The 72,089-nt window shown below is 37.4% G+C and overlaps 2 protein-coding genes across 2 annotated transcripts; one reads left to right on the plus strand and one right to left on the minus strand.

Annotated features, from left to right (window-relative positions):
- The first annotated feature begins 34,706 nt into the window (after positions 1–34,706).
- LOC131651823 (protein AE7-like) lies at positions 34,707–38,624 on the plus strand. Its single transcript, XM_058921529.1, has 5 exons — positions 34,707–34,881; positions 35,069–35,205; positions 35,297–35,402; positions 35,504–35,603; positions 37,978–38,624. Exons 2-5 carry the CDS (start codon positions 35,079–35,081, stop codon positions 38,122–38,124), a joined length of 480 nt encoding a protein of 159 aa, XP_058777512.1. The 5' UTR covers positions 34,707–34,881; positions 35,069–35,078; the 3' UTR covers positions 38,125–38,624.
- A 2,656-nt stretch (positions 38,625–41,280) lies between these two features.
- Positions 41,281–45,709, minus strand: LOC131651824 (vacuolar protein sorting-associated protein 25). The gene is made up of 6 exons (XM_058921530.1): positions 45,406–45,709; positions 45,026–45,165; positions 44,825–44,878; positions 44,654–44,742; positions 44,494–44,569; positions 41,281–41,730 (listed from the first exon to the last, which is right to left on the minus strand). Exons 1-6 carry the CDS (start codon positions 45,462–45,464, stop codon positions 41,609–41,611), a joined length of 540 nt encoding a protein of 179 aa, XP_058777513.1. The 5' UTR covers positions 45,465–45,709; the 3' UTR covers positions 41,281–41,608.
- Positions 45,710–72,089: the final 26,380 nt, after the last annotated feature.

Consider the following 72,089-nt stretch of genomic DNA (forward strand, 5'->3'; position numbering starts at 1 on the left):
CTTTCCAGAACGACAATTCATTATAATAAGCCAAGAGTGCATTCCAATACAGTTGACACAAAAGATTACAAAAGAAAATTATAAAGTTTCTAAGTCCAGGGCCTTTACAATAATTGCACAAAAATACACCAAAAATCCTATTACAAAACCAGTACACCAAGTGAAACCGCCCTTGGATTCAAGATAAGCAAGCTGCACAAGTGTAAACCGAACCGTAACGCCAAGCAAAAAAAGAAATACATAACAGAATTCAGAATTTTCTCTCCAGGATTCCATCTTCATCGATGATTCGCTCAGATTCAACCATAAACCAAAAAAGACCAAACCTGCAAGGACATGGAGCCGGTTCAACAATTCATCAACAAACTGATAATTCTCCAATTCAATCACGACTAACAGTAGAAGAAGACCAATTGATAACAGAAAAAGGTCTAACAGAAAATCAGATTGTAACAACCTGTAAAAAAATTCTCTCTGAACATCTCTCAATCTTCTTCCCCAATCTTCATCTTCTTCTCTTCAACCTCAATCACAGCATAACCGTTTTTCCTTCAATCTCTCCAATCTTCAAACTGAAAAACTCAGAAAAATCACCATAACACCATCATCTCGAATCCTGCAAGAAAACAGAAAATCACCAAACAAATTCTTGAACCAAAAACTCTCTCTGAAACTTCAATCATCTTCACCCGAAAAACTGAGAATCAATCATCATCTTCATTTTCACCACAAAATCAATAACAGAAAAGCTTCACAGAAATAACCGAAATGTAACAAACCTAAACCTTCATCATCTTCTTGAATCCACAGTCAATCTTCATTGCATATCTCGCATCGCCGATAAACCTTCAATCAGAATCGCATCACGTTCATCATCATCAATCATCCACACTTTCTTCAATTGAATCCTTCACCATACGACAGCGTTTTGGTTCAAGCTTCGACGCATTACAATCAACATCATCATCGCTCTGCACAACAACAACATCATATCAAGATCAAAAAAAAAAGAGTAAAAGGAGGAGAAAGATTGAACACGTTTACTAATCGATTCGAGAACAAAACGAGTCTGAGACAGAGAGATGCGAGAGTTCGAGAGCGAGATCGAGAGAGAACGGGAGAGGTTGGAACGAGTGAGAGGCGATCGAGAGTGAGGAGAGGAGATCACGGTGGCCGGAGAATTGAATCGGAGGAGCCGAGACTCACCGCGCCGCTATGTTGTTCGCGAGAGGAAGAAGGAGGAAATCGGTCCAAAGCAAGCTGAATAGCCAAAACAAGTTAACCCTAATCCCTTTCTTATTAATCCTTGTTTTTAGTTTTAATTGACCATGTTAATTAGAATTGAACTGGTTTAATTGTGGTAATGGATTCTTAACTGAGTTTAATGTGAATAATTAGATTTTAGTTATTGTTGGATTTTGAATTGAACAAAGATCAGAAAAGTTCCTTTGGGCCTTGCCATACAAAATGCTGCGCCTCACCCCCTGGAAGCCCATACCACCTTTATTTTTGGCCACTGTAACAAAAAAACAAAACTCTGTTGGGCCTCCATACAATTCCCTGCGCCCAATACTGGTTACACCATATTTTCAACATTAAACCCCCTGTGTTCATTGTTTTTCTAGTTAGATTTGGTTTCTTTTCATATTTTTTTTAGATAATAAAAACATGTAATATTTCTTTGTTAGATGTTAAATGCTTTTGTTACATAGTTTTGTTCTATTATTTTTTTAGATGAAAATGTCATGAAAAACAATTTAATCTTGTTAGATTTTGTTTTAGAATTTACTTAGAACTTAATTGCTAGTATTTTCTATGGCGGTGAGCGCTTGCCTTGTTACTACTGATTTGTTTGCTGAGATGTGCGAGGTACTTCGAGAGAGCCTTCGATTGCTTCGTGTTCCACTTTATTTGTGGGACACGAATTCGCTTCCGGTGCGACTTGAGTTGAGTCGTGTTCCACTTTATTTGTGGGCCACGAACATATTTTCGATGCCAGTCATCTGATCCCTCATTCATTGAGATGTATATTCCTGTATTGTCTGGATTGTATTTCCTGCAGGTTGCTTGTGTGGTTGTGTTTTATACGCACCACATAGCGGTTGTGATTTATTTTCACACCGCATCGCTTTGACGCTTATGCTGGACTCCTGGCTTTTGCTGGATGTTAGATTACGTGAAGTTTCTTAGTTCTGCTTGCGTTGCTAGCTCACTGCGGATTTGCTATCCGCTCGGTATCTCCTTGTCCCTTTTACCGCTTTCTCGCATCATCCTTTAACATGAGAAGTAGGACCTAGACATGCATCTGGCCAAGCCCTCGAAAGAGGCTCTGTTTTTGTTGGTGTGTTTATATTTGTGCTTTGCGGCAGGGAGTCACGGTGTAATAAGTCCTATATGGCACTCCGTTAAGTCCTCATGGAAGGCATGCGGAAAGGGTTAGCAATCAACCCCCGCCTAGTCTCATCGAGTCCGTTTGGTATGCGCACGCTACGCGTAGCTCGCTTCTGAACCTACACAAGATCTTGTTATCGAGTATGTCAGGAAAAGGGTTCATGTAGCCGGACCCCCGCCTTTCCTATAGCTCGCGTCGCTCGACGTTGATGCTCGGTGTACGCACGCACCGTTTTCCTTTATGATCCGTGACGGCTTGGTTGCTGAGAGGGGTCCGCCCTCTTGTCTATGGCCCGATCATTTTCACGAGGTCTAATGCTTGGTTGACTTGGGTTGAGCTGCTCCCCTTGGCTATGGCGGGACCGCTTTTCTACCATTCGGTCAGTACCGTTGGTTTTGTTTGTTTTACGAGCGGATGCTCGTTTGTGTGCTCATTGTGTGCTTTCCCTTTTCCTTCGTAGGTTGATAGCTTAGCTTAGACTTGTACCCTTTGTATGATAACATTAGGTAGCAAGCTTTCCCCCTTAGCTTAGGTTTTCCTCATGCATTCTTTAAAACACAAACCACACTCTTTGATTTTCTTTTCTTAAGAGCTTGTTATTTCCGCTCCATTCCCAGCATAAGTCTCCAAAGGTCGAGCAACGGAGTGTGAATGTAACTTGTTCACCTAAAAAACACAAAACAAATAGAAATTAGTTAGCCGAGCTACGGTAGCTCTGATTCTGCAAAACAGATACGTAGGCAGCGGGGTAGGGCCCGTGCGAGCATAATCCTTTCTTTTCCCTACATTCTGCATTCATTTTAGTCCAGATTAGCATAGATTTGTTACACACCCATAGATTTAGACACAGGCGTGGATACCATCGAGTACGATGGGCGCGAGGGGTGCTAGCACCTTCCCCTCGCGTAACCGACTCCCTTACCCTTTTTCTCTGGTCGTGAGACCGTTGTTTTGTTTTGTGGTTTGCTGGCATTCCCTTCCTTTTCAGGATAAATATGTTAGTGGCGACTCTGTTAATTTTCGCGGTAGCGACAGCTGGCGACTCTGCTGGGGACGTCTTGACCTATTGCGGGTCCGGACCTAGCGAGTCGATCCTAGCGCTTGTGTGTTTATCTTTGGGTGCTTTACTGCTTTGCATATTTTACCTGTTTGCATTGCATTCTATGTGCGCTTTTACTTTTCTGCATCATATTCTGGACTGTCTGGATTTCTATCTGTGGGTGGGTGTTTCAAGAGGTAAAAGGCCCAATACCCAGGCTATGAGTGATACCATAGGAACTAGGACTAGAGTGGCCGTGACGGACAGAAGGCGTATGCCTGATTGATCTGATCACGTATCCACGGGCAGAGCTTGGTGGAATGAGGCAATATCGTATGATAACGCCTACATTCGATCCTCTGTTGGCTTTTTGACCTACCTTGACCTAGATTTACCCGTGAGTGGGGCGGGAATCAATCATTGCTTAACAGGTACATTGATGGTGACTTTGGTTCTTGTTCGTGGGTTACCGCTGTTCTCGTTCGAGTGTACTATTGGTTCCTGTTCATGGGGTACTATGGTTCTTGTTCGAGTAGTGATCTATGTTCTATTCCAGTGTGTTGGTGACTATATGTTCTGGTTCCGATGGTAACTTGTTCCATTGGTGACTTGTGGTTTGTGTGGTGGTCTGAAACTATACCGAACCTTTGAACTTGTGCCGTGTGATTTCTCGGCATCATCAGATATATCCAGTATTGTGGTTCCCACCACTTTGCATCATTGCATATTTACTTTCCAAAAAATGATGTACAAAAAATAACTAGCATACATGTTCCTTCTATTTCAAAGGAATCATATCTTTAAGCCTCGTGTCAAGCTTTTCCATCTCTTTCTTGCTAAAAAAATCAAAACATGAGGATTCCTTGGAAATTGAATGAACATGGCATTGCATTCACATCATGCATCTCATATATTTCATGCATAACAGGTGTTCAGGATTGAGGATTTCGTATTCAGACTTGGTATTCTCACCAGATTCAGAGACTTGATTTGTTCTTATTGTGTGTACAAAGATCAGTCATGAGACAACTTTGTTGGTGATCAAGAGGAAAGCTCAGTTGAGGTTCTTTTTAAAGACTTGCTTTATGCTCATTTGCTTCCACGCTTGCTTTATTTGCAACTGGTTAAGCTCCGTATTGTGTGGATGTCTACAAATTCTCTGCTGGATGATGATGACACTAGGTGTGAGTTTTATCATGGGGCACCTGGTCGTGATGTTAGGATCTGCAAGTCTTTGAAATTGCTTGGGGCTCCCGCACGAGGGATAAGCAAGACATTGTCTATCTTGAGCATTGCACCATTTGCATTGCTCGAATCCCTAAAGCATTACAAATTCCGTGTGACTTCGCCAGAATCTTCTTCCAGGCAGTAATCCAGAGTGATCCGCAAGAGCACACCTCTCATTCTCAAGGTTCTGCTTCATATTCCAAGTCGCCTCCTCCTTTTGGAGTTTCCTTTTTAGTAGCCTTCGCTTGTCAACAGAGATGGAAAGAACATGAGAAACAAGTTGATGAGAATCCTAATGCCTGGTGTTCAGTTGCTTTCATGTTTGTTGGAATTTCAGTTGGTTAAGATTCATGCTTTGGATCTTTCTTACCACAGATAGCTCTCCTGATTCCGATGACAATAGTCGGTGTGTTTCATTTTGGGGCACCTGATCACAATGTCAAGCCTTACGAAATGTTGAGGTACAAAAAGTCCAGGACTTGCTCGATGCAAAGATGTTTGAGTTTATTCATAATGGTTTCTACTAGTCAATCCCATTTCATCTGCTGCAAGTAGAATGTTTGTTCTCCTCAAGGAGTAACTAGTGAGAATCACTTGCAACCCGTACTTCCAGAGGCTTCCTTCCCAAAAACCATTGTGTGTTCCAAGTAATGACTTTGATAGCAAAACGTCAGAGGTTATTGTTGTTCGCTGATAGCAATACAAGTTTCCTTCATTCATGATGGTGATTACTGATCTAGCAGCTATATTTAGGGCTCCCGACCGAGGGATAAGCAAGACTCCGTGTTCTTGAGTTCGCACCATTGGCAGCTTAAATCCCTAAAGCATTCACAAACTCTAGTCGCTATATTTGGGGCTCCCGGCCGAGGGATAAGCAAGACGCCTTGTATCTTGAGTTTGTGCACCACTGGCACAGCTCAAATCCCTAAAGCTGGACACCTGCAGCTTATGTATGACTTTGCCGAAATCTTCTTCCAGGAAGTGGTCTAAAGTGTTCTGGCGTAATGCTTGGTGTGCTTTCCACTCTAGGGGCACTTGGTTATCTGATTGAAGGCTGTCAGTCATTGAAAAAAAGGTTCAAGACCTGATTGACTCAAAGACTATCACATTCACACCTGAAGTCCATAATTGAAGTTCTCCTTTGACTTAGCGAATCTTCTGAAGCAACAAGTCCATACAGAGAGAATCCTCAACATTGGCAATTCCTAATTCATCATACATGTTCATGATTAAGCTTTCTTGTTTTGTTCAATACTGTTTGTATGTAAAACTTGTTTGTTTTTGAACTATAATCATAATGCATTGGATATGTTTGTCTTGAAAAAATCCATTCGCTTTTGCTCTTATATATGTTTTTCTTTTTGTGATACCTAACCCTTGTTAATAAAGCATGATAACTCTGAAGGGAGAATGATGAACATAATACCAAGAACCTCAAACGGTATGCTTTCGAGTAGAATCCTGTTGATGATGTACATGCATTGTTTCAAATCCCCAAACACTGGAGATATAAGGGAGTGAAACCTTCGTTAACCCCTTTGAGCCTTCGAAGTAGGAGTTTCTTTTCTCAAAATAAAAAACCCTTATATTTAACCCATGGGTGGGTAGTATTCAGTTAACCTGACCGAGCATTCAAAATTCATCAGGAGCACATCTAAAGATACAACAATGGCTATCTTTCAAAAGGTTGAGGAAAGTCAAATTCACAACGGTTATCCCTCACCTCAGGAGGTCGAGACATCAAATTTATCCCTCACATCAGGAGGTCGAGACCAACATCAAAGTCGTTGTGGTTTATCCCTCACATCAGGATGTCAAAATATGACGATACCATAATGGTAATTCTTCATCAATCAATGACTCAGGCAATCACTATACACTTCCAACAAATCAGAGATTCAGGATCACACGACTTGTTCAAAAGAAAAGAATGAAAAAATAAAATAAAAAAAAAAGAAAGCCCGCTAAGTCAACAAATTGAGGACATGTGACTTAGGCAAAAGTTAGGGCATCCCGCTGGACATCCAAATCAAAATTCAAAAGAATTTGTCCAGGCAAAAGTTAGGGAAACAAAAAAAAGAAAAGCGAAAGCAAAGAAAGGATTACAAAATAAAAATCCTCATCAAAAGAACAAAGTCGTGTGATCAGACACCAAAAACAAAAGGTAAAGCGACTGCCATGTCCGAACGCCTCATTGGCTCCTCAATCATCTCAAACTCCTCTTGGAAGATGAATGCTCATGTCATGTTAACTGAACTTAGGAGTGGAGAACATCACGAAGGGGGTGGGCACCAAATAATTTCGAGCCTAAAATATCCTTTTTTCTGAAAACCGTGAACCTGGCCACGTTACATCCCTTAAAAGTCCTAATTGAAGCAGGGTTAATTCGAAGGCAGACTATCCATGAGAATACGGTAAGCTGACTCCTAGGAGATCCGCTAAATGCTTGAGTTGGTATCACACCATCTTTCTTTAAAAGAAAAAACTCGATGTTACAACATCCTTTCAAAAAAGTTTCTTTAAATTTCAAGATAAACACACTCTTTGCATTAGAATTATATTTCTCATAATAAACATTCTTTGCATATGAACAAGTGCTTAACATCAGGAAAGTTTCCATCATGAACTTCAGATGAAAAGTTTATTCCTCCCGAAGGGCAAGTTTGTCTTTAGAACTCCGTTGAGTTGAAGCAAGAATATCTCAAAGTTTGATCACCTTCAGGGGCACAGAAGCATTTGAATACTCTATTGAGTAAGTTTTCAATCAATCTGAGGCAATCAGGTCAATATTCGAAGAATCTCTCAAGGTGTTGAGTAATCAGGGGCATTCACCCAAGCACAATTGAAGCTACCTCCAATACAGGTCAGGCAGGAGCATGGTTCCAAAGTTCATGATACTGGGGCAAGTCAGTTTGATGTAAACAGATATCAAAAGGTCCTTACAAGACGAATCTCTTCAAAGTCCTTACAAGCTGGGGCAAAGCACTATGCATTGGCATTCTATCCTCATCATGAGATGTTCAGTTCAAATTTCAAGTGTGTGCTAAACAACTTATGCACTCGAGAACAGACAGGGTCGTCATCCTCAGCAGTTAGAAGCGGAAAGTCCAATGCTTGTTGGCATTCTTACAACCAATATAAGTACGCAGAACACTCTGAAAGCCAGTCCCTGTTTATTCTCTTTGAAGTCAACACTTGCTTGACCTCTTAGGCCCACTTCCTGGTGGCATTCTCTCGGAAAGTCAATGCCTGCTTGATACTCCGGCCGATACTTGTTTGGTATTCTAATCACTGCTTGCCTACCAACTCATTGAACCCATTGCCTGTATGGAAAGTTTTAAAGCCAAAGTTGTCGAATTGACAATCTGTTTGCTCTTGCATTTGCCCATTGTGGGTGAGCATCACTATCCTCTGTCATGTGAGGAAGTCCCGTAAAGATGCCATGCTATATCCTGGGGCATTATCAGCTGTTTACCTCGCATGTACATCCTTTCGAGTGCACCATGTCAGCGCATTGGCGGATCTAGCCAAGTGAGAGATTCTCACTCCCCAGCTGAGTACATTCAGACGAGGTTTTCTTTGTTCCAAAATTCTCATCTCCTCAGCAAAGCACATCTCAATGTAAGTTCCGTGCTTCAGAAGCCTCGTTCCTCGGTGGAATGTCTTCTCCCTAGTTGAATCGTGATTGAATGGTATCTGATTCCCCAGTAAGCCCTTAATGAGGTTCCTTGCCCGAATTCCTCATTTCCCCAGTAGAGTGTTTCTCTCCCCAACAAATTGACCTGTTTCCCCAAGAGAGACATCATATTCCCCAGTGGAGGCGTCTTTGTAAAAGGTTCTTATGTCAAGTTCCTTATCCCCAGCGGATCTCTCATCTCCTCAATGGATCGTTATACAGAAGTATTCATCTTCCCCACTGAATCTTTCCTCAGCAGAGGTTCACATGCATCCTCAGCAAAATTTGTGTCCCTCAAGGATTTCCCCAGCGGAATGCGTCCTACACAAGCAAGTTGGTCACTCCCTATCAGAGTTGTCTTTATGACTTGCTCTTCTCTCTACATCCCCAGTGTGTCGAGAATTTGCTTCTCTAGTGAAGTTGCCAGGATATTCCCCAAGCAGTTAATCGGGATGTTCATATCCCCAAGCAGGATTTATTCCCCATCCAGAGCTCGCGTCTAGATTTGATCATCTCCAGCAGATTTCTGATCCATCTTTGTTAGCTCGCAATGGTGACTTCATGTCACTCATCTTGTCCTCCCCGTAGAGTTCCATATTCTCTCCAGGACTTCTTCAGCAATTCAATGCTCCTCCGCTGTTTCCCTAAGCAGCGTCTGAATCATGCATCATTTTCATAGCATTCTCAAAAGCGTGTAGCGTCTTCCTTCTCCGGAACGTTATTCCATAAACATTCATACATGCTTCATGCATAAATCATATCATATTTGTTTCTTTCTACATGAAAGTTATCAAGTTTCAAAATGCCTCCCAGAGAGCAACTCGCCTAATCATTACAGGCGCTTATCCTGATGTCTAAATCAGAAGAAGTTTGTCTCCCTCTCCCTGACATTGTCAGACCAGATGAAAGTCATGCTTATTCCCGATGTCCCCAGATCGGTTGAAGATATCTGTTCCTATCCTAATATCCAGATTAGTTGAAGGAATCGCCTCCGGATCTCCCGAGATCTTCCTAAGGAGCTAGCCCACTGATGCCTCAGATCAGTCGGAGATATCTCCTGATGATTTAATTCATCAAAAGAGGACTGTCTATTATTTCTGATATCGCCAGGTCAGTTGAAGACACTCCTATTCCCGATGTCCCCAGATCGGTTGAGGATATTTGTTCTTATCCTGAAATTCAGTTTAGTTGAAAGAACCGCCTCCGGATCTCTAAGATCTTCCGAAGGAGCAAGCCCTCTGATGCCTCAGATCAGTCGGAAAATATCCATTCCCTGACGATTTAGTTCGTTCAGAAGAAGATATGTCTGCTCAGTCCTGATGTCCCCAGATCAGTTGAAGACAATCTTGATTCCCGATGCCCCCAGATCGGTTGAGGAGGTCCATTTCCTTCCTGATGCCCCCAGATCAGTAGAAGGCACAATCCTGATGTTTCCGATTGTTGCACCCTAAAATTTGCCCATCTAATTTATTTCTAATTGGCTTATAGTTTCTCATTCATTTGCATTAGGTCATCATCACATTGTACATTCATTTGATCAATAATCAAGCATAGGATCATGGAGGAAAGGATTCAGTTGGGGCTCTTTGTAAATATTCACGTATCTGAGGTCATCATCTAAACAAGATGTGCTGTGATATTCTCTGACTATATTTTCCCTATCTTATCTTTCATCAATTCAAGGGAGTTCCTAAAGTTGATCAAGATTCAAGAAATGACTCATGATTTGTGTAATAGGATGATGAGTTTATCTATCTTCTGATACATCAAGTTGAGGTATTACGCATACTAAAGTTGTGTCAAGTATAAATCATTATGAATTCAATCGGGAATGCTCGATTTGGATCTAATTATTATGGAACAATGAAAAGTATACAAGTTTGGTTCAAAAGTCTTCATCAAGATTCGTACGAACCTCATTTGTATTTTCAAGAAGATACTATCAGAAGGCAAGATCCATTCATAATTAGTGAAGTACATTACAATTTCATTCAAAATCAAAAAGTATACACAACATTTCAAGGCAAGTTCTAAATTACAAACAGAAAGCCCATTACATATTCTCCATTTCCAACGAAAATTCAAAAGAAAAAAACAATTGAAGCCCTGGAAGCATCTGATGACAATACATCCATTCCACTTAAGGCTGAAGTGAAATGGAAGGAGGCCGTAGGAGCAGCTTTCCATCCTAAGAGTTCTGAGTCTATCCTATACCAGATTTTTGGTAATGCTTCAATGTTAACCAGCGGCATATCTACCAATACTGTTGAGCCTGATCATAAAGCAGATGAGACATGAAGTCCACATGCTATCCAATCTTCGTAGTTTGCTCATTGGTTTGCTGAAGAAGAGAAGAAGTCAATGGATGACTTGAAACCATTCACAATGCCAACACAACCCTGCATAAACAAAAAGAAATCAGAAAAGTTACTAACAACATCCCCTAACAGCTTTTTCAACCCTCATTAACAACATAACCAATTCAACACAATAACTTCTTTAACCTAACACTCAGTTTTACAGAATTCAAACCTATTTCATAACTACCAAAACAGACCCTGCATATATATTTCAGTCACATTCAGTTCACAATTAATCCCTAACCTCTACCCACTTGTTTACTAACAACTTTTTAACCGAAATAACAGAATTCATAACCACCAAGCAGTTACTAACCTAACCACTTCACAAACAGCCTATAACAGTTATAAACCTTTAACTACCATACAATCCCATAACAGAATCAGTTATTAGTCTCTAACCACCTAACTTCTATAACTAACTTCTAACAGAATTTTAACCGCTTTCAACTAACCTATAACAAACTTTTGTAACTAACAATTTCAGAACAGCCTTCATACCTAACGTCTAACCTCTAACCAATTCAAACAGAAAATAACAGAAAATCAAGGAATTGAACTACCTTGAATCTTCTATAAAACTCTCCCATCTTCATCATTCTGGGCTCTCCCATTCATTCTTCCTTGTTCTTCTCCTTCAATTCATCTTCATACACCATAACCTTCTCCACCATAATCTTCAATCATCTTCTCTGCGTCAACCATCCCCTTTCACTTCTTCTCCTTCCGTTCCCTCAACCAGCATCTTCCCTTCCGATTCATTCATCGCCATAACCTTCAATAGCTCTGCATCAACAACAATACGAAACGCAAAATCCACAAATTCAAAAAGAAGAAGCGAAGAAGAAGAATCGTGAACGAAGATTGGAACAAGCAACACGTACCTGAAGCCTTATGTAATCTCCATTGCTCCATCTTCAAGGCTTCGATCCAGAGTTTTCGATTGAGCTTTAGTTTGAAGATTTTGAGAACGTGAGAGGAAGAAGAACGAGAGTCAGAGACGAAAGAAGAAGTGGTAGCACCGTGAGTTTGTGTGTTGATCGGAGAAGAAGGTGAGGTTCACCGCGCCGTTTGAGGGAGAGAACTCAGAGGTTCTCTAAACTCACGATAGAAGCTGAACGGTTTCATTTCTAACCCTAAATCCACTTTCCTTTGTTATTTTATTTTATTATTTAATTCATTCTTTTAATTTTAGAAAATATGAATAATAATCTGATTTGGGATCATGAATATCTGGATCACTGCATACTGGGCCTTGCACACGAATTGTTGCTATTGACACCGCTCCTTGGCCCACGACGCCATTTTTTTGGCTATTAGAATATTCTGTAACAAAAATGATCACCTTGGGCCACACTCTGGGCCTACGCCCCTCATACTGTCCTTCACACTCCATAATTCAGAATTACACCCCCCATGTTTCCATTAACAATTTAGGTTTTAATTGGACTTTTAACATTTCTTTGAGTAATTAAAATGTTTACTTCTCCTTTTGTTTTTAGACCTTCAATACTAATTTTTGACATATAAAAATGATCACAAAAATATTAGTTTAGGCTTTTCTTTTAATTCATTTGCTTGATTAATTTCTTGCCTTTTGTCATATAAAATCAAATCAAATAAATAGTCCTTTAATCCATTTCGTGCCATATTTTGGCTTGTTTAGTTTCACGTTTTGTACTAATTTTGCATTATATTGTGAATCATTTTGTACTATTTTCAAGTCATTCTTTTAGTCATTTTTGTACCAATATTGTATCATGCTTACTTGTAATTTTGCTTGTAACTTCACTTGTACGCTTCCTTTAAGATTTAGGACCTATAATCATAACATTAGGCTAGTTGATCATTTTAGGCTAGTTTTCCTTCTTTTCCTTTTCAACTTTTAAAACATTAATAAAGGACGACGCGAATCATGCTAATGCCTTTTTTTTTAGTGTGAAAGAAATGATTGGGGCGTAGGCCCCGATGTATGTTCTTTCCCACTTAGCGGAAGAGAAATGATTGAGGCGTAGGCCTCGGTGTATTTCTTGACCGCTATTTAGAGAAACGATTGTGGCGTAGGCCTCGATGTGCATTCTCTAATTATTCAAAAACTGTATTTCATTTAGAGAAACGATTGTGGCGTAGGCCTCGATGTGCATTCTCTAATTATTCAAAAACTGTATTTCATTTAGAGAAACGATTGTGGCGTAGGCCTCGATGTGCATTCTCTAAATATTCAAAAAAACTCTTTTATGGCATGATTCAAGTCACAAATTAATTTCCCTTAAAAGACACCCAACCAAAAACACTTCAAAATATCTAATAAAGGCTCAGAGCTAATCAAAGTGAGGAAGTGATGCGATACCTTGTAGTAGGTTTTCGTCCATCATGGAATCACACATAAAAGACACAAACCAATCTCTTTTTCTCTCTTGCCTCCGAGGCATTCTTTCTCCTAATCGGACACGTTATTTCCGCTCCATCCCCAGCTTAAGACTCCAGAGGTCGAGCAGCGGAGTGCGAATGTAACGCCGTCCACTAAAAAACACAAAAACAAACAAAAAACTAAAGAGCCGAACTACGGCGCTCTGATTCCTGAAAAGGATACGTAGGCATTAGGTCGCGGGGCCTAAGCGAGCATAACTATTTATAAACCTTATTTTCCCCGTGTTTCTTTTCTTTCATTTGCATGCATTCCCTTAGTAATTAAGCTTTAGATTTATACACCCTTAGAATAGAGCAAACATAGGTGGATACCATCGAGTACGATGGGCGTGAGGGGTGCTAGTACCTTCCCCTCGCGTAACCGACTCCCGTACCCTATCTCTGGTCGCAAGACCTTCTCTTATCCTTATTCTAGGTTTTCTGATATTCCTTTCCCTTATGGGATAAATATATTAGTGGCGACTCTGTTCATTTTCGCGAGCGTGCGACAGCTGGCGACTCTGCTGGGGATGTGATAGACCTGTGCTGGTCCATTCTTAGCGAGTCGATCCTAGCTTGTGTTTGTTTTCTTTTCTTTGGGTGTTCATTTATTGATTTATTGCTTTATTGCTTTACTGCTTTATTGCTTTATTTCTTTATGCCTTGCATATCATGACTATTTACTGCTCGCATATCATGTTTATTTTCTCGCATTCTGGACTATATTATGGGTCCCCGTGGGGGCCGCATATTTTCTCTGCTTGCAGGTTGGGTGGGTTGTTTCTATGAGGTAAAAGGCCCAATACCCAGGCCAGAGTGACACATAGGATACCTAGGATAGAGTGGATAGTCATGACGCCGATGAGATGTCAGGTCTTGTCTAGTGCGATCATGAGACCCACGCCCAGTCGAGGTTCAAATGGGGTATCATCGTTGGCATGTAGATGCAACAATGGTGGTATCTCAGGAGAACTGATAACGCTGGTTGCCATTTTGACCTACCCTGACCTAGACTACACCCGTGAGTGGGGAGGGATATACATGACAGGTACCGTTGGTGACTCGGTTTTGTTGGTGACTATTCATGTCCTGTTGGTGACTATTGGTTCTCCTGGTATTTAAAAAGGCGTCGAACCTTTGATCCTGGGACATTTGACTTATACAGAAGCTATACATCAGTTATCTATCATAATCAACGTCGAACCTCTGAATCTGGAGGTTTGACCTTATGTGACTTATGCAAGGGTTATCTATCAGAATCAACGTCGAACCTCTGAATCTGGAGGGTTCGACCACCTTGGACTTATGCACAAGCTGTTTATCCAGAAAGCAACGTCGAACCTCTGAATCTGGAGGGTTCGGCCATATCTTTTTGACCATGAGAAGTTGTTATCCAGGAAGCCTTGATCCTGATACATTTGCATCTTCATTAACATTTTTGCATTCATGCATTTGCATCCATGGTTACCAAGACTCTTACCACCCTTCCTCTCCATCAGATCAGTCAAGACGATTCCTCCACACCGATATCTGACAAGAGCTCATAGAAGAAGAATCATGGAGAATTACGAACAAGATCAAGCTGCCATTAGAGAAGAGATGGACCAAATGAAAGGCAAGGTTGATGCTATTTTGGAAGCTATCCAAGCTTTAAGGGCTGAAAGAGTTCCTGTTGCGCAAGAGATTCCTGTTGTTGTTAATCAAGCTGCTGCTAGTCAACCTGATGTCATTCCACCTTCTTCTACTCCATTTGAGTTCCAAGCAAGGACTAATGCTACTCTTGGAATGCCATTTAGCTTCATGACTGCTGATACTCTTGGAGCTTCAAACCAAGGAGGGTCCATGCCCTTAACTTCTGGAGTGCCAACCACGAACGGGCCTGTTTTCCCATTTCCTACTCCACCTTCTCAAACAGAGATTCCTATTCCTGCTTTCTGTGGTACTCAGTTTGCTAATCCAGAAATGCAAACAATACCAACCGCTGAAAGAACTCGACCCGTTGAGAAATCTGCTGAGAAGTATAAGATTCTTGAGGAAAGAATTCGAGCCATTGAAGGATTCAGTGCATATGGGATGGATGCTGAGGATATGTGTCTAGTTCCTAATCTGGTTGTCCCTCCTAAGTTCAAGACTCCCGACTTCCAGAAGTACAAGGGTTTGAGCTGTCCGAAGAGCCATATCATCATGTATTGTCGTAAGATGGCTTCTCACATTCACAATGAACCTTTGCTCATCCACTGCTTCCAAGATAGCTTATCTGGGGCATCTCTGAACTGGTATATGAATCTGGAGCGTAATAGGATCCGATCTTGGAAGGATTTGTATGATGCCTTTCTCAAGCAATATCAGTATAACATTGACATGGCACCGACTAGGTTGCAACTTCAGAATCAAGTGCAAAGGACCAATGAGACATTCAAGGAGTATGCTCAAAGGTGGAGAGAAATGGCTGCTCAAGTTAATCCACCACTTTCTGAATCTGAATTGGTTGACATGTTCATGAACACTCTTCAAGGGCATTACTATGAGAGAATGGTTGGAAGTGTTTCTTCTGGTTTCTCCGATCTGGTCAGGATTGGTGAAAGAATCGAGAATGGATTGAAGATTGGTAAGATCCAGAATCCCGCCAATGCTGCTGCTGCAAACCAATATGGGTACAAGAAACCTCAGGGTAACTTTGTCAAGAAGAAAGAAGGCGAGACCAGTGCCACCTATGCTCAAGATCAAGCTCCTCGCTATCAAGTGGCCGCCACCGCTCCTCAAGCTTATGTGGCACCTGTTGGTCAACAACCTTGGGTTCCGTATCAACAATATGTCCAACAACAAGGTTATCAGCAGAGACAAGGTCAACAGAGGCAGAATAGGCCTAAAAGGGTGTATGATCGTGTACCAATGTCCTATAGCCAACTTCTCGCCGCTTTACTTGATCAAAAACTGATTCAATTAGCTGAAGCGAGGCCTCCTCCTGACCCTCTCCCTCCAAATTACAAGATTAATGCCAAGTGTGAATTCCACTCTGGAGGATCTGGTCACACCACTGAAGAATGCAGAGTTCTCAAGGACAGGGTTCAGGATCTGATTGATGCAAAAGAGATTACATTCGCACCTGTGGCACCTAATGTGGTCAACAATCCCATGCCACCTCACAATGGAGCTTCCACCAGTGGACCATGAAGACTTTATGTTTGTCAGAGAACATTTCATTTGCATTAGAATAAGGCCAAGCTTGCCATTGTATAGATTTCTTTAGTATTTTCAATTGTATTACTTTTGTTGTTATCAAGTACTATCCATTGTAAGAAACTCATTCTGTTTGAATAAATAAAAATGTAATATACATGTTTTTCTCAAATCATTTCATCTTTGTCATTATGTTCATTGATACTTCACTCATTTGTCTTAAGCAACTAAAAAAAGGAGAATGATGAAAATCAAAAACACATGAACTACTAATTGTATGCTTTTGGAACAAGATCTTGCTGACGATGTACAGGCATTGTTTCAATTCCTAAACACTGGAGTTATAAGGGAGTGAAACTTTCGTCAACCCCTTTGAGCCTAAGGAGTAGTAGTTTCTTTTCAAAAAATACAAAAACCCTCAATATTAACCAGGGGCAGGGTAGTTTTCAGTTAGTGCGACCGAGCGCTCAACTTTCAGGTATTCCATCAGAGGATCAATTACATCTCATGTCTCACAACAAAAAAAAGAAGAGCACAATCCACAATGGATGTCTTTCATTCACTAAGAAGAGGGCAGTCACAACCTTTTCGTCAAGTCAATCGCCAAAGTCATATAACTTGTTCCCGAACGAGACAAAAAGGAATGAAAAGAAAGTTATGAATCGTGAAAAAAAAAAAAAAACAATAGCCCGCTAAGTCAAAAAAAAAAAAAAAAAAAAAGCTTTGAAGCAATGGACTTAGGCAAGAATTGGGGCATATCCCGCTGGACAACAAAAGTCAAAGTCAAAAGAAACTTGTTGTCCAGGCAAAAGTTAGGGAAGGCAAAAAAAAAAAAAAAGACAAAACAAAAGAAGAAAATCCTCCAAGGGACAAGTTGTGACCATCAACAAAAGAACCAAAGGGTGACTGCCACCTCCATCGAAGCCATGAAAGATCCTCATCCATCATAATCCTTCCTGAAAGGCGAGTACTCGTGTCAAACTAACTGAACGTAGGACTGGAGAACATCACGAAGAAGGGGTGGGTTAAGTAGAACTTGAGCCTTTATCCTTTGTTTCTCAAACCGTGAACCCGACCACGTTACAACCCTCGAAAGTCCTAATTGAAGCAGGATTCGTTCCGAAAGCATACAAACTGTGAAATTATGTCAAAACTGACTCCTAATGTTGCTGTGTCATTTGTGTTAGTATCAGTACAACCTTTTGACAAATAAAACTCTTCTTTGAGATTAACATGTGCATTGCATTTCTCATTATCCTTTTTCGAAACAGAATTGTCTCTAACTTGAAAGTAAGTATTTGATACCAAGGAAAGTTCAACATTGAAATTCCATCGAGCAATCTTACAAAGGCAAAGGTTGGTCATCCACAAAGCAAATACCTGAAGCATTCATCTGGTGGAAGAGTTCCTTTCAATCTGGGGCATCCATTCCATGATCTACACTGGGGCAGACCATCGCAAATCTCCATGATTCAAGCATATCAAAGTTCTATCTCAAGAGATCTTACAAGCTGGGGCAAGCTAGTAACAATTCATCTCTTCATCTTCAATCAAGTGTCAGATATCGAGACAAGTGTCGAGGAGTCAAGCCAAACACCTCACCTTCACAAGGGCTATCCTTCAAGCAACAACCTTCCTGCAAGGATTCCTCCATCCACTCCTTGTATCTTGGAGACAATCATTCCATCCATAGTCATACATGCATCATGCATATCATTGCATTCTCATTATCATTTTTTCCACATGATCCAATCATCAATAAAGCAGGGGCATCCACCCTATCTTGAATCAAGCAGAGTTTCAGAACTCCATCTAATCCAATCCCCGTGCAAAGCAGAAATCCTGATCAATCAGTACACTACATATAGAATTCATTGCATTGCATCTCCAGAAGTGCATAAAATAAATCTAGCATTGCATGTGAAGCATAAGCCAAGTTACTCGTCAGATGAGGTCCCTACAAGCAATCAATTGATATTCCACTGGATCACTCAGAGTTACCATTGTGGTGTCATCTCCTAAAGTCAATCATGGTCATCTTTCTTCAACCCAGAGTTGATGTCTTTGTGTTCAACCTAGAGTTGACTCTCCTTTCATCTTTTAGCCCTTTTCTTTTCCCCACTCAACCCAGAGTTGACGGTTATCTTTTATCTTTCCCACTCAACCCAGAGTTGACGGTTATCATTTGTCACTTCCCACTCAACCCAAAGTTGACGGTTATCATTTGTTTCTTCACTCAACCCAGAGTTGACAGTTATCCTTTCTTTTATTCAACCCAGAGTTGACCGTTCTCTTTTCCCACTCAACCCAGAGTTGACGGTCATCATTCCTCTTTCCCACTCAACCCAGAGTTGACGGTTATCCTTTATTCAACCCAGAGTTGACGGTTATCCTTTATTCAACCCAGAGTTGACGGTTATCCTTTATTCAACCCAGAGTTGACGGTTATCCTTTGTTCAATCCAGAATTGATTATCTTTCCCGCTCAACCCAGAGTTGACGGTTGTCTCTTTTCTTTTCCCACTCAACCCAGAGTTGACGGTCATCTTTTGTCTCTCCCACTCAACCCAGAGTTGACGGTTATCTTTTATTTGACCCAGAGTTGACCCCTGTCTTTCTTTCCCACTCGACCCAGAGTTGACGGTTATCCCTTTTTCAACCCAGAGTTGATGCTTTTGTGTCCGACCCAGAGTCGACTTTACTTTCATCTTTTAACCCCGAGTTAATTACCGCTTCCCACTCAACCCAGAGTTGACGGCCATCCTTTGTTCAATCCAGAATTGATTATCATCCCCACTCAACCCAGAGTTGACAGTTATCTTTTACTCAACCCAGAGTTGACAGTTATCTTTTATTCAACCCAGAGTTGATTATTGTCTTTCTTTCCCTCTCACCCAGAGTTGACGGATATTTCTTATCTTTTGTCTTTTCCCACTCAACCTAGAGTTGACGGTTATCTTGTTTTCTTTCCCACTCAACCCAGAGTTGACGGTTACCCTTTTTTCAACCCAGAGTTGACGGTTATCTCTTCTCTTTCCCACTCAACCCAGAGTTGACGGTTACCCTTTTTTCAACCCAGAGTTGACGGTTATCTCTTCTCTTTCCCACTCAACCCAGAGTTAACGGTTACCCTTTATTCAACCCAGAATCAACCCACGTTTCTTCTTCAACCCAGAGTTGACGTTCATTTCATTTCTAACCCGGAGTTGAATTACTTTCTCTCAACCCAGAGTTGATCTTCTTTCTTTCTCTCAACCCAGAGTTGATCTTCTTTCTTTCTCAACCCAGAGTTGACTTCCTCTTCTTCTTCAACCCAGAGTTGATACCCTTGCTCAACCCGGAGTTGATGCCTATATCTTATCCCACTAATATTGATTTCATTTCCCGTTCTCAATCCAGAATTGATGTTTACCTCTTATTCAACCCAGAGTTGACTTTTCTTCATTCTTCGACCCAGAGTCGACCCACTTTTCTTCTTCAACCCAGGGTTGATGTTTATTTCATTTCTAACTCAGAGTTAATTTGATCAATCCAGAATTGATACATTCTTCCTCAATGGAATTGACACCATCTTTTCCCCAGTGGATCCTACCTCTCGTCAGACAAATTTTCAGGTTCTTTTGATATTTAATCTTCTTCCACCTTGAAGGATCGAAAGGCTAGCGCCAATCCCTCCTTCAGGTTAAAGACGATTAAATAGGGGCAGCTGTTGCACCCTAAAATTTGCCCATCTAATTTATTTCTAATTGGCTTATAGTTTCTCATTCATTTGCATTAGGTCATCATCACATTGTACATTCATTTGATCAATAATCAAGCATAGGATCATGGAGGAAAGGATTCAGTTGGGGCTCTTTGTAAATATTCACGTATCTGAGGTCATCATCTAAACAAGATGTGCTGTGATATTCTCTGACTATATTTTCCCTATCTTATCTTTCATCAATTCAAGGGAGTTCCTAAAGTTGATCAAGATTCAAGAAATGACTCATGATTTGTGTAATAGGATGATGAGTTTATCTATCTTCTGATACATCAAGTTGAGGTATTACGCATACTAAAGTTGTGTCAAGTATAAATCATTATGAATTCAATCGGGAATGCTCGATTTGGATCTAATTATTATGGAACAATGAAAAGTATACAAGTTTGGTTCAAAAGTCTTCATCAAGATTCGTACGAACCTCATTTGTATTTTCAAGAAGATACTATCAGAAGGCAAGATCCATTCATAATTAGTGAAGTACATTACAATTTCATTCAAAATCAAAAAGTATACACAACATTTCAAGGCAAGTTCTAAATTACAAACAGAAAGCCCATTACATATTCTCCATTTCCAACGAAAATTCAAAAGAAAAAAACAATTGAAGCCCTGGAAGCATCTGATGACAATACATCCATTCCACTTAAGGCTGAAGTGAAATGGAAGGAGGCCGTAGGAGCAGCTTTCCATCCTAAGAGTTCTGAGTCTATCCTATACCAGATTTTTGGTAATGCTTCAATGTTAACCAGCGGCATATCTACCAATACTGTTGAGCCTGATCATAAAGCAGATGAGACATGAAGTCCACATGCTATCCAATCTTCGTAGTTTGCTCATTGGTTTGCTGAAGAAGAGAAGAAGTCAATGGATGACTTGAAACCATTCACAATGCCAACACAACCCTGCATAAACAAAAAGAAATCAGAAAAGTTACTAACAACATCCCCTAACAGCTTTTTCAACCCTCATTAACAACATAACCAATTCAACACAATAACTTCTTTAACCTAACACTCAGTTTTACAGAATTCAAACCTATTTCATAACTACCAAAACAGACCCTGCATATATATTTCAGTCACATTCAGTTCACAATTAATCCCTAACCTCTACCCACTTGTTTACTAACAACTTTTTAACCGAAATAACAGAATTCATAACCACCAAGCAGTTACTAACCTAACCACTTCACAAACAGCCTATAACAGTTATAAACCTTTAACTACCATACAATCCCATAACAGAATCAGTTATTAGTCTCTAACCACCTAACTTCTATAACTAACTTCTAACAGAATTTTAACCGCTTTCAACTAACCTATAACAAACTTTTGTAACTAACAATTTCAGAACAGCCTTCATACCTAACGTCTAACCTCTAACCAATTCAAACAGAAAATAACAGAAAATCAAGGAATTGAACTACCTTGAATCTTCTATAAAACTCTCCCATCTTCATCATTCTGGGCTCTCCCATTCATTCTTCCTTGTTCTTCTCCTTCAATTCATCTTCATACACCATAACCTTCTCCACCATAATCTTCAATCATCTTCTCTGCGTCAACCATCCCCTTTCACTTCTTCTCCTTCCGTTCCCTCAACCAGCATCTTCCCTTCCGATTCATTCATCGCCATAACCTTCAATAGCTCTGCATCAACAACAATACGAAACGCAAAATCCACAAATTCAAAAAGAAGAAGCGAAGAAGAAGAATCGTGAACGAAGATTGGAACAAGCAACACGTACCTGAAGCCTTATGTAATCTCCATTGCTCCATCTTCAAGGCTTCGATCCAGAGTTTTCGATTGAGCTTTAGTTTGAAGATTTTGAGAACGTGAGAGGAAGAAGAACGAGAGTCAGAGACGAAAGAAGAAGTGGTAGCACCGTGAGTTTGTGTGTTGATCGGAGAAGAAGGTGAGGTTCACCGCGCCGTTTGAGGGAGAGAACTCAGAGGTTCTCTAAACTCACGATAGAAGCTGAACGGTTTCATTTCTAACCCTAAATCCACTTTCCTTTGTTATTTTATTTTATTATTTAATTCATTCTTTTAATTTTAGAAAATATGAATAATAATCTGATTTGGGATCATGAATATCTGGATCACTGCATACTGGGCCTTGCACACGAATTGTTGCTATTGACACCGCTCCTTGGCCCACGACGCCATTTTTTTGGCTATTAGAATATTCTGTAACAAAAATGATCACCTTGGGCCACACTCTGGGCCTACGCCCCTCATACTGTCCTTCACACTCCATAATTCAGAATTACACCCCCCTGTTTCCATTAACAATTTAGGTTTTAATTGGACTTTTAACATTTCTTTGAGTAATTAAAATGTTTACTTCTCCTTTTGTTTTTAGACCTTCAATACTAATTTTTGACATATAAAAATGATCACAAAAATATTAGTTTAGGCTTTTCTTTTAATTCATTTGCTTGATTAATTTCTTGCCTTTTGTCATATAAAATCAAATCAAATAAATAGTCCTTTAATCCATTTCGTGCCATATTTTGGCTTGTTTAGTTTCACGTTTTGTACTAATTTTGCATTATATTGTGAATCATTTTGTACTATTTTCAAGTCATTCTTTTAGTCATTTTTGTACCAATATTGTATCATGCTTACTTGTAATTTTGCTTGTAACTTCACTTGTACGCTTCCTTTAAGATTTAGGACCTATAATCATAACATTAGGCTAGTTGATCATTTTAGGCTAGTTTTCCTTCTTTTCCTTTTCAACTTTTAAAACATTAATAAAGGACGACGCGAATCATGCTAATGCCTTTTTTTTTAGTGTGAAAGAAATGATTGGGGCGTAGGCCCCGATGTATGTTCTTTCCCACTTAGCGGAAGAGAAATGATTGAGGCGTAGGCCTCGGTGTATTTCTTGACCGCTATTTAGAGAAACGATTGTGGCGTAGGCCTCGATGTGCATTCTCTAATTATTCAAAAACTGTATTTCATTTAGAGAAACGATTGTGGCGTAGGCCTCGATGTGCATTCTCTAATTATTCAAAAACTGTATTTCATTTAGAGAAACGATTGTGGCGTAGGCCTCGATGTGCATTCTCTAAATATTCAAAAAAACTCTTTTATGGCATGATTCAAGTCACAAATTAATTTCCCTTAAAAGACACCCAACCAAAAACACTTCAAAATATCTAATAAAGGCTCAGAGCTAATCAAAGTGAGGAAGTGATGCGATACCTTGTAGTAGGTTTTCGTCCATCATGGAATCACACATAAAAGACACAAACCAATCTCTTTTTCTCTCTTGCCTCCGAGGCATTCTTTCTCCTAATCGGACACGTTATTTCCGCTCCATCCCCAGCTTAAGACTCCAGAGGTCGAGCAGCGGAGTGCGAATGTAACGCCGTCCACTAAAAAACACAAAAACAAACAAAAAACTAAAGAGCCGAACTACGGCGCTCTGATTCCTGAAAAGGATACGTAGGCATTAGGTCGCGGGGCCTAAGCGAGCATAACTATTTATAAACCTTATTTTCCCCGTGTTTCTTTTCTTTCATTTGCATGCATTCCCTTAGTAATTAAGCTTTAGATTTATACACCCTTAGAATAGAGCAAACATAGGTGGATACCATCGAGTACGATGGGCGTGAGGGGTGCTAGTACCTTCCCCTCGCGTAACCGACTCCCGTACCCTATCTCTGGTCGCAAGACCTTCTCTTATCCTTATTCTAGGTTTTCTGATATTCCTTTCCCTTATGGGATAAATATATTAGTGGCGACTCTGTTCATTTTCGCGAGCGTGCGACACCGATCAGTTGAGGACTTCCACCCACCTGACGATTTATTTTCGTCGGAAGAAGACTTGCTTGCTCAGTCCTGATGTCCCCAGATCAGTTGAAAGCATTCTTTAAAATTCCCGATGCCCCCAGATCGGTTGAGGATATCCATTTTCTTCCTGATGTCCCCAGATCAGTAGAAGGCACAATCCTGATGTTTCCGATCAGTTGAGGATATCCACCCACCTGACGATTTATTTTCGCCAGAAGAAGACATGTCTGCTTAGTCCTGATGTCCCCAGATCAGTTGAAGACATTCTTATTTCCGATATTCAGATCGGCCAAAGACATCTATTTCGTTTTGATACACAGATCAACCGAAGATGTCGACCTTCTATTGGTGCCCATACCAATTGAAGTTTTTCCCTCAGCAATGGGGTTGCCCGTTCCTCCTTATCGCAAGTTGGAGCTTATTTAATTATTCAAGTCAATTGAAGTTTTTTTCTCCCTGCTTGCGGGGTGGTACATTCCTTCTTTTTGCAAGATGGAATCTTCTATTGATCAAGAGCGCAAATTTTCGAGTTCATTCTGGTATTCAATCTCCTTCCACCTCAACGGTTCGAAACTGTCATTTCTCACTCGTCAGGTTCAAGAAGTTTGAATAGGGGCAGCTGTTGCACCCCAAAATTTGCCCTCTTCACCGTGCTATAAGTTATCAATGGCGTTTATTTCGTCGTTCAAAAAAATGAGAAAAATTAAAGAGTTTCCATTGTTTTGAGATTGTTAAGTCAGGAGGTTTGTGAGATGAGTTGCAAGAGAATGAACCATGGTACAATGTTATGGGCTTAAGGAGAGCATTATGTTCAAGGCACCATTATAATTTCCATTTATCGACAGCTTATCGTATAAGTTTGGTTTGGATCGAAACTTGAATTGAATTAGGGGTCCATTGAAGATTGCAAGTGGATTGAAATTTAATCACTAAAAGAATATTCATCCAAGTGTTGATTCAAATATCATTCATTTAAAAGCAAGGTTTAAGACCATTTGGCTCAAATTCAAGGTTCAAATTCAAGAGCTTTTATGTTCATTTAAAGGAACAAAATCCAATTTCTACATGTTCAAAGTCCATTTCTATTATTACCACATTCAATTTTCTTTCCAGAACGACAATTCATTATAATAAGCCAAGAGTGCATTCCAATACAGTTGACACAAAAGATTACAAAAGAAAATTATAAAGTTTCTAAGTCCAGGGCCTTTACAATAATTGCACAAAAATACACCAAAAATCCTATTACAAAACCAGTACACCAAGTGAAACCGCCCTTGGATTCAAGATAAGCAAGCTGCACAAGTGTAAACCGAACCGTAACGCCAAGCAAAAAAAGAAATACATAACAGAATTCAGAATTTTCTCTCCAGGATTCCATCTTCATCGATGATTCGCTCAGATTCAACCATAAACCAAAAAAGACCAAACCTGCAAGGACATGGAGCCGGTTCAACAATTCATCAACAAACTGATAATTCTCCAATTCAATCACGACTAACAGTAGAAGAAGACCAATTGATAACAGAAAAAGGTCTAACAGAAAATCAGATTGTAACAACCTGTAAAAAAATTCTCTCTGAACATCTCTCAATCTTCTTCCCCAATCTTCATCTTCTTCTCTTCAACCTCAATCACAGCATAACCGTTTTTCCTTCAATCTCTCCAATCTTCAAACTGAAAAACTCAGAAAAATCACCATAACACCATCATCTCGAATCCTGCAAGAAAACAGAAAATCACCAAACAAATTCTTGAACCAAAAACTCTCTCTGAAACTTCAATCATCTTCACCCGAAAAACTGAGAATCAATCATCATCTTCATTTTCACCACAAAATCAATAACAGAAAAGCTTCACAGAAATAACCGAAATGTAACAAACCTAAACCTTCATCATCTTCTTGAATCCACAGTCAATCTTCATTGCATATCTCGCATCGCCGATAAACCTTCAATCAGAATCGCATCACGTTCATCATCATCAATCATCCACACTTTCTTCAATTGAATCCTTCACCATACGACAGCGTTTTGGTTCAAGCTTCGACGCATTACAATCAACATCATCATCGCTCTGCACAACAACAACATCATATCAAGATCAAAAAAAAAAGAGTAAAAGGAGGAGAAAGATTGAACACGTTTACTAATCGATTCGAGAACAAAACGAGTCTGAGACAGAGAGATGCGAGAGTTCGAGAGCGAGATCGAGAGAGAACGGGAGAGGTTGGAACGAGTGAGAGGCGATCGAGAGTGAGGAGAGGAGATCACGGTGGCCGGAGAATTGAATCGGAGGAGCCGAGACTCACCGCGCCGCTATGTTGTTCGCGAGAGGAAGAAGGAGGAAATCGGTCCAAAGCAAGCTGAATAGCCAAAACAAGTTAACCCTAATCCCTTTCTTATTAATCCTTGTTTTTAGTTTTAATTGACCATGTTAATTAGAATTGAACTGGTTTAATTGTGGTAATGGATTCTTAACTGAGTTTAATGTGAATAATTAGATTTTAGTTATTGTTGGATTTTGAATTGAACAAAGATCAGAAAAGTTCCTTTGGGCCTTGCCATACAAAATGCTGCGCCTCACCCCCTGGAAGCCCATACCACCTTTATTTTTGGCCACTGTAACAAAAAAACAAAACTCTGTTGGGCCTCCATACAATTCCCTGCGCCCAATACTGGTTACACCATATTTTCAACATTAAACCCCCTGTGTTCATTGTTTTTCTAGTTAGATTTGGTTTCTTTTCATATTTTTTTTAGATAATAAAAACATGTAATATTTCTTTGTTAGATGTTAAATGCTTTTGTTACATAGTTTTGTTCTATTATTTTTTTAGATGAAAATGTCATGAAAAACAATTTAATCTTGTTAGATTTTGTTTTAGAATTTACTTAGAACTTAATTGCTAGTATTTTCTATGGCGGTGAGCGCTTGCCTTGTTACTACTGATTTGTTTGCTGAGATGTGCGAGGTACTTCGAGAGAGCCTTCGATTGCTTCGTGTTCCACTTTATTTGTGGGACACGAATTCGCTTCCGGTGCGACTTGAGTTGAGTCGTGTTCCACTTTATTTGTGGGACACGAACATATTTTCGATGCCAGTCATCTGATCCCTCATTCATTGAGATGTATATTCCTGTATTGTCTGGATTGTATTTCCTGCAGGTTGCTTGTGTGGTTGTGTTTTATACGCACCACATAGCGGTTGTGATTTATTTTCACACCGCATCGCTTTGACGCTTATGTTGGACTCCTGGCTTTTGCTGGATGTTAGATTACGTGAAGTTTCTTAGTTCTGCTTGCGTTGCTAGCTCACTGCGGATTTGCTATCCGCTCGGTATCTCCTTGTCCCTTTTACCGCTTTCTCGCATCATCCTTTAACATGAGAAGTAGGACCTAGATATGCATCTGGCCAAGCCCTCGAAAGAGGCTCTGTTTTTGTTGGTGTGTTTATATTTGTGCTTTGCGGCAGGGAGTCACGGTGTAATAAGTCCTATATGGCACTCCGTTAAGTCCTCATGGAAGGCATGCGGAAAGGGTTAGCAATCAACCCCCGCCTAGTCTCATCGAGTCCGTTTGGTATGCGCACGCTACGCGTAGCTCGCTTCTGAACCTACACAAGATCTTGTTATCGAGTATGTCAGGAAAAGGGTTCATGTAGCCGGACCCCCGCCTTTCCTATAGCTCGCGTCGCTCGACGTTGATGCTCGGTGTACGCACGCACCGTTTTCCTTTATGATCCGTGACGGCTTGGTTGCTGAGAGGGGTCCGCCCTCTTGTCTATGGCCCGATCATTTTCACGAGGTCTAATGCTTGGTTGACTTGGGTTGAGCTGCTCCCCTTGGCTATGGCGGGACCGCTTTTCTACCATTCGGTCAGTACCGTTGGTTTTGTTTGTTTTACGAGCGGATGCTCGTTTGTGTGCTCATTGTGTGCTTTCCCTTTTCCTTCGTAGGTTGATAGCTTAGCTTAGACTTGTACCCTTTGTATGATAACATTAGGTAGCAAGCTTTCCCCCTTAGCTTAGGTTTTCCTCATGCATTCTTTAAAACACAAACCACACTCTTTGATTTTCTTTTCTTAAGAGCTTGTTATTTCCGCTCCATTCCCAGCATAAGTCTCCAAAGGTCGAGCAGCGGAGTGTGAATGTAACTTGTTCACCTAAAAAACACAAAACAAATAGAAATTAGTTAGCCGAGCTACGGTAGCTCTGATTCTGCAAAACAGATACGTAGGCAGCGGGGTAGGGCCCGTGCGAGCATAATCCTTTCTTTTCCCTACATTCTGCATTCATTTTAGTCCAGATTAGCATAGATTTGTTACACACCCATAGATTTAGACACAGGCGTGGATACCATCGAGTACGATGGGCGCGAGGGGTGCTAGCACCTTCCCCTCGCGTAACCGACTCCCTTACCCTTTTTCTCTGGTCGTGAGACCGTTGTTTTGTTTTGTGGTTTGCTGGCATTCCCTTCCTTTTCAGGATAAATATGTTAGTGGCGACTCTGTTAATTTTCGCGGTAGCGACAGCTGCTACAGCTTAAATTTGGCGTAGTGCCTTCTTCTTGTCAAACTTACCATCCTTTCGTAAGAGTTTTCCTTTAGCGGCCAAACCTTCGCCAACAGTCGAAGGTTTATGCTCCTTTCGTTCGTTCAGGTCCTTTGAATACAAGGCTGATTGAACTTCTTCAAGCGTCAGAGACTCCCTTCCATACAAGAGAGTTTCTTTGAAGTGAGCATGTGATCGAGGCAAAGAACACAATAGTAACAACGCTTGATCTTCATCATCGATCTTCACATCAATATTTTCAAGATCAAGAATCAGCTTGTTGAACATATCCAACTGCTCAGCCAACACTTTGTCTTCAATCATCTTGAATGAATACAAAGCTTGCTTCAGGTAGAGTCGATTTACCAGCGATTTGGTCATGTACAAACTTTCAAGTTTCACCCATAACCCTGATGTCGTCGTCTCCTTTGATACCTGCCGAAGAACCTTATCACCAAGGCTCAACAAAATTGCGCTGTGTGCTTTCTCGATCATATTCGTCTTCCCCGCTGCCGTTAATGCAGCATTCATGGTTGCCTCTCCCTTCAACGCTTCCAAACAACCCTGCTGAACCAGTAGGGCTTTCATCCTCAAGCGCCACAGACCGAAATCATTCACTCCGGTGAAATTTTCAATCTCATACTTTGTTGAAGGCATCTTCTCCACGCTCACCGCACCAATTTGTTGTGAATTCAATGTCAAGAACAAAGTATAAAATAAGGGATGAATAAAGGACAAGGAAGAAGAGGAGAACACAAATATTGGTTATAACTGTTATTCTTTTACTTTCTCTTAAAACAAGATTACAAGCTCTCACCCTAAATTAGGATTTGCAGCTTTTTTTTTTATGAGAGACTAGTATGCTATTTATAATAAAACCTAACATACTAACTAATGGGCTTTTTCAGCAAGGCCCATTACACAAGCCAACTTAATAAACAAGCTAACTTAACAAATTAGGGTTTAAACACTAAAACTTAATTTAACATGCTAACAACTCTAGCATCTTCGTCATCTGCATGCTAGACCCATCTTCGACTACAGCATGCACACTTCGACACCAGCATGTGAACAATCCTTCGACTTCATGCCTAACTCTGTCGAACTGTCGAACCAAGAAGCTACCCTTCGGCCATACTAGAGTTCGATCCAATATCTCACATATGTTTTGGGTGTCTCTATATATGACAAACTTCATTTTTAGTCTCTAAAAAAATTTCCTTCAAATAATGGTCATCCTAATATTTTTTTCGTTTTTGACGTGGTATGCCACGTGGCAATGTCAGCGTGGCAAAATACTGACGTGTCATGCCACATGACTAAGGTCAATTTTATACTTAAATCCATACAATTTCGTAGCTAATCGGTTGCTAAAAGCCTAGTTAATCTGTAGTAAATTTATTGCAGGAGTTATGGTTATGGAAAAATACAGATCAATTATGAATATCTTTAGTTGTTTTGCAGGTTTATTATGTTTATACTCATGATAATGAAATCCTCTTTCACATTGTGAGCATAAAGGTGATACAACATTCTATTTTTCTCATGCAATTTTTTTCAGGGTCTTTAGTACAATATCATTCTTTACTTTCAGACTCCAATGGATATTTGTGTAGTTGAGATAATTCAACCTCCTTCTGCTATGCATATAGAGTAACAACCAAGAAAATTTAAGTTGAACTTAGAACTCAAAGAACCACACAATAGTTTATACAAAAGTAGGAGTATTATATATCATTTTACACTATTATTGAATATAATTAGTGGACAACTTCTCTACTCATCAACTTCTTCAATGAAAGCATTTACTCACCTGATACACACATAATGCCATAGATTTAATTTTTCACCTGATACACACATAATGCCATAGATTTAATTTTACACGTGGGAGAAGTAAATTTGATAATTACATTTTACATTCAACCTTTATTATATCCTACGGTAAACCAATACCAAACCACTCACCCTCAATATAGCATTGTAGTGTGTAGCAGGAGAGCCGTTTTTCTAATCTTTAATATTTGTTGAAGAATATTAATACATTAATACTACATATAAACTATTATTCAATAATAAAGATTATAAATAATAATTTTATCTTATTAATTGTATTTATTAAATAAGATAATAAATAATTATTAATACTATATTAATAAATTATATTTATTGTCATATTTGTGCAAGTGTTATTATATATTTGACTCAGTTATGAATTTACTAGCCGGCTGTTATTTATGAGCTTTTTGTGTGTATGTAATAATAATAATTAATATGAACATTTTCTTATCTCTCTATAGGTTTATGAAGTGCGTTTGAGAAGATGAAGTTTATATAGCATATCATCTAAAGGTAAATAAATGTTACAAAATAATAACTTTTTATTATTAGTGTCTTAGTTTAATTTAGCGAGTCTTAGTAATTAATTTTCTGATATTTTTTCTCTAATCACCTGCTACTTTTAGTTTAGAACTTGATATAGTGAGTGCTATGTTGCATTTGTTTTGTTTTGTCATTCACTTCAAGATTTTTGTTGGATTTGCAAAGGTTCTGTGAAGCAATTTTAGAAAGCCACTAAACAATGGTCGTGGTTATGCTGCAATTGTGTGGTTTTGGCAATTTTGGTGATTTTTTATCAATTAATATAGAAAGTATTTTGGTAACTTTGGTGAAATTATTAATATAGAAGTTGTCAAAGAAGAACCAAACATACGTTTTCTAAATAGATCACATGTGTATCAACATTTTTGTCGTTGTTGACGTTCATAGTTGTATGTGTTTTTTAACAGCATGCTACTATAAGTATAACCACATTTTCACCATTAGTTGGATTCAATTCAACAAAAACAAAATTTGCATATTATCCTTAACAACAGGCTACTATAACCACATTTTCATCATATTGTCATCGACCATATTATCCTTCTATATTTGTTTCTATTTTTTAGAGAATTTTGTTTTCATTCTAGTATGGTCATGTAGGAAATATAATCAGTTCTACATTTTTTTCAAACTAGAATTCTTACGATAAATTTGTTAGAGATTTGTTACGATTTTAGCTACGGATTAGCTGCAATTTTTTATGGGCTCAAATATATTCTTGATTTTAGCCACGTGGCATGCCACACCAACATTTTTGACAATTAACACTCCCACATATCATGTCACATTAGTTTTTATTAACAGACGTTGACATGAGATACCAAAAGTGTGGATATAAAATTTTAGAAGGCACATTCTTTGAAGAAATATTTTTGAGAGACTAAAAATAAAATTGAAATATTTAGAGGGACCAAAACCATATTTAACTCAAATATTAAATAATAAGAAAGAAAAAAGATGAAGAGATAATTTTTCTTTTACTCTACTCTTATTAATATGTTTATGCAGACAAAATAATTTAATTTTTACTATATTATTTTTTATTGATATATAAAATATTGATACTTATGAATCAAAATATTAAAAAATAAAAAGAAAAGAAAAATGATAAATATTTTTTTTTTATTCTCTACTTTGTTTGATCTGTAAATAAAACGAATAAAAATAATATAATGAGACAATAAAAAATGGGCATATAATTTAGTGGGGAACAAAAATTTATGACTTTGTTCAATCTCTTGCCTTACATTATATCAAATATCATGATTATTTTTCTGCATTCAACAAAGTGTAAAAAAAATTGTCTCCTCCAATGTCTCAATTTTAACCGATCAAATGCACTTACCCTACACGCTATCTCTCAAATGCGTGAGCTAGAATAATAATATGAGAAATGCTAAGAGCATCTCCAATGGTGTAATCCATTTTTGGGTTCTTTATGGGTCCCACTAGCTACATCATCTTAAAATAATTTTTATAATTTTTATTTTAATTGTATAATTCTAAAAAGTTATTATTGGGCCCACAACTTTACCTCATAAACTAATTTGATTGGGTACCACAATTTTTTCATAGTTGCATTGCAATGCAATTGTACTATGATGTGGCATGTCTAGGTGGAGAACTCAAAAGAAAATACCACCATTGAAGATGCTCTAAGAACACTTTCTTTTCAACACTCTCTCAAACACTCACTCTTTTATTGGTTGAAACATGTGTGGGTCCTACCTTTTTATGTGGGACCTATTTTTAAAGTGAGGGACCCACACATGTTTCAACCAATGAAAGAGTGAGTGTTTGAGAGAGTGTTGAAAAGAGAGTGTTGCTAGCACTCCTCATAATAATATATATTTTAAGGTTGACTCAAAATTTATAGATAATTATTTGCCACATCTAAAATATGCTAGGAGACAAGCATCAGCAAAAATAGTCCGTATGACTTTAATTCTAAGATTTTTAATCAATTGTATAGTCTTGTATAACTTTAATTCTAAGTTTTTTAATCAATGAAATGTATTAGTTGTGTTTTTAAAATAATAAATAAAAAAATTTAAATTGTTTTCATCTAATATTTTAAAAATCAGACATAACATATTAGCGGACGTCAAATCGAAAATCGAAGGAATTATCTATTTATTTTGATTATTGGATCAAATATGTTATTGAACTGACCAAAACCAATTAAAATCGATAAAAATCGATGAACGGACGATTTTGGAAAACCAACAAGTCAAATGCATGTTTTTTACCTACAAAACTATGTTATTTTGATAATTTTTTTTTAAAATAAAATAAAAATAAAAATAGATTTTATTCAAAATTTATTTAAAATAACTTTTGCTTGATTATAATGTAGACTTCGTTCAAAATTTATTAAAATTTATATTTTCTATTATTTTGTTCGGAGTGATGATTATATTTTAAATTTAAATTTAAATAATGAATATTTTGAAATTTTGTAGGTGTCGTGATATTTTTTAGACACTTAATCATTCTATTTTGACCAATTTTATAAATATATAGTTTTGTTATAAATAGGGATCAAAATAAGTCAGATCGGCCTACATAGACCTATAGGATAGCCTATTTAAGGCCAAACCATATCAAACATATTTAATAAAAAGACCAGACTTAAGCTTTTTTAAAGTCCTATTTAATTACATAGGTCATTAGACTATTAAAAAAGTCTATGAAGTCTTATAGGTTGACCTATATTTTCATATATATTAAAAATAGTCTAAATAGATTGGCCTATATATACATATAGATTAGAAAAAAAAATGTTAAATAGGCTGGTCTATATATACATATATATTAGAAAAAATGTTAAATAAACCAACTTAAATATTCATATATAGGCCGACTTATAATGCTTCTTAAATAATACGAATTAATTAAAAATCTTAATGAGAAAGAGACTTTTAAATAGGCTTTAAGGGCATACCAGACTTTTAAAAAGGCCAGATCAGGCTGAAAAAAAAGAGCATATTGTAGGCCATAGGCCAGACTCAAGCCTTGTAAGTTTATTGTAGGTCAGGCCCAGGCCTTATAGAGCATAGCCTATTCCTATCCCTAGTTATAAAGACCGATTTATTTAACCGAATTATCCAATTTAATTTGGTTTAGTCACGCAGTTCGACCAGTGACCCAGTGATTCGATCAATGAACCAATGACTCATTATCCTCACCAATTTGATGACCGATCTAATTTTTAAAAGATGTGGTTCAATAGTTTTAATATGTTGGCAATTTCTTTTCCCACCCTTATACGTTCTCCCAAATCCTTGGCAAAACTTAAAAAATGCCTCAAGTTTTTAGATATGCATCTCCGCACGCATCATTTTCACATAAAATAAGCGCAAATGAGTGAACAAAAATTTTATGGGTTAAATTCATTGATGAATCTCCGAAAACACCCATATAATATACAAAATACAGACGTTTAAATAGTTAAAAGTGGACTTAGAAATGTTTTCATAAATGGATCTCCGAAGTGATTTTTGGTAAAAATGGGGGTGGCTGCGTTAAAATAGTTAAAAGATGTATCTCTGAAAACATTTGAGGACAATTTCGGGTTCTGAAATGTATGAGTCACAACATAAGTTTGGTAAAAATAGTGGTTGACTCATAAGTTAGCTGATAACTTATAACTTATGACCGATGATTGAGACAAATAGTTGATAAGTTAACTAAGGTGTTTGATAAAATTAACAGTTCAACTAATTTATAAATATAAAATTATATAAAATAAATCTAATACATAATTATTTTATTTCAAATTAAAATAAATTATATACAAACAAAAATAAACTTTTATTAAAATAATTAAAAAATGATAAACTATAAATAAAACACTATTTCAAATAATATAAAAAAAAATATAAACTAATAAAATAAACATCTTATAAACTCTAAACTCAAAATTATGTGTTACCGATAGCCATAAAATCTTTGGAGAAGAAAAAACATCCTACGTCCTTAGAGCCGCTGCCGCCTCCTTACACTTACAGCCACCGCGCCGTAAACCTCACCGGTAGCCACATCTTACAAGGAAGGAATTTCTTCACCGACCAACTTCTTTCTTTTCTCATCTCCAGGTACCTTTTCCACAAATTCTCCGTTGCAAATTTCCACCTGTTTCCCCGTAATCCTTTCATTTATGCATCAATTTATTCATTTTTTTAACAATTCATGTATCTAATTCTTCATATATTTCATTGAAAGTTGAAACCCCTGCGTAATCATTCATAGGAACTGAATTTCAATTTTTTGACCTAATTTCAGCATTCCAAAAATGGTTTCTGGATTAATCAACGCAAACCCTGTTATTTACGAAAAGAAGCAGCGTCAACAACGTTCTACTCAATCCCTTCCCGCCGATGAATACGCGGTCGAACCAATCGATCAACTTGAGATTTTCGATATCCTTTTTATACTTTCATCGAATTTCTCTGCTTACAAAATTATGCAAAATTGATTTATTAACTGTTATATATCCTTAATGATTCTCACATCATATAAGAGATATCAAGGATCCTGAGCATCCTTACTCTTTGGAAGAACTCAAGGTGATAACCGAGGAAGCAGTTGAAGTCGACGATAAAAATAGTTATGTTAGGTACTGTTTTTTATATTTAGATTCAAGCATTTGGTTTATTGAATTTGTGTTTATACTTGGTGTGATTAATGTGGTTGTGTTATTGAATGATTTTGATTCAGGGTTACGTTTACTCCAACAGTGGAACATTGTAGTATGGCAACGGTTATAGGTCTTTGCTTACGGGTCAAGCTCTTGAGAAGTTTGCCTTCGCGTTACAAGGTACCTGTTTTTTTCTCTCTTTTTACTAAGTTTTGTTCAATGATGTTATTTAGTTTACTAATAGATGGATATTGGATTGTTTTGTTACATAATACTGATCTGTTTGAATGTAAATCATGACATTTGTTTCACTTGTGAATTGTTTTAAATAGTTTTAGAGAGAGATAGGGAGAGGTTTATTTTTAGTTGCAAAAGTGATGAATTGCTCATTTGTAACGATGGCTTATGACTTTACACAGAAGAGAGTTTGAATTATAACTTTACTATTGCGTGATGCTTAACTGCTCTCTGATTATCTTGTTCTTGCTTGAATAATTTTCTGGGTCTTTATAGAATAATCAATATTAAATACATGGGATGTATATTGTGGAATAGGCAGCACAGCTTTTTTCTTATTGGTTCAATTTGTTGTTTTTGATCGTTTCAATTCACTGAGAGGGAAATGAAAGGTGCAAGGGGATCAGAAATCCTCCTAAAACAGAAACAATAACTGCAACAGAATATCCCCTTAAAAAAGAATATCAGTTTTTTTTAAAGACATCTAATTAATGAACATGAATCCACCAAGCACAAGATGTGCAAAGAATAGAATGTTACTCAGTCACTGCAAATACACAGGAAAACACCAAAGTTATGACACCAATAACCAACCAATATAGACTCCCGACAACTAAACAACCTATGACAGCATACATAATTTACTTATAGCCCTTATATTTTCACGCTCTCATGAATACTATATTGACCCTCATGCCTTATACAATGCCTGATTACTCCCATCCATATGACAGATAGTGCTGTTCATAAAAACCAAAAAAACAAACTGAACTGGGACAGTATATAAACTAACTTATGCTCTGTTACACAGTTCCCTAACTTTAAATTCATATGGTGCACCATAGTTCACTAAACAGAACCAAACTAGCAAACACAGTTTACTTTTTACTCTATATTTTTTAAAAACATCTTAATCTCTAACTTCCACTCACCCAGTTTGGATCACATCACAATCTCAAAGTTCAACTTCAACTTAGTTGCAGATAACAGTTTGGTAACCAAATTGGTACGAAAACCGATATATTGCATGCCCATTTAGCCTTTTCCTCATCAGTGTTATAAAATAGCGGCGCTATGGCGGATATACATGGCGGTTTTTGGGCATTTTGCAATGACAACTATTGGCCGATATTGCAGATTTTCACGCCATAATCCGCTGTAACGGCGCTGCTTTGGTGGGATTCTGGCTCTCCGCTATCCGCCATCGCCAATATTGTTCCTCATTCACCTCAAGCTACTTCTCCTCTATAAATGAGGCTTCAGATATTCTTAGCTCCGAAGAAGTGGAGCAAATTAAGAAAGAAATAAAAATAGACACGGATTGCTGAGAAAAAAGTTATAATATTGCATTTCTCTTATTATTTTTGGTTTCTTGTGGGGAAGCTATGATCGCATGAAAGGCAGGATCCATGGCTTGTGGTGGCAAAAAAAGCCAATTCTTCAATTTTAACATCTGAGTTTGATAATAAATGATAGAAAGAAATAAAATGAAGCCACATATGATTTTATTAAACCAAAGCAGTTTGGCCGCTTGTGAAGGTTGATTGGGCATAAGAAACTAGTTTGTTTTGTAAACAGTTTGCCTGCGAACCAGACCACTTCTAATCCTTGCCTTTGTATCCTTCCTCCATTCACCCGAATATCTGTCTTTGATAATCAGATGAAGGCAGATATATACCTTCAAGTAACCCATGAGCTGAAACTCAAAGCATCTGAGAAAACAAGCCTTTCCAAGATGTTTAAGAAGGAAGAGAGCTCTAACTAAAACTTGGAACCTGGACTGGAAATATGAAGTCATATTTATATAATATCTAGAGTTTAGACTTCGGCTAGTGCCTACCTCTAAGCCAGTTCTCTTTTGGCACTAATGCTCTATTAAGTTGAAATGGTGTTACTTTGTGAGATTTACTTTGGTAGGAACGTATTCTTTTTTTTTGGAATGATAGGAACATACTCTTTTTTTGGAATGATAGGAACATATTCTGTTTTTTTGAATGATAGGAACATATTCTATCACTGGTATATTTCTTACTTGAGCAAGTGTCTACATTTGCTACCATCTCTATATGGCATCTCAACCATATTCCACAGTTCCACACTTTGTTCTTGTCTAGTTTACTACATTTTCTATTGTGAAATGTTAACTAATTGTATGATAGTATATACCGTCAATCTACTGCTGCCTCCATATTTTTAAATACAGAGAAACATTCCACGTAATTACAGATTGCATGAAAGATTCAACTGAGGTTTGAAACTCATATGCTGTTAATATATTGATTATGCTTGTCGATGATGTTATTTAAATTTTGGTTAGGTGGACATCAGGGTGGCACCTGGATCTCATGCTACTGAAGCTGCAGTTAACAAACAACTAAATGATAAAGAACGTGTAGCTGCTGCACTTGAAAACCCAAACCTTGTGGATATGGTGGATGAATGCCTTGCGCCATCATATGATTGAAGGATCTTTCTTTCATCCCAATTCTACGAATCTGTAGGATCTTTTGTTTCTTTGCTAGTAGTTGGTAAGCTTTATCTGTATGATATATTTTTGTTTTTTTTGCTGAGGACATATTTGTTATGCAATTTGTGCCTACTACATGTAATTGTAGTTCAATAGGGTTATAGGAATACACAGTTGAAAAAATGTAATAGCTGAATGGGATACCAAGGCTTATTGATTATTAGCTCTAGTGAAGAAAAGGAAAATTCTTTTTAAAAGTTCTCAGCTTGTTTCAGTCAGAGTGATCATCTGTTAAGTTTACACCACACTCAGTTCCTGTCTTCATTCCTATGTTTGCACTTTAGTTTCTCCTAATTACATTGAAGTTTATTTAAAATAAAATATACTCATTTTACGTGATAAAGTCAAAGGTTTATGCATGAATTTTTCTACTGTAATGTTATTTTATATACCACACTTCCCATTATTTCATGTTTCAGTGAATGAAATATCATATATCTATGTACAATAGCAAAATATCATAGACGATGTTCTTCACATGGAGGGCTCTTTGAGTTGATATTCTAAATTGAAATTGTCCAATATTTTTTAGAGCTACTTTTTTCCTCTTCACCTATTTATTGAAAACCTCACTCCTTAGGATTTCGAGAAAAACACAATATCAACCTCAATTTCTTTGTTTTACCCTCCCATTTTCAATTGTAAGCCTAAAAAATATGACTTTTTTTCATGACTTAAAAAACTACACAGATAGACAAACCAGGAAATAGTGTTTACTGTGAAACAAGTGGCGATCATTGTTAATTGAACAAAACCGAATTTAAGGGCATTACTTCTAAGGGTGCATGTGAAAAATCCAAAATGCCACTCAAATAGGGAAATGTATTTTTGGACAAACTGATAAATTATAAAAAATTTGGGACTTTATTTGTGAAAGTTGTTGTGTTTAAAAAATAAAAAACAGATGTAGAAAACGTAACATAAATTAGCATCATTCATTGATATGACATACATTATAATCGTAACATTACATAAATAATTGTTAACGTAAATTTAACATTACATTTTATCATAGTGATAGTTAAAGACGTTTCAACATCTTTAGAATATCTTTGGTTGATCTTGCAATCTTTAAATACAATTTTTTGTTTCGTAATGATAAAATATACTCAACATCACTGTATCTTCCTTTTGTTGTCAATCGGGAGTGAACAATAATAGAACTTCACAACTCTTTGATTGTCTGGGTAGTGCAATCGATTCTCAAGTGTGAGTTTTTTAGATCGAAAAAACAAGTGATCTATGTGAACCTTAATTTAAGAAGAGTTTTTCGCCATTGAAGTAGGAAAAATTGAGATATAAATATTGAGACATTTTATGTGTGATTTTACTAACAAGACGAGAGACACCCATATTCCAGAGATGTACTTCTTGATACACTTTATTTCGTTTAGTAAAATTAGGGTGGATGTGAAAAATCTCTTTGATAAGTTCTTCGTGGACAAGTGTATGATTCTCCTCTTCTTTACCAAGCAAAACTGAAACATCATGATAATCGATGTTACCGTCACCTTAACATCTACAATCTATACAATGTATTTGTGCATAAAAATTGAAATCTCTTCAATATGATTGATTTTTGGTAAAGGTGGTGAATGGGATGATTTTCTAATGCAAGCACCTTTGGAGAATCCGTAAAAGTGTGTCAACATGTTTCAAATCAGACAGAGATCACATCGTTGAATTGTCACTCTATGTTGGTTTGACTTTTTTTGGAGCATCCTTTATTTTTTATCGACTGCAAGGGTGGTTTCAAATAAGTGGTTTATGAATAGGAAATCTTCTCGAGTTGCTCTTTGATGTGCAATTTCATGTTGTCATCAATTTTCAAAAACCTCTCTTGAATCACTTCTCATTTGGTCTTGATAGATATATTTTATTTATCGTCCTTCATCACACCATCATCATCAAACCGAAGCCTTTTCCAGTGAGTGTAAATACCATCCTTTCTTATGGGGCTATCAAGTTTCACCTTCTTTGAAATTAAACTAGCACATGGAAGATCGTATGTCTTTCTAAGTGTACAACCACACTTTGAGCTATTTGAACCCACTTTTTGAGCTCGTTTTACTTCATGATAAATAAAATTCAATCCCTCTTGAATTATATTGCCCACCAACTGCGAATAAAAATTGTTGTCTCTGAATCTATATTTTAATACTATAATACTGCGACCAAATGATATTTGTATCTCGTTATACTGATTTTGGATCATTTGGTTCACGGAGTTCCAATCTTTACATAAATCGCCATTACTATTTCCCAACCAATTCTTCAATGTAGCATGAGCAGATTCAGTTTTGTTAGTTGTTGTATTTTCAAAGTGTCTAACCTGATCGCTACATGCACAAACAATCTTACCCACTTGGTATAGAATTGTACTTTCAACATATTTTAATAAAATTCAAATACTTATCACAGACCCTCCTAAAATGTATTACAGATTCGACACATAACTCTTCTATAAAAGAATTTATTATAACATTTCAGACATTCAATATGTCTTTTCCATTATCACACTAGCTTTGACCATTTTTGCATCTTTAACCTTGATTTGTTTGGTCCCTACAACATGCTTAAGTTTAGTTCTCACATTTTTGTTATTGATACCTCCCAAGTAATGCATATGATGTAGAAAACACCTTTGCAACCAAATTCATCAACGCAGTATCGCGATCAGTGACAATGACCTTTGGCATATTTTCTTGGTCATTCAACATAGTCTGATACACTTCTAAAGCCCAAGTGACATTGTCCTCCTTTTCCCTTTTCAAAAAAGCTAATCTGATTGAAAAAATCATATCCTTAGAAGTAACACCAACAATGGTGTATTAGAATTTATTATCATTTTGGTAATAGTACAATTCAAAATCAATTTTGTTAAAACTATCCAAACAATATTAATCGATAATAATCACTTCTATATCATTGTATTCAAACACTAATCAATTCTTTTAAACTCAATTCTGTTAAAATCAATTATACAAAATTCAATTCTCTCATAATCAATTTTATTCACTGCCAATCCAAGTTTCATTGATATTACAAGTTGATTATTAAAATGGGCCAAAAAGATTTTGTTAAAACCAAGTATAAAATGAAGCAGATCACATATGTATTATTAATTTGATAATACCAATGTCTACAATAACAAAAGCTTTTGGGACCCAGACTCCCATTTACGAATTTCATTATGTCACACGGAATGCAGTTTCACTAGACTAACCAAGATTACATGACAAAGCTAAACTCTTAACACTGTCAACATTCCAAAATATTAGATGCTAGCAGGTGATGGCAGCTTGATCTTAGATATCTTTTCCGATGACATACTCGCCAAGTCATATAAGGCAGGACAAGACCTTTCAAAGAAGTCATTTGAAATTCATTAAGATTCAACAGACTAACACAAAACAAACAATTATACAGAAAACTTAATTCCTTCATCATCTGTTGAAGTTCCTTTAAAGACCACAAGCTTCCCCTTCTGTTCTAATAGTTTCAATGCACGATTCAAAATAGTTCTGTCTATCCCTTGAAGTTCTGCAGTATATAAAATATAATTAGAGTCAATGTCAAAACCATTGCAAAGTCCAGCATGCAGGAATTAGCAGTATATCTAATCATAATAAAAAGCCCTTAAAAAGACAGCTGATAGACTTACAAATGTAAGTTTGCGAAGTAGATTAAGGGCTAAATGCCAATAGGCAACACACTCAAGGTGAAGTAAACGTAAGGCACTTCTTGTTTCACAATGAGGGATGGGGTCCATAAGTCTGTTTGCTTGGCACCATATGATGTTTATAATATATCTCATGATATTATTAACTTGCTAAGTTATGCTACAAAGAAACATATTGGCTTTTGAATTCAGGGCATCATGGCGTTCCCCATAAGCTACTTGAATACAATGCATCTATTCTGTGCAGCACCAGAAGTGATGGTGTGGTGTGAGTTTATGGTTACAAGGTAACATGACAGTCACCAATAAAACATTTCCATTATTTTGGAATTGGTTCCCATTAGATATGAGCCTTAATTAGGAAGTAATAATAAGGTCTTGTTAATTAATATTATTAGGCAGTTTTATCATTAATAGGCAGTAGTTTATTTATTAGTAGGCAGTTTTTTTATTTTAAAATAGCCATCATATTCATATGTAACTGCACTGCAGTTAGACTAAGAGTTAGTTAATTAGGAGAATGAAAGTGTTGTCTATAAATAGAGGGGGTGATTGAGAGAGAGGATATCTTGGATTTTGATTGGAAAGAGGTCATTTTGGTATCGAGAAGGTGCATACCGTTGAAGTTCTGCAATTATCATTCTGTGATCAAAGGGATTTTCCCTATTTACTTTTCTATATAAGTTGGCTTCTATCAGTTCCACTCTATTTTATGTAATTGTCAGACATACTTCTACTTGTATTTTACAATTTGACATTATTAGTTTTAGATTTTGAACTTTCATATCAATTATCTTTAAAATTACTTGTTCCAAGCATAAAAATATTGACTCACTCTTTAGTTTAATGTTCATACTTTCATATTAATTTTATACTGGCTTTTATGTGATTTATACAGCCGTATCGTGTCTGATAATTTTCAAAATATGTTATATCATACCCCTGAGTCTATGTCGTACTAGACTGTGTATGCGCGTGTAAAGCTTAAACCTTTAATGTCACAACTCCACTTAAATGTTAGAAAAGAAAATTGGAAACCCCAGCATATTTGATCCTAATTCCGTTCTTTCCACTAGAAAAAGATTAAATAATTACTATTTTAAAGTAATCATTAGGAATCAGATCACACGCAAACTTGCTTTTTGAATAACTTCAAAAAAAAATTAGAATCTAGACAAATTACACTGTATTTCAATTTGATCTACATTTAAAACAATAATCACCCCTCCACCATAAGTAAGAATGTTCTCTATAAGTACAATGTTCTCAAGGTGCCATGGCATATTTTTGCTGACATGTCCATTTTATCTTAGCTTGTTCCCACCACCTATAATGGTTAATCGTTTTTGTTAGTATACTGTTCTTAGATTTCATACTAGTCTATGACCTTAAATGATATTTTCACCTTATACGGCTCCTCATGATTAAATCAATTCAAAAATCTTAAACAACCCTCTTATTTTTCTGTTGAGAATGTTTCATTTTATAGTACAGGACACAAACTTGCAGTGGCAAAGGTCAGATGTTAGACGAAAGACAACCGAGCTCTGACATTATGTTAAAGGACCACTTGTACTGAAAGTTTAAGCAAATAATAAACGTCCAATGAAGATTTTACCTATAAATTAGTAAAAGAATGACTTTCAATTTACAGAAATAAAGAATTTGGGATATAAGGCAGAAAAGATATGTCAACCTCAAGCCTAGCTTTCTCACTAACTTATGTTTTGGTGTTGCCTTCTAACAATGAAATTAACCGAGTTAGATATTTAAACATGAGCTTATATTCTATCCATTTTGGAGGGTTAGATATTAACGTTACACTATAAGTAAGCAAAAAAATGTAGCTTGTTATTTTAGCAACTCGAGTCTTTCACTTGCAGTAAATTTTGTTTACAGTTTTTTAACTAACATTAGTTTTATTAGTTTTATGATTGTGTAAAGCTTCTTTAAGCAAATCATTTGAATTTTCATTTTTGTTGCTTGCAGTTGCACACTTTCCCCATCACCCTAATGTGAGCATAAACATTTTTTAAAATACTATATCAAACACAACTAAAATGTAAAGATAAAAGACAAAGCACTGAATGTTATACTATGGATATCCAAAAACACTTTCGGGGTATTGACTCTCTGTCAATGTTGTTGATGGCAGTCTATGTCCGAGAGCCAAACTCCTGCCATACTGGCCGCTTTGCAGCGCCGTTATAGTGGATTATGGCAGAAAAACCCACAATATCACTAATATTTACCATTGCAGCAAGCCCAAAAACCCCATGTATATCCGCCATAGCGCCGCCACGGCGGATATTTGATAACACTGCTCTCTGCCATGATCACTTTCATCTTATCTTTAGCTGAGCCTAAGTAAAATTAAGGAAATATATCTATTTGAATTTCAGTCTATCCCTCAATCACCATTAACAATAAAAAGTCCCGTCCAAAAGACCTGATCCAACCAAATTAGTGGGAAACAAATAGAAAAGCAATACTATTTTTACATAGATCAACCAAAAGTATCACATCAAGTCCTATAATGAACTAGATATAATTTCCAAACTTGAGCTATCTCAAATTCTAATATTAAATACAACCTAACCTACAGGTATCATTCGGCATGTTACCTGTTCCTTGAGATTCAGTTCCAAAGCGTATTTCCTCAATTGTCACCACACCATCTTCCAGTCCATTATCTTTTGCCTATAAATATTACAGCTAATTCAATCACAAGGCAATAAATACCTATTTGCATGAAGTGATTATTAAACTAAAATTCAAACTTACAAACTGTAGTAAAATGTCAGCCCAATCTTGAATCCGATGCCATAAAATAAGACATTTCCTATGTCCTTTATCCATCCATTCAGCTCGTCCTGTCAAACAGAATAACAAACCTGAGACATGTCCCCCTCGACCCAATTACCAGCATTACAAATCTAAAAACACGTAGCATACCCTCAGAAACTAAGGCTGAAAGGAACGCTTCTCTAGCTTCATGAGTAAGAGACCCTGCACTATCGAAAATCCGAAAACAATCATTCAACAAAAAAGTGGAAATAAACAAAACACAAAACCAAGCGAGTGTTTATAAAAAGGACTCGTCGATTCAACAACCCCCATGGAAATTGGCAACAAAAGCAGGAAATTCAAGCTTACTTTCAATTACAGTATTAGTAAAAAGTGGAAATTCATCTTCAATTGCAATCACAAAAACCTTCTGTGTTTTACAGTAATCTATAATAAGCTCTTTCCATAACTGTATTTGTTTCTCTCTAGTGTCCCTTACTGGCTGCAAACTGAAAAAGCAGAATCCAAAATCAAAGTCCTAATCAACCACAAGTCAATCACTTTTTCACTACTAACAATCACACAATAAGAAATAACAATTATGCATTGAAATTTGCAAATAAAAGAGTAAAAAAAATGAACTTTTTAATTAAATATCCAATGAAGTTACTTGAATCAATTGAATATGCACAATTTGTCAAATTTGAAAAGAAAAAAAAAAAAGAATTTGAAGAAAAAGAGGAATTTACGTGAAGTAAGGTGGGTAATTGAAGAAATTAGGTAGTTTGAATTCTCCCAATTTTTGCATCTTTCAAGTGTTTCAATCTCAAAAGCTCGAACTATTTTTCCCCAATTAGTTGAAGGCGCGTGACGGATTTGGTGAATTGTCACGTGATTAAGTTGATTGCGCGGGTTACATGAACGAATGAAAAGAGGAAAGGCGAAACTGGCACTCTGCCAACCCTAGCACGATGATGATGGAAGAAAAAGAAGAAGACTGATGTAGGAGAAGCAAGCATAACATGAAAAACGACAACGGTTTGGGGTAGAGCTGTCAATATGGCTACCCGGTCCTAAACGGGCCCGCCCGAGGCTTTTTAGGGTTGGGGCAAAAAGCCCTGTATAATATGGGCTCGAGATTTACTATCCGAGTCCGGTCTTATATGATTTCAGACTACCCGATCCTAAATGAGTTTTTTTATTTTAAAAAATTAAAAAAAAAACTTCATAATATTTATTAGAAATAAAATTAAATATTATATTATTTTAAACATAATATATTTTTAAATAAAATTAAATATTATATTATTTTAAACATAATATATTTTTAAGTATTATATTATCTCTTATAAATACTATAATGTGTTTTTAAATACAATATAATACTTGAATATTTATTATAAGAGAAAAACTAATATAATATGATGAAAAAATGTTGATTATATTAATGTATAATATTTAAAAGAGAAAGATTGAATAAAATAAATATAAAATTTAATGAAGTGAGAAAAATCAATATGCTATTTTGGAGTAAGATAATATAAATATTAATATAATTTTTTAAAATTTATAATTATGCCGGCCTGATGGGCTACCCACGGCCCATATGGGCTAGTCCTAATGGGTAGCGGACTTTTTAGGGCTGGGCTAAAAAGGCCCTGAAAAATATGGGCTCTAATTTTAAGGCCCAAGCCCTATGATTTTCCAGGCCTGGCAGACTGGCCCATATGAGCTAGCCCATTTTGACAGCTCTAGTTTGGGGTATTCAACGAAAAGTTTTATTTAATTTATAAATCATTTACTTTTCAATTAAAATAATCCAAAAATTAGCAATCGTTAGTTGGTCTCGCGGTGATTGGCGCTAGATTTAATAGGAAGAACTATTGCGATTAGAAGGGGCTGAAACCACTTGATGTCAGAACTGACCCAAACCGAACTAAACCTGTTTTGATAAACCAAAAAAAAATATCTAAAAATTTCAAACCGACAGCATAAAAATTCTACAAAATTCAGTTGATAACTTTTTTTTTCCGCATACTTTTTTTTATAGGTTAAGGAATGTTTTGAGGCACTCTTTAACTGATTAAAGTGATAAATTTTTAAAAAATATAGATTTTTATAAATAATATTTATTTTATTTAAAAAGTGTCCTCCAACACTAGTTAGCACTAGTTTTTATCAATTATGACAACTCTTTTTTCTTTTTTTAGTTTTAAAGATGAATTTGAATTAAGATAGAGGGAAATAACTCTTCTTTTTAGTTTTTAAACTGATTTGAAGTAGGAAAATAAATAGAGCGAGTTGTTTATGTTGATATTTATAATTTGGAATTGTGAGTGAATGATGCTTATTTGGATGAGAATTGAAATTTCGATTCATTATATAATAATATTCTTTTGACTGTCTGTGACTGCTTGAAAGCGCTTTCCATTTGTTTGAATTATCTCGTGCTTGATCGGTTAATTTGAAAAGGCAATTTTGATATTGCTCGAGATGATTATAACTAACCTAACATACTTGAATTTGTTTAGAATACGACGAATAATAACTCTTGAAAATAGGTGTGACACATTCCTGCTCATGAGAAGGTGAGATTTTTCTTTCGGACGGGTTTACATAAGTCTCTTTCCATGAGATCAATGTTGTCTTATTGTGGTTGGTTCAGACGAATCTTTTAGATGCAATCAGGAAGCTGAGACGACTCTACACTATCTGAGAGACTTTGAATTTGCTACTCTTTTAAAAATCTATTGAATTCTTAGATCCACTATTCTTCCAAGGAGATAGTTTATATGATTGGATTATACATGACATCGATTTTGCTCTATCTTTTTTGTTGTTTGCTAGTGGTTCTGGTGCGTTAGAAACAAACTGTGTTTTGCAAATGAAGTGGTATCTTTCTATACTTTGAAATTCATCATAGTGAATTATGTTAATTTGTTAGCTAAATGTTTTCTCAAAATCACGTGGAATACACACAAAGATAATAATACAATTTGAATGTTATGGCAGTAGCCTCGGTAATCTCGGCGTCTCAAATTTTGGTGGATTGGTTTGAAATGCTGATGATGCTTAGGCTCACAATTTTACGGATAATATTGATTATTCAAACATCCTTCATGCTAAGTTGATGACATTATATCATAGTTTGCGTATGGTACGTGATCAGTGCATTTTGATGCACGTTCCTTTATTTTTGTACTTAGGCATTTCTATGGTTTGGTTTGTTTATTTTTCTATTTTATTATGTTTTTTATATTTTAATTTATTTTTATTGTTATTTGATTTTCGTATTTAATTTTCAGCTTTAGCAGTCTGCACGGAAACGATCATAACTAGAGCTCCAGGAATCCGATCGACGCGTTCTTGTAATCTTCGGAAAGCTAAGAAAAAGAGCTACAATTCTCGTGTTGAAGTCGAAGTCAGATTGGGAATGGATATTTTCCAGAATTTCGTTTGAAGCTGCAGTATTAGTTTTATTTAGTTTTGGGTCGATTAGTTTGGGCCTGAGTTATGTCTGTTTGACCCAGTTCGGTTATGACCCGAATTCTTGTCTCTCCCATTTTACCTAGATCTGGCCATATTGCTTACATTCACGTTTACTTTTCACGAAGGAATTTGGAAAGCTTCGTACGTTTGTAATGGAGAACTAATTACAAGGCAAAATCTGCTGATTACGGGTTCAATCATACTTTGAGGTTATAATAATTTTAATCAAGTTTCTATTCCGTTCAATTATATTATGTGATTATTGTTTGCTTAATTCAATTTTCATAGAGTATATTGATTTAATTCGATTGTTATATGATCCTTAACTATAATCAAGTTCGCGTTTGCTTAATTCGTTATCGTGTTTGATTAATTCGCGTTTGCTTAATCCGCGAGGGCTTAAATCCGTTTGCTTAATTCGGATCATAGGAACTTACAACATATAAAATTTGTTGCGCTTATCAGTGAGTTTTGTAGTCGAATAGGAATGGATTAGGAGATTGAAATTATAATAATCAATGATAAGTCGGAACCGAAATCAGTAGATTAGCCGTTTTAGCTTATTTGATAATCAATTATTTACTTTGTTTTTCATAATCGAATCCTAAACTAAGATAAACCCCCTAAATCAATTTACCTTTGGTTAATAATCAACGAGAATCCTTGTGAGACGATATCCGAGTTGTCGTTACCGTTACTACAGTTTTTACAAAACACTCGTTTTTGATTCATAAGCGACAGCGGATCAAATTGGCGCCGTTGCCGGGGATTCTTGTCGTTATTAACTGATACTAGAGTCGTAGGTTTAGTGTTCTCGCGTTTAAGCCGTAGTTTTCTCACGGTTTTTGCCAATCCGCGTTTAGAGTCGAAAAATCCGGTTTTTGGAAAAATTGTGTTCGATTGTAAAACTTTTTCGTCTACTGAGAGCAGAAAAATCGTGCGATCAATACTCCCTTACTCTAGAAGAGTAAGGGAATTCGACCTCAAATTTCCAAATTCCTCTTTTTTCTATTTTAATTTTTTTTTTTTGCAGTTTTAAAAAAATCCAAAAAAATCCTCAAAATTCTTATTTTTCTTTAGTAGATTAAATTTTGTATTTTTGTATTTTTCTGAATTTATTTTAATCGTTTTCCTTCTTTTTATTTGTTTCTGCCTCTTTGGGACATAGTTGGTATTGATGTGTTTGTTGATAACATGACTGAACAAAGAACTCTGAGACAGTTGGCTGCCTCTGATGTGAACTATAATGGTTTATGTATTGGTTATCCCGCAGCTGATGCACCTTTTGAATTAAAATCTAGTTTGATACATTTGTTGCCTAGGTTTAATGGTTTTGCAGGCGAGGATCCGCATAAGCATCTGAAGGGATTTCAGGTTGTGTGCTCTGTACCTTCTAAACCCTCACTAGAGGATATTGTCAAACAAATGGCAGCAAATAATCTCCAGTATCAACAACAAATAGATTCTACTCTTCAGACTTTGCAAACACAAATTGGACAACTTGCCTCTTTGATGAATGCCATGCAGCAAGCTCAAGGATCAAACCAACAACCCTTTGAAGAGCATTCTGTTTTTCAAATAGAGTTTCTTTCTGAAACTGTTGATGATACTTGTACTGATTTGCTTGCATCTAATTTTCCATCACTGTCTGATTTTGATGATGTTTACTCATGTTCTGATTGTACTGACACTAACATTTGTGTTGTATGTGCTGAGATTGATGCCGCCTTGCAGGGAAACATATTTACTACAGGTGAAGTTGTTATCGAAGAAGCTATTCATGCAACTGATACTCTTGACATCCCGGCTGTCCCAAGCACTCCTTCTATTGAGCAGCCACCTTCCCCCGAGCTAAAGCAACTTCCTGAAAATTTGAAATACGCTTATTTAGAGAGTAATGAGAGACTCCTGATTGTAATTTCTTCGAATATTGATTTTGATCAAGAAAATAAGTTTTTGCAGGGTTTAAAGAAGAATAAGAAGGCAATTGGGTGGACTTTGACCGAAATTCTCGATATTAGCCCATTTATGAATTTGCATAGGGTCTCAATTGAAGGGGAACATGAAATCAAAGTAGTGAGGCAGCCCCTCAATCTTTTGATCTTTGGTGTTGTGGAAAAGATCACGTGTCCATTCAACACTTTTATTTATCGAAGATTCTTCTTTGATCCTGGAATAAAAGGCGAAGACACTAATAAAAATTCCAAGTTCAATGGACATTACCCAAAGCTACTCCATGAGAGCCCCACTTTGGAAGAAGAAAATGTAGAATATATCTCTTTGGGAAAGGTTGCTTATGTGATCACATATCCTCCTTGACTACTCGGGTGTGTTCTTTCCTTTCTCTCCCTCTTACTTTAATATTTACGTCTTTTCTTTGAGGACAATGCATGTTTTAAGTGCGGGGGAAGAAATCATTTACTTTTTTAATTTTCTTTTCTTTTGTTCTTTGTTTTGTTTTCAGTTTAAAAAAAATGCTTCTCTGAAAGTTTTAGGCTATAGATTAATATGAGGTTAGTTGTGGAGACTTGGGAAAAGTTCACAAGATCGGTATCGTCTTAATACCGTAAGTCTCCTGAGTATGGAAATTGTTTTGAATACTTGTTATGACATAGCCTTGAATTATCATTCTCTAATAGCTCTTGAGTAGTTTATCTTTGCAGTCGGCACCATCTCACACATGTTCTACGTAAGGAGGCCGATGAAAATAAGTGAGTGATCCAAGTTTTAAAAAAATAAAAAAATAAAAAGGAATGCACCTTCTAAGTTTGGTGACCCTCACCCGGTCACTTAAGCCAACGGTTGTAGAACCTAAAAAAAAAAAAAAAGAGATTTCAAGTCCCGTTGTTAGTTGGTTCAGAGGTTTCTGGTGCTGAACTTGGTAGGGAGGATTACGGTCCGATCCCCCGCAACTACAATTGAGGAATAAAAGGGGTATACCACTTAGCAACCAGAACCCCATGCAAAAAAGGATCAGAGTCACTAACCGGTAGCCTTACTATGAGTGTGTGGAGATAACGGGCTTAATGTGATTGCGCCAGAATGAAAAAGAGTAAAAAGGAGGATAAGTAAGTTAGGCTTTGGCATAATAACATGATTCGAAGTGGTTTGTATGTTCAGGAGGCTCATGACCGCACAATTGCGGAATTGTGTTCCTACGGTATCTTTAGTGTGTAAGATTAGTACCTATTGATGCAACCTTAAACGCAGAAGAGTTTGTAGTCTGGAATGAGTAACAGATGTTGTGTGTTTCTTGAGTTTGATTTAATTTTGCTTGGAGTGCAAAAGTTCAAGTGTGGGGGAATTTGATCAGTGCATTTTGATGCACGTTCCTTTATGTTTGTACTTAGGCATTTCTATGGTTTGGTTTGTTTATTTTTCTATTTTATTATGTTTTTAAATTTTAATTTATTTTTATTGTTATTTGATTTTCGTATTTAATTTTCAGCTTTAGCAGTCTGCACGGAAATGATCATAACTAGAGCTCCGGGAATCCGATCGACGCGTTCTAGTAATCTTCGGAAAGCTAAGAAAAAGAGATACAATTCTCGTGTTGAAGTCGAAGTCAAATTCGGAATGGATATTTACCAGAATTTCGTTTGAAGCTGCAGCATTAGTTTTATTTAGTTTTAGGTCGATTAGTTTGGGCCTGAGTTATGTCTGTTTGACCCAGTTCGGTTATGACCCGAATTCTTGTCTCTCCCATTTTACCTAGGTCTGGCCATATTGTTTACATTCACGTTTACTTTTCACGAAGGAATTTGGAAAGCTTCGTACGTTTGTAATGGAGAACTAATTTCAAGGCAAAATCTGCTGATTACGGGTTCAATCATACTTTGAGGTTATAATAATTTTAATCAAGTTTCTATTCCGTTCAATTATATTATGTGATTATTGTTTGCTTAATTCAATTTTCATAGAGTATATTGATTTAATTCGATTGTTGTATGATCCTTAACTATAATCACGTTCGTGTTTGCTTAATTCGTTATCGTATTTGATTAATTCGCGTTTGCTTAATCCGCGAGGGCTTAAATCCGTTTGCTTAATTCGGATCATAGGAACTTACAACATATAAAATTTGTTGCGCTTGTCAGTGAGTTTTGTAGTCGAATAGGAATGGATTACGAGATTGAAATTATAATAATCAATGATAAGTCGGAACCGAAATCAGTAGATTAGTCGTTTTAGCTTATTTGATAATCAATTATTTACTTTGTTTTTCATAATCGAATCCTAAACTAAAATAAACCCCCCTAAATCAATTTACCTTTGGTTAATAATCAACGAGAATCCTTGTGAGACGATATCCGAGTTGTCGTTACCGTTACTACAGTTTTTACAAAACACTCGTTTTTGATTCGTAAGCGACAGCGGATCAAATTGGCGCCATTGCCGGGGATTCTTGTCGTTATTAACTGATACTAGAGTCATAGGTTTAGTGTTCTCGCGTTTAAGCCGTAGTTTTCTCACGGTTTTTGCCAATCCGCGTTTAGAGTCGAAAAATCCGGTTTTTGGAAAAATTGTGTTCGATTGTAAAACTTTTTCGTCTACTGAGAGCAGAAAAATCGTGCGATCAATACTCCCTTACTCTAGAAGAGTAAGGGAATTCGACCTCAAATTTCCAAATTCCTCTTTTTTCTATTTTTTTTATTTTTATTTTTATTTTTGCAGTTTTAAAAAAAATCCAAAAAAATCCTCAAAATTCTTATTTTTCTTTAGTAGATTAAATTTTGTATTTTTGTATTTTTCTGAATTTATTTTAATCGTTTTCCTTCTTTTTATTTGTTTCTGCCTCTTTGGGACATAGTTGGTATTGATGTGTTTGTTGATAACATGACTGAACAAAGAACTCTGAGACAGTTGGCTGCCTCTGATGTGAACTATAATGGTTTATGTATTGGTTATCCCGCAGCTGATGCACCTTTTGAATTAAAATCTAGTTTGATACATTTGTTGCCTAGGTTTAATGGTTTTGCAGGCGAGGATCCGCATAAGCATCTGAAGGGATTTCAGGTTGTGTGCTCTGTACCTTCTAAACCCTCACTAGAGGATATTGTCAAACAAATGGCAGCAAATAATCTCCAGTATCAACAACAAATAGATTCTACTCTTCAGACTTTGCAAACACAAATTGGACAACTTGCCTCTTTGATGAATGCCATGCAGCAAGCTCAAGGATCAAACCAACAACCCTTTGAAGAGCATTCTGTTTTTCAAATAGAGTTTCTTTCTGAAACTGTTGATGATACTTGTACTGATTTGCTTGCATCTGATTTTCCATCACTGTCTGATTTTGATGATGTTTACTCATGTTCTGATTGTACTGACACTAACATTTGTGTTGTATGTGCTGAGATTGATGCCGCCTTGCAGGGAAACATATTTACTACAGGTGAAGTTGTTATCGAAGAAGCTATTCATGCAACTGATACTCTTGACATCCCGGCTGTCCCAAGCACTCCTTCTATTGAGCAGCCACCTTCCCCCGAGCTAAAGCAACTTCCTGAAAATTTGAAATACGCTTATTTAGAGAGTAATGAGAGACTCCTGATTGTAATTTCTTCGAATATTGATTTTGATCAAGAAAATAAGTTTTTGCAGGGTTTAAAGAAGAATAAGAAGGCAATTGGGTGGACTTTGACCGAAATTCTCGATATTAGCCCATTTATGAATTTGCATAGGGTCTCAATTGAAGGGGAACATGAAACCAAAGTAGTGAGGCAGCCCCTCAATCTTTTGATCTTTGGTGTTGTGGAAAAGATCACGTGTCCATTCAACACTTTTATTTATCGAAGATTCTTCTTTGATCCTGGAATAAAAGGCGAATACACTAATAAAAATTCCAAGTTCAATGGACATTACCCAAAGCTACTCCATGAGAGCCCCACTTTGGAAGAAGAAAATGTAGAATATATCTCTTTGGGAAAGGTTGCTTATGTGATCACATATCCTCCTTGACTACTCGGGTGTGTTCTTTCCTTTCTCTCCCTCTTACTTTAATATTTACGTCTTTTCTTTGAGGACAATGCATGTTTTAAGTGCGGGGGAAGAAATCATTTACTTTTTTAATTTTCTTTTCTTTTGTTCTTTGTTTTGTTTTCAGTTTAAAAAAAAATGCTTCTCTGAAAGTTTTAGGCTATAGATTAATATGAGGTTAGTTGTGGAGACTTGGGAAAAGTTCACAAGATCGGTATCGTCTTAATACCGTAAGTCTCCTGAGTATGGAAATTGTTTTGAATACTTATTATGACATAGCCTTGAATTATCATTCTCTAATAACTCTTCAGTAGTTTATCTTTGCAGTCGGCACCATCTCACACATGTTCTACGTAAGGAGGCCGATGAAAATAAGTGAGTGATCCAAGTTTTAAAAAAATAAAAAAATAAAAAGGAATGCACCTTCTAAGTTTGGTGACGCTCACCCGGTCACTTAAGCCAACGGTTGTAGAACCTAAAAAAAAAAGAGATTTCAAGTCCCGTTGTTAGTTGGTTCAGAGGTTTCTGGTGCTGAACTTGGTAGGGAGGATTACGGTCCGATCCCCCGCAACTACAATTGAGGAATAAAAGGGGTATACCACTTAGCAACCAGAACCCCATGCAAAAAAGGATCAGAGTCACTAACCGGTAGCCTTACTATGAGTGTGTGTGGTTACGGTGATTTCCGGTAAACAACCGCTAGTCTTCCAAACTATAATAAATATGATTTGGTTACTCGCAGGATCGACTAGATTGTTCCTAGGACACATAGTCAAAAAGATTGTTATCAATGTTCATTTGAACCATATTCATGATTCGTCTTCGTCAATAAGCGTTGTTCGATTAAAGAACAAGTAATCTTGATAATCACTTTGTTATATGTAAGTATGATTTCAATGAAAAGATAAGTAACATTACATATGAAACTAAAAGGACTGTTAAAACGTAAAGAATCTTAGAATGCAGAAACGTTAAAGACTTTGAAAGTAAATAACATGAAAGTAATTCGAAAGTAAATGACATTAAAGTTAAGATACAGAAATGTAAATGGCAAGAAGTAAAGATACAGAAATGTAAATGGCAAGAAGTAAAGATACAGAAATATAAATGGCAAGAAGTAAATGGAATGCAGTAATTCTGAAAGATATTTGAAAACGAAAGATAATACACATGTATTAAAGTGGTGGTGTCATACGTACATTTTCTCAGCGAACTCTTTCTCTTAACACTTGATACTTGAGTAAATATGTGAGTGATTTGTACAAAATGAACACACAGAATCCTAACATTAAGACTCCTATTTATACTAGTTTCGACCTTAACGGTCCTACACTAATCTGCTGCCACGTCTCTCATAAGAACTTCCAGCGACGCCATCTGTTACTTGGACAGTTACGAAACCGTCTTCGAATTTCAAATCTTCCCGCCTGAGTCCGTCTTCGACGCGTGGCAGTGTATTAAAAACACTACGAAAACACGCTAAGTAGTAATACTTGAATATATTTTATAAATTTTGTCTAAGTCCCCGAAGACACATACTTTCACTAGCTTTCAGTATTCATTATCTTCATAACGAACTTAGAAATCTTTATTCTCGAAGCATGGCCATCAGTAGCCATCTTTTATTTTTAAGGGATGGCCATCAGTAACCATCTTTCCTTCGATTTTCCACTTCTTCGAAGGACAAATATTACAAGACGAAATCTTCAGCTAACAAATTGCCCCCAATAAATGCCTGCTTCGAAAATCAACAGAAATAGGCGTTTCTTGTCATCATAAGATTTCGTTTCTTATTGATCTTTGAGAGTTCCAAGACTGCTGACTAACGTCATAATCATTGATGACCCTGTTCCCGAAACGTCTTGTCATTTTCAAAGATGTCTTCTCATAACTTACATTCCCACGTTTTTGACCTTACTTCTTGATCATTACTCCTACATACTAGGAGTGAAGCTAATTTATTCGACCGCCGTCGGATTAAATCACCAGTCGCCACGTGTTCTTTGGGTTTTACCCAAAAGATTTAAAAAGGGTTTCCGTTAAACCTTTTAAATACTTGGTCTTGCACTTCTATACAACCTTTCATTCCTATTTCTTCATCTTCTTCAACAGAAAAACCAACATCCTCAATCTTTTTCAAAATCTTGCTTTCTCAATCAAAAATCTCTCTTATGGCTTCATCTTCAAATGTTCTTCAACCTGTTCTGAAGCTCCAATCAACAACACGGTCTGGGGAACAAGAGCACATTCCAAACCCTAACACCGAAGAAGTACGCACTATTTACGCTTCCCAGGTAATCATTCCCTTTGAACTTTCTGGAAAATCTCTTGCTTTTATGGGTCCGTTACCAGGTGAAAATATTTCATCTCTGAATAGATTCTTCCCTGCTTATTACAAGACTAGACCATTAGTTAGCAAAACTAAGATAGATGAAGATGGCTTTTCTCCCTCAGGAGAATCTGCTAACATTGAAGAAACTTCAACTGTAACCCCTTTGGCTTTGACGAAAATTAGGTTAAACTATATGACCAACTTTGTAAAAGTGTTTAGGTCAATTCCTTTAGCCAAAGATCCTGATTTGTACTATGCCTGGTTAGAAAAAGTAGAGAAACAAAAAGAATCCTTCTGGAAATCGATAGGAATATACGATTTGATTCAACTGTCAAAAACAGGCTTAGAATATAACCAACCCATGCTAGTAGCAGCGGTTCACTTTTGGGATGCTTCTCACAACACTTTCCATCTCCCATGTGGAATGGTTACCCCCCACTCTTTTCGATGTGGCTGCGATTACAGGACTTCGACCAACTGGCGAAACTTTCGATCCCAATGAGATGGATACTGATACTATTGGTTTTAATGACTCGCTAGTCACTTATACTGCATTCATCCAGAAGCACCATATCACCACCGAAACGGCAGTATCCGATGAAGAGCATATTGCTTTCTTAGCGCTATGGCTCTCACGATGTGCCTTCTGCTCAAGATCCATACAAGTTGCAAAGAGATACCTTTGCATGGCTAATCAGTTGCATGCTGGAAAAAAGCTCAACCTCAGCCAACTGCTTTTAGGGTTTCTTTATGAAAACCTCAGCGAAGCTGCAAACCTTACCAAGAATTACAAATCCGGTACTTTGCTTTATGCTGGTCCTTTCTGGCTATTGCAACTGTGGCTTAACGCTACATTCGAAACTCATCTTCCCTTTCGAGGAAATTTCAACGAGGAAGATAGCAAAATCAAGAATCGAACTATAGAAGGGACCAGGTTAGCTTACCTAACTCCAAAAGAAAAAACTGGGAAGCTTCGTGAACACTTTCTGGCGTATTCAATGATGTTTGCCCAGCGTAATCAGTTCGATCCTTCTATGGCCCCGTTTGTACACAGAACAATAGGTCCCGAATGGTTTACTCGAAAATTCCCATCAACATCTCAGGATCAACAAACTGAGTCTATGGAAATTTGGGAAGCCTTTCTGACTTTATGACTAACTCTGCTCCGTTTAATACAGATACCTCTCAAAACAAAACTCATGTTCTCTCGCCAGTCTTCGAAGATGCTAGGCCAATCGCCACCAAATTGCCTAATGAACCAGTCGAAGAAAGCCAATCCACTGACGAATCCCCACCTACTCACCAAGACAAAAATTTGGAAGAAGATCACCCATTCTCAGGCAGCGACAATGTGAACCTACAACCACATGACAGCGAAGATATTGCATCGGAGCAAGATGCTATGGAGGAGACTTCTAAACCAGAAAAACAAGATCCTCAAGGAACTTCGACTCTTGATATAGAAGCCATTCCTGGGACAACTTCGACGCTTGCCCCTGCGAAGCCTACTCCTTCGGAGCTGGAACAACTTAAGCAAACTGATCCTCTTAGTTTCCTAAAGGCTATTATGAATATGAATACTTCTTCGCCTTCGGAACTTGATGTCTCTCCAGCCGTGACTGTAGAATCTAGTGACAAGGAAGATATTCCTAGCCTCCTTCGACAAATAAAAGAGAGATTCTTTGGGGTCAATCTTGTGGATGTTCTCAGCCGGGAACCTATTAAGAGTCACAACTTAAATCAACTTTTAAAGAAAGTAGATTTGCTTCAAGTCTCCACAGAAGTTTCAGAGGTAATTGTTCTGCTAGGTTCTCTAATTGACCAACTCTAGGCCAACATTCTTCGAAAGCAAAATGTCGAAAAAGAGCTATCTGAGACAATGGCCTCTCATGACTCTTCATGGAATTCTGCTGTGGATGCAACGAAACAAGGTGAGGCCCTCAAGCTTAAGCATTCAGAAAATCAGAAGGCTTTTGATGATTATGAGAAGAACATCAACTCCTGGAAACAAGAGATAAAGGTACTCGAGGACAAGATAAAGGAAGCTGAACGTTGTCAGGCAGCCATACAAAAATCCAACCAACAGGATTTGCTCGAAGTGGTGCAGTCGGGGATTAAACATTTCGAGACTGCACAGAAATTAGTGCCAGAGATCGAAAGATTGAAAAAACAACGGGCACTAATTGAGCTTCGTATGTCTTCGTGGGAAACTCAATACTTGAAGATCAAAAACAATCTCCCTGAGGATTTTAACTAGCTGTTTCCAATCCTGTAACTTGTTGCATTTTCGTTTTGTAATCGAAGCTTTTGTAGAAACATCTATTTGTATGCTTGACTTCTATTGTCTTCGTTCATATCTACAATGTTCGCCAGCACTATTTTAGCGAATCTTTCAATTTCTGCCAAAATATATCTTTAGATTTTCTACAGTGCTTTTATTTAATGCAACGTATAGACCCTGAACATCCTTTGCAGCATCCTTGCCTCTAGATTTGACGTTTCCACTTCTCTAGCCATAATCGTTATTGAACAGTGACGTCACTTTCTTCGAAACGTCAAGTTAAGACGTGCGTGCATCAGTTTCATGATTACTTCTCAACTTCCAAGGGCGGGAAACGGCGGAAGCCATAACTTCTCTCTTTGGAAAACCAAACGCAGTCCAATCAATCATTAACAATTTAAAACCACCCTTCAGTATCCCCAGTCTATATAAAGGGTCTAATATTGCCTTCATTTCTTCATTCATGCGCTTTCTCTCCAAACTAAACACAGAAAAAGAAAACACACAACTTCTTTCTCAAAAACCTTTCTTTTCTTTGCAATGGCTGAACCTCTTTCCTTTAATAACATCAAAGCCCTCATCAAGAACGAGTTCAGACTCTCTGAGGATGAACTTGTTCGTAACTTCATCAAAATCAAAACCCTCTTTGTCAATCAAGAACTGGACTTCTATTTTGAAGAAGTCCTGAAGGGTGCTATCTACCCCAACATGGTGGCAGAATTCTGGATGAATGCGTCTTTACGCATAGATCCTGAAGGTAGGACCACCATTGATTCTGATATTCGACATGCTCGTCTTAGCATCACTCCCACCACCATTGCCAACCTAATGAGATGCAAAAACTCTGGGGAAACTTTTGATGACAACAGTTTCAACATGACTACTCATCTCATGTTGAGAACTCTTATGGACAACGACCGCTTTAGTGCCAAAGTTATTAGGATCTGGCACCAGATGCTCGTGGGAAACTTTCAACCTCGGAGGATTGATGAAAACAACATCATGGTTGAAGACTTGGAGTTTATCCTCTGTGGTCTTCGAGGGAAGAAAATTAACATTCCTTTGATGATCTTTAAAGGACTTGTTAAGGCTGTCTCTATTGGTGTCAACCGTCAAGGGAGTGTGACCTGTCTTCCATACGGGAGACTCCTCAGTTATATTTTCCTTAGGAAAGGTGTAGTGAAGAGGATGCGCAATTCTGGAGCCATGGACATGTTCGAAGCTGAACCCTCGCCTGTGCTGTCCTTGGAAGGTTTAGACCAGAGGATTAACTAGCAAGTATTTACCTTAGGTTTTTTATGCTTTCTTTTTCTTTTGTAATCTCAGATCCTGTTCTTTGGATCCTTTTGTAATGCATGTACTCCTATGTTTTGAATGCAAAATATTTTGGTGTCTCTTTAGACTCTTTTCCTTCCATTTAACAATCTATTCTGATTGTAAAGCCATTTTGATCAATGTGACACATATGTTTTGACACATGCCTGACCATTTTGGCTTTCGTAGTACCCTGAGTATCTACGTTTTTACAATCTTTACTTCGTACATACTTGGTTTATATCTCTTCAAATATTTCCCGTTTACTCTTAAGATCCTACGATCTTCTGCTAACTCTTCAATTTCGTAAGCATTGTTCGAAAATACTTTTAAGATTCGAAAGGGTCCTTCCCAATGTGGGGACCATTTACCAAGTGCCTGATTCTTTCGATCTATAGGTAAAATAACTTTCCAAACTAAGTCATTATTAACAAAAGTTTTACCTTTCACCTTTTTGTTGTATGCTCTGGACACTCTTTCCTTTTGCCTTTTTATCATTTCCAGTGCTCGAAGTCTGTCTTCGTCCAAATCTACTAACTCATTCATCATTAACTCCCAGTACACGTTGGGAGGAATGTCTGCTTGTCTTTGTATTCTTACCGATTGCAAATATATCTCAATTGGGAGTACTGCATCATGTCCAAACGTCAACTGGAAAGGAGTTGTATTTGTAGCTTCTTTTGGAGATGTTCGACAAGCCCAGAGTGCTTGATCTAAAGTCTTATGCCAGTTCTTGGGTTTCTTTCCCACATGTTTCTTAATAAGGCCAATTATTATTTTGTTTGCTGCTTCAACCTGTCCATTTGCTTGAGCATAGTAAGGTGTAGAAGTAAATAACTTGAAACTTATTTCTCTGGCAAAGTCTTGCATTTTTCGTCCAGTAAAGACTGATCCTTGATCAGTTGTTATACTTTCTGGGATTCTAAACCTATATATAATATGTTTTTGAATAAACTCAATCACAGCCTCTTGATCCACATTTGCCAGTGGTATTGCTTCGACCCATTTTGTGAAATAGTCTATTCCTACCAAAATGTACCTTTGACCTTTAGATGACTTGGGGTGAATTTCTCCAATCAAATCTAATGCCCATCCCTTAAAAGGCCATGGTTTTACTATCGTACTTAATTCGTTTGCTGGAGCGTGTTGGATACCTGCATGTTCTTGGCACTCTTGGCACCCTTTCGCAAACTCTATGCAATATTTTAACATCGAAGGCCAATACATCCCATAACGAAACAAGAGCCATTTCATTTTGTGCCCTGCTTGATGTGCACCACATGCCCCACTATGTACGTTCGACAGAGCCAAGTATGCTTCTGCTTCACCCAAGCATTTCAACAATACCCCTTCAGGAGTTTTTTTTGAACAATTCATTTCCCATCAGGAAATATGATAAGGCTCTATACTTGATTTTTCTGTCCGTATCCGTCGAAGGATTTTTCAGATAGTTAATAATTGGACTCCTCCAATCTGTGTCTGCCAACGAGTCTATATTTAGTACTTCGAATTCTTCTTTGTTGGCATAACCCAATTGTGAGTTCTCTAGATCACTTGGAGAAAGTTTAGTAGACATTGCTCTTCCTCTTACTTCAATCAATTCCTCCAACTTTTCTTTTGATACTTTATATCCTGAAGCTAATTGTGCCAAGTCGTTTGCTTCCTGGTTATTCACCCTTGATACGTGTTTTAATTCCACATATTCGAATCTCTTGAGTAGCCTATTTGCAATGACAAAATACATGATCAAATTCTCTTTGATACACTTGTACTCCTTTGTCAATTGTTTGATGACCAATTCGGAGTCTCCTTTAATTTCGACTCTGGTTGCCCCCAATTCTAACAAAGCCTCAAGTCCAGCAATTAATGCTTTGTATTCAGCTTCATTGTTGGAGCATAATGGACCTTCGATTTTATACTTGAGCTTTGTTGGAATTCCATCAGGAGAAATTATCAACATTCCAACTCCAGTACCCTCTCTATGTGTTGAACCATCGAAGTATAACTTCCAAGGTTTTAAGTCCACATAATGCTCATGATTCTCAACCACCGCATGGTCGACAATGAAGTCTGACACAATTTGACCTTTCATTGCCTTGAGAGGCTGAAATATTAATGAATATTCAGTAAGGGCCAAAGCCCACTTGCCAATTCGACTATGTAGTATTGGCTTAGATAACATATGTTTAATAACATCACAATGAGATGAAACGTAAACATCAACTGGCTTTATATAATACTTAAGTTTGATATAGGAGAAATACAAGCAAAGGCAGAGCTTTTCTATATCAGTATATCTAGTCTCTGCATCATTGAGTACTCTACTTAAGTAATAAATGGCTCTTTCGATGCCATTCTCATCTTCTTGTGCCAGCATGCTGCCTATTGTTTTATCTGACGCTGAAATGTATAGGCGCATGTGCTTCTTCCCATTTGGGGAAGACAGAATTGGTGGACAAGTCAAGTATTGCTTTATCTGATCGAAAGCTTCTTGATGTTCAGCACGCCATTCAAATTTTCCTTGCTTAAGCCGTAGTAGAGGTGAGAAAGCTTGCGTGCGTCCACTCAAGTTAGAGATAAATCTCCTTAAGAAATTTATCTTACCCAATAATGATTGTAGTTCTTTCTTCGTGGATGGAGACTTGGTTTCCCTAATGGCTTTTGTCTTGTTCTGGTTAATTTCTATCCCTTTTTTGTGGACTACGAAACCCAAGAAATCACCTGCCTGCACAAAGAAAGCACATTTGAGGGGGTTCATCTTCAAGCCATATTTCCTCATTCTTTCGAATGATTGGCTCAGATGATCGAGATGACTCATACCCGAGGTAGATTTTACCACAATGTCATCTATATATACTTGCATGAATGTTTCTATAAAGTCATGAAATATAGAATTCATTGCTCTTTGATAAGTTGCCCCAGCGTTTTTCAAACCAAAAGGCATCACAACCCATTCGTAAGTGCCTATTGCCCCTGGGCAACGAAATGTTGTTTTGGATACATCATCTTCTGCTATAAAGATTTGATTGTATCCCGAATATCCATCCAACATGCTCAAATACTCAAAACCTGCGGCTGAGTCTACTAGCATTTCTGCTACAGGCATGGGATACTCGTCTTTAGGAGTAGCTGCATTAAGGTCACTGAAGTCTATGCATACTCTTAATGAGCCATTCTTTTTAATTACAGGTACTATATTAGTAATCCATTCAACATACCTTGTAGTTTGGATAAATTTGCAACGCAAGAGCCTTTCGACCTCTGCTTTAATCTTCGAGTGAATCTCTGGCGCGAATCTTCTGGGAGTTTGCTTTATAGGCTTCTTCCCTTCTTTTATTGGTAATTTTAATTCGACTAAGTCTCTTCCTAGACCAGGCATCTCATCATAATCCCAAGCAAAACAATCTCTGTTTTCTTTCAGCATTTTGATGACCGTTGCTTTTAATTCTGGTTCTAGTTTCGCGCTGATATATGTTATCCTTTTTTGATCATTGTCTCCAAGATTTACTTCTTCAAGTGGATCTTGGGCCAACATCTTTATGTTCGACGCCACTGGGTCTTTTTCGAATCCCAAAGGTTCCTCGTCGTATATTGCATCTAACCTTTGATTTGGTTCTTCTCTTATGATCTCTCCGTCTGGAGCCGTGTTTTCAGAGAGTTCGAAACTCGTACGTATCTCCAATTCTGTTATTCCTTCTTTGGTTAGAACTGCATCTATCTTTGTATTTGATAGTTCGGCTTCGAGAGCCGCCTTCCTTTTGTTCTCGGCCACATAGGCCGAAATCTTTTCGAAGAACGAAGACTCAGACATGATTAATGTCATCGTCCCAGCCTGTTGGCCGTACTGTTGGATAATTCTCCAATGGTGCTGTATCTGCTGGACCATCCATGATCTCTCTATCCCATTGGAATCCATTTGGGTGTAAAGTTAAATAGTACAATGCATTTTTATTTGGGGTATACATCTCTTCTGCAGCATGACAAGGGCCTATGTTTGCCAGGTTCCTATCGAAGTTGGTTTTATTCACCTGGTTGACTTCAGCCATATAGTAACTCTGATCACCTTCGATATTCTCCACTATACCATCTTCCCTCCAAATTATCACCCTCTGATGCATTGTTGAGGGCACAGCTGCTACCCCATGAATCCATTCCCTACCAAGCAAAAGGTTGTAGTTTGCTTTTGCTGGTATAACCATGAACATAGTTGGCCTGGTAACTGAGCCTACTGTCAAATTGACCTGAACGACTCCCAGTGTTTGTCCTATTTTGCCTTCGTAGTTAGATAAAACCATGTTATGTGGCCTTATATCCGTATCGAACATACCAATTCTCTTTAGCATGTATTGAGGCATTAGGTTCACTGCTGCTCCCCCATCAACTAGGACTTTATTAATGCCAACATTCTCAATCTTAGCCCTGATATAGAGTGGCTTCAAATGATTTCGCATACCCTCATCAGGCCTTTCGAAGAAAGCATTCTGTTCTTCAACTGCACCATTATTCAGCACATAGTAACACACAGGTCTGTGTTTTGCCATTTCTTCGATATCAGCCTCTTCACAGTCTTCCACTTCAGTTTCCTGATTAAACTCGTGAGGGAGTACGGATACAACATTGCAATTCAAGTTTATAGATGACACTCCATCAGAATCAAAATCATTTGTCATTCTATCCTCTTCTTTCCAGGAATTTGAACGCATCTTTTCTTCTTCATCCAAGAGTTTTTCAGCTTCGAGTAATCTGCGTTCCACCGGAGGTTTGTTTGACTTTGCCCCCTGGTGTGGGACTTGGTTGCTACTAGATTCTCCAGTTTCTCTTGGCCTGTATTCCTTCTGAGCCTTTTTTATTCTCTGATGCCTTCTCCACTAGGACCGAGACATGGGATTTTTTCCTTTATAATTCTCCAATCGATATGCCTCTCGATTTGGTCTTTGAAATTGTTTCCTATATGCCATTGCAGTTCTCCCTCCTTGGTCCCAACTTCGCCATTTGTTGGTTCTTGCATCAGCTTGCACCCACCTATCCCTGGGTGCATCTGCAGGGATTTTGAATGTTACCCTTCGAGCTCTGGGGTGTGGGCTATCAGGCCTCTTTGTTGGAGTCCATATGTCGAAACCGTACAGGTTAGGACGCAACCCCTGAGTTTCTCGACTCATGTAGCAGTACACATGTTCGAATGATCGTGCTAGCATTTCATCATAGACTGCCCCACATCTGGGGCACAGAGCAACTTCAGTGTTTCCTTTGTGGCATCTGACCAAAAATCCTACTAAGCTTTCCTCCATCCTTGGGTACAGTTGTAGTAGGGGATTTGGCTCTCTTCCTGGGTGTTCCCATCTTACACGTCGAGCCCTTTCGAAGTTGGCTTCGACCCTTCGATTCAGCATGATCGAACACCTTGGACACATCCATTGTTTACCACCATTTCTCTCATGGCAATTCCAAAGATAGTCTTTGAGGCTCTCAGTTTTTGGAGGAACTTCGATGCCCCCATTTTTCCTCGCCAGCCATGTCTCTAGTTCGCCAAACTCAGACACTGGGCGTCTGGCGCTGACCATGTTAACCACTGCTGGAGGAACTTCAGAGATTTGGATTTTCTGGAGTTTCATCCTGAGGTCTTCAGTGGCCTCACTGTTTTCTTTCTTCGATGCTTCAATTATCTCTGTCTTGGAAGATTCTTCAACATCAGTATTGAAGACTATGTCACCATTTAGGCTTTCAGTAGCCTGCTTTCCATTGAACATTGTTTTAGTTTCCACAACTTCGACTTCAGATGCCTCCACCATGTTGATATCTTCTACCTCACAGAGGCTAGCGTCAGCAATGTTCAGGGGATTGGTATCGACCCTCATGTGACTCTTGGTCTTGTCAGCAAACTTCAACCTTCCATCATTGATAGCATTTTGAATTAGATCCCTGAAAAGAAAACATTGAGAAGTTTTATGGCCTAAAAAACCATGATATTTACAAAAACCTCTTTTCTTCCGTTGTTCCAACGGAGGAATTTTGGAATTTGGAGGTAGTATCATTTGGCCATCTTTTACCAGTAAATCAAATATTTCATCACACTTGGTAACGTCGAATGTATAAGTTTTCGTAGGGAACCTATCATTCTTATCGTTTTCTACTGGGTTTTTTCCATTTGCAGGATTTAGCAATTTGCAGGCATAAGGTGGCGCCTCTTTCAACTCAGCCAAATCTATTTCGACTTCTTCAGGGCTATATGAGTCATTGAAAAACTCATCATCAGCGTCCTCGGCTTCGACGTACGCTACCCTTTCCTTCTTATAACTTTTATTTGCCCTAACTTTTTCTGCCTTCAGACGTTCGACCTGTCGAACCCTGTCTGCTAATTGGGCCATGTCCCTAAGGTATTGGGTATCTAGTTTCTTTCTTATTGAATAATCTAGACCACCCGCAGCCATCTCGACAAGTTCATGCTCTGGGACTGTTGTAAAACACCTTGATTTCAACAGACGGAACCTATTCAAGTAGTCATCAATTGTTTCTGTGAATTTTCTCTTAATACTGGCCAATTCTTTCAAACTTATCTTAGTTTGGCCCATATAGAATTGCTCATGGAACAGCCTTTCTAAGTATGCCCACGCATCTATCGAATTTGGTGGCAAAGTAGTAAACCAAATGAAGGCATTCTTTGTCAGCGAACTAGGGAAATATTTGATCCTTAAATCCTCGTTTCCCGCTAAGTCTCCTGCTTCTGTCAAATATCTAGCAATATGTTCCACCGTTGACTCATTAGTTTCGCCTGAAAATTTTGTAAATTTGGGTACCTTAGTGCCCCTAGGCAATTCTGTCTGCATGATATAATCTGATATAGGGGATGTATAATTTGGACGTCTAAGTCCAGTACTAAGGCCATTATTGGCCATAACCCTTTCTATCATGGCAGTTAAGTTATTTTCTGTAGCCAGATTTTCTCTTCTGACTCTTTGGACAACCTCATCTGGGTGTTCGTTCCTACCCACAACCCTTAATCTGGGTCGCTCTTCCTCCGTTTCCTGTCGAACGGGGACGGTTCTTTGATTTGAAGCCTCTAAGTTAATTACTGGAGTTCCTTCGATCGTCTCTGTTCTTCGTGAGGGGCCTACATCCCTAGTGGCTGTCCTAGATAACGGAACTATATCTTGTACACGTTCCATAATGGGCTTCTCTTCTTGATTCGAAGGCTGTTTGTCTTTCCTTCTAGGTGGTGTTACTCCCATGAACTCTGCCATTCGATTCATTTGAGATGATATCTTTTGGAAAGTCTCCACATTTTCCCTATTTGTGGTAGCAATATTTGTCACTAGTGGGTTTAAAATTGAAGTCAATTCTCTGGCCAAAGCCCCTAGCATATCATGGTTGCTTGCATCCATTTCTTGTCGAAATGCTGCTTGGTTATTTGTGGTAAAGTGGGGCATCTGGGTAGAAAAACTAGTGTTGTGTGCACTTCGACCCACTGAACTAACATTCGGTGAAAATGTCGCATTGTTAGTTGGGGCATATATAGGTCCTGCCCCTCGTACGCCTGTTCCATATTGGTATGGCATTTCGTATGGATTATTTGGTCTCCATTCGAAAGCAGAATTCGTGCCTTGACCAAACAAATTGTTTGCAGCATTTGTCGAGGAAAACGGTACGTCCTCTGCACTTGTGGATGAGGGTGCGGTTGTCGACACTGAAACTGGAATAGTCCCTGAGGGTCCTGTATTATTTTCAGGCATAGCCTGGGAACTATCTGCAGGTCTCGATCCATTTGGACCCGTTGTATCCCGTGTTCCTTGAGTGGAAGTCGAATTTGACGCTCCTGATCCTGAACCTTGTGGGGGATCTTGATCACCCCATACACTGGCCGTAACGACCATTTTCTTGTTGTACCTTCGTTTGGGAATCGGTTGTGCACTGTTCGTTAATTTACCGTTCCTAAGGTTCATACAAGGTCTTGATATTGTCTAGACAAAAATAAAGCAATTGATTAGAACAATCCGCTTGACACGGTCCCACTGGGCGTGCCAATTTGTTTACGGTGATTTCCGGTAAACAACCGCTAGTCTTCCAAACTATAATAAATATGATTTGGTTACTCGCAGGATCGACTAGATTGATCCTAGGACACATAGTCAAAAAGATTGTTATCAATGTTCATTTGAACCATATTCATGATTCGTCTTCGTCAATAAGCGTTGTTCGATTAAAGAACAAGTAATCTTGATAATCACTTTGTTATATGTAAGTATGATTTCAATGAAAAGATAAGTAACATAACATATGAAACTAAAAGGACTGTTAAAACGTAAAGAATCTTAGAATGCAGAAACGTTAAAGACTTTGAAAGTAAATAACATGAAAGTAATTCGAAAGTAAATGACATTAAAGTTAAGATACAGAAATGTAAATGGCAAGAAGTAAAGATACAGAAATGTAAATGGCAAGAAGTAAAGATACAGAAATGTAAATGGCAAGAAGTAAATGGAATGCAGTAATTCTGAAAGATATTTGAAAACGAAAGATAATACACATGTATTAAAGTGGTGGTGTCATACGTACATTTTCTCAGCGAACTCTTTCTCTTAACACTTGATACTTGAGTAAATATGTGAGTGATTTGTACAAAATGAACACACAGAATCCTAACATTAAGACTCCTATTTATACTAGTTTCGACCTTAACGGTCCTACACTAATCTGCTGCCACGTCTCTCATAAGAACTTCCAGCGACGCCATCTGTTACTTGGACAGTTACGAAACCGTCTTCGAATTTCAAATCTTCCCGCCTGAGTCCGTCTTCGACGCGTGGCAGTGTATTAAAAACACTACGAAAACACGCTAAGTAGTAATACTTGAATATATTTTATAAATTTTGTCTAAGTCCCCGAAGACACATACTTTCACTAGCTTTCAGTATTCATTATCTTCATAACGAACTTAGAAATCTTTATTCTCGAAGCATGGCCATCAGTAGCCATCTTTTATTTTTAAGGGATGGCCATCAGTAACCATCTTTCCTTCGATTTTCCACTTCTTCGAAGAACAAATATTACAAGACGAAATCTTCAGCTAACAGTGTGGAGATAACGGGCTTAATGTGATTGCGCCAGAATGAAAAAGAGTAAAAAGGAGGATAAGTAAGTTAGGCTTTGGCATAATAACATGATTCGAAGTGGTTTGTATGTTCAGGAGGCTCATGACCGCACAATTGCGGAATTGTGTTCCTACGGTATCTTTTGGTGTGCAAGATTAGTACCTATTGATGCAACCTTAAACGCAGAAGAGTTTGTAGTCTGGAATGAGTAACAGATGTTGTGTGTTTCTTGAGTTTGATTTAATTTTGCTTGGAGTGCAAAAGTTCAAGTGTGGGGGAATTTGATCAGTGCATTTTGATGCACGTTCCTTTATGTTTGTACTTAGGCATTTCTATGGTTTGGTTTGTTTATTTTTCTATTTTATTATGTTTTTAAATTTTAATTTATTTTTATTGTTATTTGATTTTCGTATTTAATTTTCAGCTTTAGCAGTCTGCACGGAAATGATCATAACTAGAGCTCCGGGAATCCGATCGACGCGTTCTAGTAATCTTCGGAAAGCTAAGAAAAAGAGATACAATTCTCGTGTTGAAGTCGAAGTCAGATTCGGAATGGATATTTTCCAGAATTTTGTTTGAAGCTGCAGCATTAGTTTTATTTAGTTTTAGGTCGACTAGTTTGGGCCTGAGTTATGTATGTTTGACCCAGTTCGGTTATGACCCGAATTCTTGTCTCTCCCATTTTACCTAGGTCTGGCCATATTGTTTACATTCACGTTTACTTTTCACGAAGGAATTTGGAAAGCTTCGTACGTTTGTAATGGAGAACTAATTACAAGGCAAAATCTGCTGATTACGGGTTCAATCATACTTTGAGGTTATAATAATTTTAATCAAGTTTCTATTCCGTTCAATTATATTATGTGATTATTGTTTGCTTAATTCAATTTTCATAGAGTATATTGATTTAATTCGATTGTTGTATGATCCTTAACTATAATCACGTTCGTGTTTGCTTAATTCGTTATCGTATTTGATTAATTCGCGTTTGCTTAATCCGCGAGGGCTTAAATCCGTTTGCTTAATTCGGATCATAGGAACTTACAACATATAAAATTTGTTGCGCTTGTCAGTGAGTTTTGTAGTCGAATAGGAATGGATTACGAGATTGAAATTATAATAATCAATGATAAGTCGGAACCGAAATCAGTAGATTAGCCGTTTTAGCTTATTTGATAATCAATTATTTACTTTGTTTTTCATAATCGAATCCTAAACTAAAATAAACCCCCCTAAATCAATTTACCTTTGGTTAATAATCAACGAGAATCCTTGTGAGACGATATCCGAGTTGTCGTTACCGTTACTACAGTTTTTACAAAACACTCGTTTTTGATTCGTAAGCGACAGCGGATCAAATTGGCGCCGTTGCCGGGGATTCTTGTCGTTATTAACTGATACTAGAGTCATAGGTTTAGTGTTCTCGCGTTTAAGCCGTAGTTTTCTCACGGTTTTTGCCAATCCGCGTTTAGAGTCGAAAAATCCGGTTTTTGGAAAAATTGTGTTCGATTGTAAAACTTTTTCGTCTACTGAGAGCAGAAAAATCGTGCGATCAATACTCCCGTACTCTAAAAGAGTAAGGGAATTCGACCTCAAATTTCCAAATTCCTCTTTTTTCTATTTTTTTTTATTTTTTTTTTATTTTTGCAGTTTTAAAAAAAATCCAAAAAAATCCTCAAAATTCTTATTTTTCTTTAGTAGATTAAATTTTGTATTTTTGTATTTTTCTGAATTTATTTTAATCGTTTTCCTTCTTTTTATTTGTTTCTGCCTCTTTGGGACATAGTTGGTATTGATGTGTTTGTTGATAACATGACTGAACAAAGAACTCTGAGACAGTTGGCTGCCTCTGATGTGAACTATAATGGTTTATGTATTGGTTATCCCGCAGCTGATGCACCTTTTGAATTAAAATCTAGTTTGATACATTTGTTGCCTAGGTTTAATGGTTTTGCAGGCGAGGATCCGCATAAGCATCTGAAGGGATTTCAGGTTGTGTGCTATGTACCTTCTAAACCCTCACTAGAGGATATTGTCAAACAAATGGCAACAAATAATCTCCAGTATCAACAACAAATAGATTCTACTCTTCAGACTTTGCAAACACAAATTGGACAACTTGCCTCTTTGATGAATGCCATGCAGCAAGCTCAAGGATTAAACCAACAACCCTTTGAAGAGCATTCTGTTTTTCAAATAGAGTTTCTTTCTGAAACTGTTGATGATACTTGTACTGATTTGCTTGCATCTGATTTTCCATCACTGTCTGATTTTGATGATGTTTACTCATGTTCTGATTGTACTGACACTAACATTTGTGTTGTATGTGCTGAGATTGATGCCGCCTTGCAGGGAAACATATTTACTACAGGTGAAGTTGTTATCGAAGAAGCTATTCATGCAACTGATACTCTTGACATCCCGGCTGTCCCAAGCACTCCTTCTATTGAGCAGCCACCTTCCCCCGAGCTAAAGCAACTTCCTGAAAATTTGAAATACGCTTATTTAGAGAGTAATGAGAGACTCCTGATTGTAATTTCTTCGAATATTGATTTTGATCAAGAAAATAAGTTTTTGCAGGGTTTAAAGAAGAATAAGAAGGCAATTGGGTGGACTTTGACCGAAATTCTCGATATTAGCCCATTTATGAATTTGCATAGGGTCTCAATTGAAGGGGAACATGAAACCAAAGTAGTGAGGCAGCCCCTCAATCTTTTGATCTTTGGTGTTGTGGAAAAGATCACGTGTCCATTCAACACTTTTATTTATCGAAGATTCTTCTTTGATCCTGGAATAAAAGGCGAAGACACTAATAAAAATTCCAAGTTCAATGGACATTACCCAAAGCTACTCCATGAGAGCCCCACTTTGGAAGAAGAAAATGTAGAATATATCTCTTTGGGAAAGGTTGCTTATGTGATCACATATCCTCCTTGACTACTCGGGTGTGTT

The sequence above is a fragment of the Vicia villosa genome, linkage group LG2, assembly GCF_029867415.1.
Source record: "Vicia villosa cultivar HV-30 ecotype Madison, WI linkage group LG2, Vvil1.0, whole genome shotgun sequence".
NCBI lineage: Eukaryota > Viridiplantae > Streptophyta > Magnoliopsida > Fabales > Fabaceae > Vicia > Vicia villosa.

What these genes read in the sequence shown, in the direction of transcription:
- LOC131651823 (XM_058921529.1), top strand. Translation starts at nt 35,079, where the DNA reads ATGGTTTCTGGATTAATCAACGCAAACCCTGTTATTTACGAAAAGAAG. An exon ending in CGATCAACTTGAGATTTTCG is followed by an intron (nt 35,206 to 35,296) that starts ATATCCTTTTTA and finishes AATGATTCTCAC; the next exon opens with ATCATATAAGAGATATCAAG. An exon ending in GATAAAAATAGTTATGTTAG is followed by an intron (nt 35,403 to 35,503) that starts GTACTGTTTTTT and finishes ATTTTGATTCAG; the next exon opens with GGTTACGTTTACTCCAACAG.
- LOC131651824 (XM_058921530.1), bottom strand. Translation starts at nt 45,464, where the DNA reads ATGCAAAAATTGGGAGAATTCAAACTACCTAATTTCTTCAATTACCCA. An exon ending in AATTACCCACCTTACTTCAC is followed by an intron (nt 45,166 to 45,405) that starts GTAAATTCCTCT and finishes CTGCTTTTTCAG; the next exon opens with TTTGCAGCCAGTAAGGGACA. An exon ending in AACTGAATCTCAAGGAACAG is followed by an intron (nt 41,731 to 44,493) that starts GTAACATGCCGA and finishes TATATACTGCAG; the next exon opens with AACTTCAAGGGATAGACAGA.